Below are 60,948 nucleotides of genomic sequence, written 5' to 3'. Positions count from 1 at the left end.
CTTGCGGTGACTCTTTAAGGTCTGGCCCCTGGATGGAGGGGCACCAGGAGTAGAGGAGCAGGAAGGGGAAGGGGGTGGCCATGCGAGGGGACACTTTGAGGCCGAGTCCCAGCTTCAGCCTGATCCTCCTGGGAACCCCGCTCTGAGACAAGGAGCCGGGCTTCGCATTCCCACAGCAGCCAGTCGTGGGCTGAGGACACCTGGGGCGTTGGGAACTCCCTGGCTTCTCCTTGGTTTAACATCTGGAGCTGCTTGTGAATCGCGCCGCCACACACACCCGAGCGCAGGTGTCTTCCGCACAGACTGCGGGCCTCGCTCTTCTGAATGCCGCTAGCTCGCCACCCACCCACGGGTGAACCTGGTCAGGGTGCTTTCTCTAAGGGGCAGACTCTTTTCCGGGCGGGCTACCGGTGTCTCTGTTTGCTCGTTTCTTTCTTCCATTTCGGGAAAGTCTTCCTTGCTGGGTGTGGAAATCTCCTATGCCTTCCCTCGCCTATTCTGTCAGCTTTCAAATTCTCTTTCAGTTGCCACCCTCACAGATGGATTAGGAAACTCTTTCCGGTGCACTCATTAGTGAAATGACCTCCAGGAAGCTGGAATCCAATATCTAATGGCCGATTTTTAGCGAGTCCACACGCCAGGGTGGTCGGGGTCCAATGCAGCCCCGGCCAGGCCCAGGCCCCTTGGACTGGGCCACAGGAGGACACGGAGGAGGGTCCCGGCCCCCACGAAGCGGTGCCGGCAGTTCTCCACGGGCTTGGGCGTTTTCCAGAGGTAGGAGATGGAGGGGACTGATTTCTTCAGCGCCCCCCAAACCACGCCACCCCACCCCACCCATGGGACACATCCCCAGAGAGAGACGCCCCATACACTGGCTGTGCCCCAGCCCTGGCCCGGGGGAATAGGCCGCAGCCCACCCACAGGGCGAGGGGGGGGCGCAGCTGAAAGGGGTTGTGGGGGAGGGCGGCCCCTGGCTGGGGTCAAAGGGCGAGCGTCCCGCGCGTGCGCAGTCAGCGGCAGGCAGCGACGCGCTGGGGGTGGGCAGCGGGTAGGTGAAGGAGGCCGGGCGAGGAGACGAGGGGGGCTGGGAGGGCTCCACCTTGGCGAGTCCAGCCGTGGAGGCGCATCTTGTGTGAGTGTGAGTGAGTGTGAGTGTGTGTGTGTGTGTATACAGAGACAGCCCCCCGCCCCGCCCCGCCCATCACCCCGTCCCTGGGAGCCCGCGGGACCCGGCCGGAGAACTCAACCGGCCCGGCCCGGCGCGGGGCCTGGGGCGGGAGGCGGCGGCGGGGAAGCCCAGAGAGGCTCGGCTTCTTGAGCGGGGCAGGGGCGCCCTCCGCCGCCGTCTAGGGCCACACCACCCTGAACGCCCCCGATCTCGTCTGGTCTCGGAAGCTAAGCAGGGTCGGGCCTGGTTAGTACTTGGATGGGAGACCGCCTGGGAATACCGGGTGCCACAGGCTGCTGCTTTTTTTTTTTTTTTTTTTTTTTGCCTCTTGTTGTGTCCCCTTTCTGGGAGCGCGGCGGCGGCCCGGGGTGGGGGTCACCCCCACCCTCAGCGCCCGCCCGCGGTGCCTGGCGCCCCAGCCCGCACCGTGGGGCCTCCTCTTGTCCCAAGCCGCGACACCGCCGCCACGCGGCAGCATGCGTGGCATCTGGACTGTCAGGTCTCAGACCAAAGGTCTGCTCTGTGGGAACCGACACGCTGGAGGAAACCTTGAGAGTCTGAGAGGGGAGGGAGTTCCAGAAGAAGGCCAGGATGTCATTTGGAGGGAGTATGTGACCAGAACTCGTCCCGTTGCTTTTGGGGTTCTATGGGCTACACGCAGGAATCTTTGGTGGTGGCACCTGATGTTGGGGGATCCGGAGTCACACCCAGACCTGCTCCACAGGCCTCCTTTTACTTTTCTCTTCGGATTCATTATTTTTAAAAAGTGTCTCTTACCTCTATGATTGCATTTTCTTTTCTCTCTCTCTTCAAGCAGATGATGGGAGTACAAGTATTCAGGTGACATGTGTTGCCCGTGCCCCCCTCCCCCCTGTGTTCTTTTTTTTTTTTTTTTTTGAGACAGAGTCTCGTTTTGCTGCCCAGGCTAGAGTGAGTGCCATGGCGTCAGCCTAGCTCACAGCAACCTCAATCTCCGGGCTCAAGCAATCCTGCTGCCTCAGCCTCCCGAGTAGTTGGGACTACAGGCATGCACCACCACGCCCGGCTGTGTTTTTCTATATATATTAGTTGGCCAATTAATTTCTTTCTATTTTTAGTAGAGACGGGGTCTCGCTCTTGCTCAGGCTGGTTTCGAACTCCTGACCTGGAGCAATCCGCCCGCCTCGGCCTCCCAGAGAGCTAGGATTACAGGCGTGAGCCACCGCGCCCGGCCCCCCCTGTGTTCTTATTCATATACCTCTCATGTTGTTCCAGCGTATTGTGGGGGTACCAATGTTAAGGTCGGGTGCCTTGCCCTCTCCAAGCCTCCCCCCTCGGGTCAGAGCTTCAAGTGCGCCCATCCCCCAGTCGGTGCGCACCCACCCCATGCCTAATGGATGTGTATGCCCCTCCCCTCCCCCCACACGCCCGACACCCACCCGATGAAGGTGATTCCTCTCTGTCCACTTAGGCGTCCATCCGTTCGTACCAATTTGCTGGTGAGCGCGCTCACGTGGTGCTCGTGTGTCCATTCTTGGGATACCTGGCCTACTGGAACGGGTTCCAGCTCTGGCCAGGAGAACACGAGAGGCGCCCTCTCACCGCTGCTCCTCACAGCCGAATGGCACTCCGTGGTGTCCACGCGCCACATTTTATTCATGCACTCCTGGATGGATGGGCACTCGGGTCGCTTCCACGTCTTTGCGATTGTGAATTGTGCCCTAACTGTCACCCTAACCCTTACCCAGCCCGTCTCCACTGCCCCTGCCTGACGCACTCCTCCCCGGCCAGGCCCGTCACTGTCCTGGGCCCCCGCCTGACCGGCTCCTCCCCGCCCGGCCTCTCACCGTCCTCGGCCCCTGCCTGACCGGCTCCTCCGTCGCCTGGGCCTTCCAAGGGCTTGGTGTGGACGCTGCTTCCAGGAAGCCCTCCAGAAACCCGGCAGCAGGGTGGCCGCAGCAGTCTCCAGCAGCCGTCCCTAAGTCGCGTGAGTGCGGGGGACGTGCCCCCGCTGTGCCGCGGGGGCCCAGCCTGGTGTCTTCCCTGAGGCCCTGCGGCTGGCTGCCGGCTGGGCTGCCCCTCCCCGCAAGGGGAGAGCCGCGGAGGTGGGGACCGCCTCCTGATGGGGACGTACACGCAGCTCTCCACGTCGGATTCCGGGGCTCTCTGTCCTGCCCGAAGGCCCAGCTGGCCTGCGGGTCCTTAGAGTGGCAAAAACATCCGAAAACTGAGATTGAGGGTCCGGTGGGTGTCTGCACTTTTGTGCTGGGCACCCCAGGGAGGCCCGGGGGCTGGCTGGACAACGTGGTCTGCTGGGCGGGGGGGTTGGAGGAGCAACTGATGCCCTTTGCACTTCGGGTAGCAAGAGTCTGAGGTGTCTCTGAGCCCTGTGCCCTGTGGGGGGGGGCGGGGGGGAGGAGGAGGAGGAGGAGGAGGAGGAGGAGGTGGGAAGGGCCGGGGCCTGCAGTCCTGTTCCCGGGGTGGCACGGCAAGTGGCCTCTTCCACAGGCTGCTTGGCCTGGGCTCCCTGCACCTGGGCCTTTGGAGGACCGGCCCTGTGCTTGCCAACACTTCCTGCAGGGACCCAGAGCTGGGAGGTGGCATCTCTCAGCCCTGGGTCGGGCAGAGCCCCAGCGGGCCATGCCCACAACCTCTCTCAGCACCGGTCCCCCAGAAGGCTCCTTTGGGACCAGGATTCTCTTGCGGTGACTCTTTAAGGTCTGGCCCCTGGATGGAGGGGCACCAGGAGTAGAGGAGCAGGAAGGGGAAGGGGGTGGCCATGCGAGGGGACACTTTGAGGCCGAGTCCCAGCTTCAGCCTGATCCTCCTGGGAACCCCGCTCTGAGACAAGGAGCCGGGCTTCGCATTCCCACAGCAGCCAGTCGTGGGCTGAGGACACCTGGGGCGTTGGGAACTCCCTGGCTTCTCCTTGGTTTAACGTCTAGAGCTGCTTGTGAATCGCGCCGCCACACACACCCGAGCGCAGGTGTCTTCCGCACAGACTGCGGGCCTCGCTCTTCTGAACGCCGCTAGCTCGCCACCCACCCACGGGTGAACCTGGTCAGGGTGCTTTCTCTAAGGGGCAGACTCTTTTCCGGGCGGGCTACCGGTGTCTCTGTTTGCTCGTTTCTTTCTTCCATTTCGGGAAAGTCTTCCTTGCTGGGTGTGGAAATCTCCTATGCCTTCCCTCGCCTATTCTGTCAGCTTTCAAATTCTCTTTCAGTTGCCACCCTCACAGATGGATTAGGAAACTCTTTCCGGTGCACTCATTAGTGAAATGACCTCCAGGAAGCTGGAATCCAATATCTAATGGCCGATTTTTAGCGAGTCCACACGCCAGGGTGGTCGGGGTCCAATGCAGCCCCGGCCAGGCCCAGGCCCCTTGGACTGGGCCACAGGAGGACACGGAGGAGGGTCCCGGCCCCCACGAAGCGGTGCCGGCAGTTCTCCACGGGCTTGGGCGTTTTCCAGAGGTAGGAGATGGAGGGGACTGATTTCTTCAGCGCCCCCCAAACCACGCCACCCCACCCCACCCATGGGACACATCCCCAGAGAGAGACGCCCCATACACTGGCTGTGCCCCAGCCCTGGCCCGGGGGAATAGGCGGCAGCCCACCCACAGGGCGAGGGGGGGGGGCGCAGCTGAAAGGGGTTGTGGGGGAGGGCGGCCCCTGGCTGGGGTCAAAGGGCGAGCGTCCCGCGCGTGCGCAGTCAGCGGCAGGCAGCGACGCGCTGGGGGTGGGCAGCGGGTAGGTGAAGGAGGCCGGGCGAGGAGACGAGGGGGGCTGGGAGGGCTCCACCTTGGCGAGTCCAGCCGTGGAGGCGCATCTTGTGTGAGTGTGAGTGAGTGTGAGTGTGTGTGTGTGTGTATACAGAGACAGCCCCCCCGCCCCGCCCCGCCCATCACCCCGTCCCTGGGAGCCCGCGGGACCCGGCCGGAGAACTCAACCGGCCCGGCCCGGCGCGGGGCCTGGGGCGGGAGGCGGCGGCGGGGAAGCCCAGAGAGGCTCGGCTTCTCGAGCGGGGCAGGGGCGCCCTCCGCCGCCGTCTAGGGCCACACCACCCTGAACGCCCCCGATCTCGTCTGGTCTCGGAAGCTAAGCAGGGTCGGGCCTGGTTAGTACTTGGATGGGAGACCGCCTGGGAATACCGGGTGCCACAGGCTGCTGCTTTTTTTTTTTTTTTTTTTTTTTTGCCTCTTGTTGTGTCCCCTTTCTGGGAGCGCGGCGGCGGCCCGGGGTGGGGGTCACCCCCACCCTCAGCGCCCGCCCGCGGTGCCTGGCGCCCCAGCCCGCACCGTGGGGCCTCCTCTTGTCCCAAGCCGCGACACCGCCGCCACGCGGCAGCATGCGTGGCATCTGGACTGTCAGGTCTCAGACCAAAGGTCTGCTCTGTGGGAACCGACACGCTGGAGGAAACCTTGAGAGTCTGAGAGGGGAGGGAGTTCCAGAAGAAGGCCAGGATGTCATTTGGAGGGAGTATGTGACCAGAACTCGTCCCGTTGCTTTTGGGGTTCTATGGGCTACACGCAGGAATCTTTGGTGGTGGCACCTGATGTTGGGGGATCCGGAGTCACACCCAGACCTGCTCCACAGGCCTCCTTTTACTTTTCTCTTCGGATTCATTATTTTTAAAAAGTGTCTCTTACCTCTATGATTGCATTTTCTTTTCTCTCTCTCTTCAAGCAGATGATGGGAGTACAAGTATTCAGGTGACATGTGTTGCCCGTGCCCCCCTCCCCCCTGTGTTCTTTTTTTTTTTTTTTTTTGAGACAGAGTCTCGTTTTGCTGCCCAGGCTAGAGTGAGTGCCATGGCGTCAGCCTAGCTCACAGCAACCTCAATCTCCGGGCTCAAGCAATCCTGCTGCCTCAGCCTCCCGAGTAGTTGGGACTACAGGCATGCACCACCACGCCCGGCTGTGTTTTTCTATATATATTAGTTGGCCAATTAATTTCTTTCTATTTTTAGTAGAGACGGGGTCTCGCTCTTGCTCAGGCTGGTTTCGAACTCCTGACCTGGAGCAATCCGCCCGCCTCGGCCTCCCAGAGAGCTAGGATTACAGGCGTGAGCCACCGCGCCCGCCCCCCCCTGTGTTCTTATTCATATACCTCTCATGTTGTTCCAGCGTATTGTGGGGGTACCAATGTTAAGGTCGGGTGCCTTGCCCTCTCCAAGCCTCCCCCCTCGGGTCAGAGCTTCAAGTGCGCCCATCCCCCAGTCGGTGCGCACCCACCCCATGCCTAATGGATGTGTATGCCCCTCCCCTCCCCCCACACGCCCGACACCCACCCGATGAAGGTGATTCCTCTCTGTCCACTTAGGCGTCCATCCGTTCGTACCAATTTGCTGGTGAGCGCGCTCACGTGGTGCTCGTGTGTCCATTCTTGGGATACCTGGCCTACTGGAACGGGTTCCAGCTCTGGCCAGGAGAACACGAGAGGCGCCCTCTCACCGCTGCTCCTCACAGCCGAATGGCACTCCGTGGTGTCCACGCGCCACATTTTATTCATGCACTCCTGGATGGATGGGCACTCGGGTCGCTTCCACGTCTTTGCGATTGTGAATTGTGCCCTAACTGTCACCCTAACCCTTACCCAGCCCGTCTCCACTGCCCCTGCCTGACGCACTCCTCCCCGGCCAGGCCCGTCACTGTCCTGGGCCCCCGCCTGACCGGCTCCTCCCCGCCCGGCCTCTCACCGTCCTCGGCCCCTGCCTGACCGGCTCCTCCGTCGCCTGGGCCTTCCAAGGGCTTGGTGTGGACGCTGCTTCCAGGAAGCCCTCCAGAAACCCGGCAGCAGGGTGGCCGCAGCAGTCTCCAGCAGCCGTCCCTAAGTCGCGTGAGTGCGGGGGACGTGCCCCCGCTGTGCCGCGGGGGCCCAGCCTGGTGTCTTCCCTGAGGCCCTGCGGCTGGCTGCCGGCTGGGCTGCCCCTCCCCGCAAGGGGAGAGCCGCGGAGGTGGGGACCGCCTCCTGATGGGGACGTACACGCAGCTCTCCACGTCGGATTCCGGGGCTCTCTGTCCTGCCCGAAGGCCCAGCTGGCCTGCGGGTCCTTAGAGTGGCAAAAACATCTGAAAACTGAGATTGAGGGTCCGGTGGGTGTCTTCACTTTTGTGCTGGGCACCCCAGGGAGGCCCGGGGGCTGGCTGGACAACGTGGTCTGCTGGGCGGGGGGGTTGGAGGAGCAACTGATGCCCTTTGCACTTCGGGTAGCAAGAGTCTGAGGTGTCTCTGAGCCCTGTGCCCTGTGGGGGGGGCGGGGGGGAGGAGGAGGAGGAGGAGGAGGAGGAGGTGGGAAGGGCCGGGGCCTGCAGTCCTGTTCCCGGGGTGGCACGGCAAGTGGCCTCTTCCACAGGCTGCTTGGCCTGGGCTCCCTGCACCTGGGCCTTTGGAGGACCGGCCCTGTGCTTGCCAACACTTCCTGCAGGGACCCAGAGCTGGGAGGTGGCATCTCTCAGCCCTGGGTCGGGCAGAGCCCCAGCGGGCCATGCCCACAACCTCTCTCAGCACCGGTCCCCCAGAAGGCTCCTTTGGGACCAGGATTCTCTTGCGGTGACTCTTTAAGGTCTGGCCCCTGGATGGAGGGGCACCAGGAGTAGAGGAGCAGGAAGGGGAAGGGGGTGGCCATGCGAGGGGACACTTTGAGGCCGAGTCCCAGCTTCAGCCTGATCCTCCTGGGAACCCCGCTCTGAGACAAGGAGCCGGGCTTCGCATTCCCACAGCAGCCAGTCGTGGGCTGAGGACACCTGGGGCGTTGGGAACTCCCTGGCTTCTCCTTGGTTTAACATCTGGAGCTGCTTGTGAATCGCGCCGCCACACACACCCGAGCGCAGGTGTCTTCCGCACAGACTGCGGGCCTCGCTCTTCTGAATGCCGCTAGCTCGCCACCCACCCACGGGTGAACCTGGTCAGGGTGCTTTCTCTAAGGGGCAGACTCTTTTCCGGGCGGGCTACCGGTGTCTCTGTTTGCTCGTTTCTTTCTTCCATTTCGGGAAAGTCTTCCTTGCTGGGTGTGGAAATCTCCTATGCCTTCCCTCGCCTATTCTGTCAGCTTTCAAATTCTCTTTCAGTTGCCACCCTCACAGATGGATTAGGAAACTCTTTCCGGTGCACTCATTAGTGAAATGACCTCCAGGAAGCTGGAATCCAATATCTAATGGCCGATTTTTAGCGAGTCCACACGCCAGGGTGGTCGGGGTCCAATGCAGCCCCGGCCAGGCCCAGGCCCCTTGGACTGGGCCACAGGAGGACACGGAGGAGGGTCCCGGCCCCCACGAAGCGGTGCCGGCAGTTCTCCACGGGCTTGGGCGTTTTCCAGAGGTAGGAGATGGAGGGGACTGATTTCTTCAGCGCCCCCCAAACCACGCCACCCCACCCCACCCATGGGACACATCCCCAGAGAGAGACGCCCCATACACTGGCTGTGCCCCAGCCCTGGCCCGGGGGAATAGGCGGCAGCCCACCCACAGGGCGAGGGGGGGGCGCAGCTGAAAGGGGTTGTGGGGGAGGGCGGCCCCTGGCTGGGGTCAAAGGGCGAGCGTCCCGCGCGTGCGCAGTCAGCGGCAGGCAGCGACGCGCTGGGGGTGGGCAGCGGGTAGGTGAAGGAGGCCGGGCGAGGAGACGAGGGGGGCTGGGAGGGCTCCACCTTGGCGAGTCCAGCCGTGGAGGCGCATCTTGTGTGAGTGTGAGTGAGTGTGAGTGTGTGTGTGTGTGTATACAGAGACAGCCCCCCGCCCCGCCCCGCCCATCACCCCGTCCCTGGGAGCCCGCGGGACCCGGCCGGAGAACTCAACCGGCCCGGCCCGGCGCGGGGCCTGGGGCGGGAGGCGGCGGCGGGGAAGCCCAGAGAGGCTCGGCTTCTTGAGCGGGGCAGGGGCGCCCTCCGCCGCCGTCTAGGGCCACACCACCCTGAACGCCCCCGATCTCGTCTGGTCTCGGAAGCTAAGCAGGGTCGGGCCTGGTTAGTACTTGGATGGGAGACCGCCTGGGAATACCGGGTGCCACAGGCTGCTGCTTTTTTTTTTTTTTTTTTTTTTTTGCCTCTTGTTGTGTCCCCTTTCTGGGAGCGCGGCGGCGGCCCGGGGTGGGGGTCACCCCCACCCTCAGCGCCCGCCCGCGGTGCCTGGCGCCCCAGCCCGCACCGTGGGGCCTCCTCTTGTCCCAAGCCGCGACACCGCCGCCACGCGGCAGCATGCGTGGCATCTGGACTGTCAGGTCTCAGACCAAAGGTCTGCTCTGTGGGAACCGACACGCTGGAGGAAACCTTGAGAGTCTGAGAGGGGAGGGAGTTCCAGAAGAAGGCCAGGATGTCATTTGGAGGGAGTATGTGACCAGAACTCGTCCCGTTGCTTTTGGGGTTCTATGGGCTACACGCAGGAATCTTTGGTGGTGGCACCTGATGTTGGGGGATCCGGAGTCACACCCAGACCTGCTCCACAGGCCTCCTTTTACTTTTCTCTTCGGATTCATTATTTTTAAAAAGTGTCTCTTACCTCTATGATTGCATTTTCTTTTCTCTCTCTCTTCAAGCAGATGATGGGAGTACAAGTATTCAGGTGACATGTGTTGCCCGTGCCCCCCTCCCCCCTGTGTTCTTTTTTTTTTTTTTTTTTGAGACAGAGTCTCGTTTTGCTGCCCAGGCTAGAGTGAGTGCCATGGCGTCAGCCTAGCTCACAGCAACCTCAATCTCCGGGCTCAAGCAATCCTGCTGCCTCAGCCTCCCGAGTAGTTGGGACTACAGGCATGCACCACCACGCCCGGCTGTGTTTTTCTATATATATTAGTTGGCCAATTAATTTCTTTCTATTTTTAGTAGAGACGGGGTCTCGCTCTTGCTCAGGCTGGTTTCGAACTCCTGACCTGGAGCAATCCGCCCGCCTCGGCCTCCCAGAGAGCTAGGATTACAGGCGTGAGCCACCGCGCCCGGCCCCCCCTGTGTTCTTATTCATATACCTCTCATGTTGTTCCAGCGTATTGTGGGGGTACCAATGTTAAGGTCGGGTGCCTTGCCCTCTCCAAGCCTCCCCCCTCGGGTCAGAGCTTCAAGTGCGCCCATCCCCCAGTCGGTGCGCACCCACCCCATGCCTAATGGATGTGTATGCCCCTCCCCTCCCCCCACACGCCCGACACCCACCCGATGAAGGTGATTCCTCTCTGTCCACTTAGGCGTCCATCCGTTCGTACCAATTTGCTGGTGAGCGCGCTCACGTGGTGCTCGTGTGTCCATTCTTGGGATACCTGGCCTACTGGAACGGGTTCCAGCTCTGGCCAGGAGAACACGAGAGGCGCCCTCTCACCGCTGCTCCTCACAGCCGAATGGCACTCCGTGGTGTCCACGCGCCACATTTTATTCATGCACTCCTGGATGGATGGGCACTCGGGTCGCTTCCACGTCTTTGCGATTGTGAATTGTGCCCTAACTGTCACCCTAACCCTTACCCAGCCCGTCTCCACTGCCCCTGCCTGACGCACTCCTCCCCGGCCAGGCCCGTCACTGTCCTGGGCCCCCGCCTGACCGGCTCCTCCCCGCCCGGCCTCTCACCGTCCTCGGCCCCTGCCTGACCGGCTCCTCCGTCGCCTGGGCCTTCCAAGGGCTTGGTGTGGACGCTGCTTCCAGGAAGCCCTCCAGAAACCCGGCAGCAGGGTGGCCGCAGCAGTCTCCAGCAGCCGTCCCTAAGTCGCGTGAGTGCGGGGGACGTGCCCCCGCTGTGCCGCGGGGGCCCAGCCTGGTGTCTTCCCTGAGGCCCTGCGGCTGGCTGCCGGCTGGGCTGCCCCTCCCCGCAAGGGGAGAGCCGCGGAGGTGGGGACCGCCTCCTGATGGGGACGTACACGCAGCTCTCCACGTCGGATTCCGGGGCTCTCTGTCCTGCCCGAAGGCCCAGCTGGCCTGCGGGTCCTTAGAGTGGCAAAAACATCCGAAAACTGAGATTGAGGGTCCGGTGGGTGTCTGCACTTTTGTGCTGGGCACCCCAGGGAGGCCCGGGGGCTGGCTGGACAACGTGGTCTGCTGGGCGGGGGGGTTGGAGGAGCAACTGATGCCCTTTGCACTTCGGGTAGCAAGAGTCTGAGCAAGAGTCTCTGAGCCCTGTGCCCTGTGGGGGGGGGCGGGGGGGAGGAGGAGGAGGAGGAGGAGGAGGAGGAGGTGGGAAGGGCCGGGGCCTGCAGTCCTGTTCCCGGGGTGGCACGGCAAGTGGCCTCTTCCACAGGCTGCTTGGCCTGGGCTCCCTGCACCTGGGCCTTTGGAGGACCGGCCCTGTGCTTGCCAACACTTCCTGCAGGGACCCAGAGCTGGGAGGTGGCATCTCTCAGCCCTGGGTCGGGCAGAGCCCCAGCGGGCCATGCCCACAACCTCTCTCAGCACCGGTCCCCCAGAAGGCTCCTTTGGGACCAGGATTCTCTTGCGGTGACTCTTTAAGGTCTGGCCCCTGGATGGAGGGGCACCAGGAGTAGAGGAGCAGGAAGGGGAAGGGGGTGGCCATGCGAGGGGACACTTTGAGGCCGAGTCCCAGCTTCAGCCTGATCCTCCTGGGAACCCCGCTCTGAGACAAGGAGCCGGGCTTCGCATTCCCACAGCAGCCAGTCGTGGGCTGAGGACACCTGGGGCGTTGGGAACTCCCTGGCTTCTCCTTGGTTTAACGTCTAGAGCTGCTTGTGAATCGCGCCGCCACACACACCCGAGCGCAGGTGTCTTCCGCACAGACTGCGGGCCTCGCTCTTCTGAACGCCGCTAGCTCGCCACCCACCCACGGGTGAACCTGGTCAGGGTGCTTTCTCTAAGGGGCAGACTCTTTTCCGGGCGGGCTACCGGTGTCTCTGTTTGCTCGTTTCTTTCTTCCATTTCGGGAAAGTCTTCCTTGCTGGGTGTGGAAATCTCCTATGCCTTCCCTCGCCTATTCTGTCAGCTTTCAAATTCTCTTTCAGTTGCCACCCTCACAGATGGATTAGGAAACTCTTTCCGGTGCACTCATTAGTGAAATGACCTCCAGGAAGCTGGAATCCAATATCTAATGGCCGATTTTTAGCGAGTCCACACGCCAGGGTGGTCGGGGTCCAATGCAGCCCCGGCCAGGCCCAGGCCCCTTGGACTGGGCCACAGGAGGACACGGAGGAGGGTCCCGGCCCCCACGAAGCGGTGCCGGCAGTTCTCCACGGGCTTGGGCGTTTTCCAGAGGTAGGAGATGGAGGGGACTGATTTCTTCAGCGCCCCCCAAACCACGCCACCCCACCCCACCCATGGGACACATCCCCAGAGAGAGACGCCCCATACACTGGCTGTGCCCCAGCCCTGGCCCGGGGGAATAGGCGGCAGCCCACCCACAGGGCGAGGGGGGGGGGCGCAGCTGAAAGGGGTTGTGGGGGAGGGCGGCCCCTGGCTGGGGTCAAAGGGCGAGCGTCCCGCGCGTGCGCAGTCAGCGGCAGGCAGCGACGCGCTGGGGGTGGGCAGCGGGTAGGTGAAGGAGGCCGGGCGAGGAGACGAGGGGGGCTGGGAGGGCTCCACCTTGGCGAGTCCAGCCGTGGAGGCGCATCTTGTGTGAGTGTGAGTGAGTGTGAGTGTGTGTGTGTGTGTATACAGAGACAGCCCCCCGCCCCGCCCCGCCCATCACCCCGTCCCTGGGAGCCCGCGGGACCCGGCCGGAGAACTCAACCGGCCCGGCCCGGCGCGGGGCCTGGGGCGGGAGGCGGCGGCGGGGAAGCCCAGAGAGGCTCGGCTTCTCGAGCGGGGCAGGGGCGCCCTCCGCCGCCGTCTAGGGCCACACCACCCTGAACGCCCCCGATCTCGTCTGGTCTCGGAAGCTAAGCAGGGTCGGGCCTGGTTAGTACTTGGATGGGAGACCGCCTGGGAATACCGGGTGCCACAGGCTGCTGCTTTTTTTTTTTTTTTTTTTTTTTTGCCTCTTGTTGTGTCCCCTTTCTGGGAGCGCGGCGGCGGCCCGGGGTGGGGGTCACCCCCACCCTCAGCGCCCGCCCGCGGTGCCTGGCGCCCCAGCCCGCACCGTGGGGCCTCCTCTTGTCCCAAGCCGCGACACCGCCGCCACGCGGCAGCATGCGTGGCATCTGGACTGTCAGGTCTCAGACCAAAGGTCTGCTCTGTGGGAACCGACACGCTGGAGGAAACCTTGAGAGTCTGAGAGGGGAGGGAGTTCCAGAAGAAGGCCAGGATGTCATTTGGAGGGAGTATGTGACCAGAACTCGTCCCGTTGCTTTTGGGGTTCTATGGGCTACACGCAGGAATCTTTGGTGGTGGCACCTGATGTTGGGGGATCCGGAGTCACACCCAGACCTGCTCCACAGGCCTCCTTTTACTTTTCTCTTCGGATTCATTATTTTTAAAAAGTGTCTCTTACCTCTATGATTGCATTTTCTTTTCTCTCTCTCTTCAAGCAGATGATGGGAGTACAAGTATTCAGGTGACATGTGTTGCCCGTGCCCCCCTCCCCCCTGTGTTCTTTTTTTTTTTTTTTTTTGAGACAGAGTCTCGTTTTGCTGCCCAGGCTAGAGTGAGTGCCATGGCGTCAGCCTAGCTCACAGCAACCTCAATCTCCGGGCTCAAGCAATCCTGCTGCCTCAGCCTCCCGAGTAGTTGGGACTACAGGCATGCACCACCACGCCCGGCTGTGTTTTTCTATATATATTAGTTGGCCAATTAATTTCTTTCTATTTTTAGTAGAGACGGGGTCTCGCTCTTGCTCAGGCTGGTTTCGAACTCCTGACCTGGAGCAATCCGCCCGCCTCGGCCTCCCAGAGAGCTAGGATTACAGGCGTGAGCCACCGCGCCCGCCCCCCCCTGTGTTCTTATTCATATACCTCTCATGTTGTTCCAGCGTATTGTGGGGGTACCAATGTTAAGGTCGGGTGCCTTGCCCTCTCCAAGCCTCCCCCCTCGGGTCAGAGCTTCAAGTGCGCCCATCCCCCAGTCGGTGCGCACCCACCCCATGCCTAATGGATGTGTATGCCCCTCCCCTCCCCCCACACGCCCGACACCCACCCGATGAAGGTGATTCCTCTCTGTCCACTTAGGCGTCCATCCGTTCGTACCAATTTGCTGGTGAGCGCGCTCACGTGGTGCTCGTGTGTCCATTCTTGGGATACCTGGCCTACTGGAACGGGTTCCAGCTCTGGCCAGGAGAACACGAGAGGCGCCCTCTCACCGCTGCTCCTCACAGCCGAATGGCACTCCGTGGTGTCCACGCGCCACATTTTATTCATGCACTCCTGGATGGATGGGCACTCGGGTCGCTTCCACGTCTTTGCGATTGTGAATTGTGCCCTAACTGTCACCCTAACCCTTACCCAGCCCGTCTCCACTGCCCCTGCCTGACGCACTCCTCCCCGGCCAGGCCCGTCACTGTCCTGGGCCCCCGCCTGTCCGGCTCCTCCCCGCCCGGCCTCTCACCGTCCTCGGCCCCTGCCTGACCGGCTCCTCCGTCGCCTGGGCCTTCCAAGGGCTTGGTGTGGACGCTGCTTCCAGGAAGCCCTCCAGAAACCCGGCAGCAGGGTGGCCGCAGCAGTCTCCAGCAGCCGTCCCTAAGTCGCGTGAGTGCGGGGGACGTGCCCCCGCTGTGCCGCGGGGGCCCAGCCTGGTGTCTTCCCTGAGGCCCTGCGGCTGGCTGCCGGCTGGGCTGCCCCTCCCCGCAAGGGGAGAGCCGCGGAGGTGGGGACCGCCTCCTGATGGGGACGTACACGCAGCTCTCCACGTCGGATTCCGGGGCTCTCTGTCCTGCCCGAAGGCCCAGCTGGCCTGCGGGTCCTTAGAGTGGCAAAAACATCCGAAAACTGAGATTGAGGGTCCGGTGGGTGTCTGCACTTTTGTGCTGGGCACCCCAGGGAGGCCCGGGGGCTGGCTGGACAACGTGGTCTGCTGGGCGGGGGGGTTGGAGGAGCAACTGATGCCCTTTGCACTTCGGGTAGCAAGAGTCTGAGCAAGAGTCTCTGAGCCCTGTGCCCTGTGGGGGGGGGCGGGGGGGAGGAGGAGGAGGAGGAGGAGGAGGAGGAGGTGGGAAGGGCCGGGGCCTGCAGTCCTGTTCCCGGGGTGGCACGGCAAGTGGCCTCTTCCACAGGCTGCTTGGCCTGGGCTCCCTGCACCTGGGCCTTTGGAGGACCGGCCCTGTGCTTGCCAACACTTCCTGCAGGGACCCAGAGCTGGGAGGTGGCATCTCTCAGCCCTGGGTCGGGCAGAGCCCCAGCGGGCCATGCCCACAACCTCTCTCAGCACCGGTCCCCCAGAAGGCTCCTTTGGGACCAGGATTCTCTTGCGGTGACTCTTTAAGGTCTGGCCCCTGGATGGAGGGGCACCAGGAGTAGAGGAGCAGGAAGGGGAAGGGGGTGGCCATGCGAGGGGACACTTTGAGGCCGAGTCCCAGCTTCAGCCTGATCCTCCTGGGAACCCCGCTCTGAGACAAGGAGCCGGGCTTCGCATTCCCACAGCAGCCAGTCGTGGGCTGAGGACACCTGGGGCGTTGGGAACTCCCTGGCTTCTCCTTGGTTTAACGTCTAGAGCTGCTTGTGAATCGCGCCGCCACACACACCCGAGCGCAGGTGTCTTCCGCACAGACTGCGGGCCTCGCTCTTCTGAACGCCGCTAGCTCGCCACCCACCCACGGGTGAACCTGGTCAGGGTGCTTTCTCTAAGGGGCAGACTCTTTTCCGGGCGGGCTACCGGTGTCTCTGTTTGCTCGTTTCTTTCTTCCATTTCGGGAAAGTCTTCCTTGCTGGGTGTGGAAATCTCCTATGCCTTCCCTCGCCTATTCTGTCAGCTTTCAAATTCTCTTTCAGTTGCCACCCTCACAGATGGATTAGGAAACTCTTTCCGGTGCACTCATTAGTGAAATGACCTCCAGGAAGCTGGAATCCAATATCTAATGGCCGATTTTTAGCGAGTCCACACGCCAGGGTGGTCGGGGTCCAATGCAGCCCCGGCCAGGCCCAGGCCCCTTGGACTGGGCCACAGGAGGACACGGAGGAGGGTCCCGGCCCCCACGAAGCGGTGCCGGCAGTTCTCCACGGGCTTGGGCGTTTTCCAGAGGTAGGAGATGGAGGGGACTGATTTCTTCAGCGCCCCCCAAACCACGCCACCCCACCCCACCCATGGGACACATCCCCAGAGAGAGACGCCCCATACACTGGCTGTGCCCCAGCCCTGGCCCGGGGGAATAGGCGGCAGCCCACCCACAGGGCGAGGGGGGGGGCGCAGCTGAAAGGGGTTGTGGGGGAGGGCGGCCCCTGGCTGGGGTCAAAGGGCGAGCGTCCCGCGCGTGCGCAGTCAGCGGCAGGCAGCGACGCGCTGGGGGTGGGCAGCGGGTAGGTGAAGGAGGCCGGGCGAGGAGACGAGGGGGGCTGGGAGGGCTCCACCTTGGCGAGTCCAGCCGTGGAGGCGCATCTTGTGTGAGTGTGAGTGAGTGTGAGTGTGTGTGTGTGTGTATACAGAGACAGCCCCCCGCCCCGCCCCGCCCATCACCCCGTCCCTGGGAGCCCGCGGGACCCGGCCGGAGAACTCAACCGGCCCGGCCCGGCGCGGGGCCTGGGGCGGGAGGCGGCGGCGGGGAAGCCCAGAGAGGCTCGGCTTCTTGAGCGGGGCAGGGGCGCCCTCCGCCGCCGTCTAGGGCCACACCACCCTGAACGCCCCCGATCTCGTCTGGTCTCGGAAGCTAAGCAGGGTCGGGCCTGGTTAGTACTTGGATGGGAGACCGCCTGGGAATACCGGGTGCCACAGGCTGCTGCTTTTTTTTTTTTTTTTTTTTTTTTGCCTCTTGTTGTGTCCCCTTTCTGGGAGCGCGGCGGCGGCCCGGGGTGGGGGTCACCCCCACCCTCAGCGCCCGCCCGCGGTGCCTGGCGCCCCAGCCCGCACCGTGGGGCCTCCTCTTGTCCCAAGCCGCGACACCGCCGCCACGCGGCAGCATGCGTGGCATCTGGACTGTCAGGTCTCAGACCAAAGGTCTGCTCTGTGGGAACCGACACGCTGGAGGAAACCTTGAGAGTCTGAGAGGGGAGGGAGTTCCAGAAGAAGGCCAGGATGTCATTTGGAGGGAGTATGTGACCAGAACTCGTCCCGTTGCTTTTGGGGTTCTATGGGCTACACGCAGGAATCTTTGGTGGTGGCACCTGATGTTGGGGGATCCGGAGTCACACCCAGACCTGCTCCACAGGCCTCCTTTTACTTTTCTCTTCGGATTCATTATTTTTAAAAAGTGTCTCTTACCTCTAGGATTGCATTTTCTTTTCTCTCTCTCTTCAAGCAGATGATGGGAGTACAAGTATTCAGGTGACATGTGTTGCCCGTGCCCCCCTCCCCCCTGTGTTCTTTTTTTTTTTTTTTTTTGAGACAGAGTCTCGTTTTGCTGCCCAGGCTAGAGTGAGTGCCATGGCGTCAGCCTAGCTCACAGCAACCTCAATCTCCGGGCTCAAGCAATCCTGCTGCCTCAGCCTCCCGAGTAGTTGGGACTACAGGCATGCACCACCACGCCCGGCTGTGTTTTTCTATATATATTAGTTGGCCAATTAATTTCTTTCTATTTTTAGTAGAGACGGGGTCTCGCTCTTGCTCAGGCTGGTTTCGAACTCCTGACCTGGAGCAATCCGCCCGCCTCGGCCTCCCAGAGAGCTAGGATTACAGGCGTGAGCCACCGCGCCCGCCCCCCCCCTGTGTTCTTATTGATATACCTCTCATGTTGTTCCAGCGTATTGTGGGGGTACCAATGTTAAGGTCGGGTGCCTTGCCCTCTCCAAGCCTCCCCCCTCGGGTCAGAGCTTCAAGTGCGCCCATCCCCCAGTCGGTGCGCACCCACCCCATGCCTAATGGATGTGTATGCCCCTCCCCTCCCCCCACACGCCCGACACCCACCCGATGAAGGTGATTCCTCTCTGTCCACTTAGGCGTCCATCCGTTCGTACCAATTTGCTGGTGAGCGCGCTCACGTGGTGCTCGTGTGTCCATTCTTGGGATACCTGGCCTACTGGAACGGGTTCCAGCTCTGGCCAGGAGAACACGAGAGGCGCCCTCTCACCGCTGCTCCTCACAGCCGAATGGCACTCCGTGGTGTCCACGCGCCACATTTTATTCATGCACTCCTGGATGGATGGGCACTCGGGTCGCTTCCACGTCTTTGCGATTGTGAATTGTGCCCTAACTGTCACCCTAACCCTTACCCAGCCCGTCTCCACTGCCCCTGCCTGACGCACTCCTCCCCGGCCAGGCCCGTCACTGTCCTGGGCCCCCGCCTGACCGGCTCCTCCCCGCCCGGCCTCTCACCGTCCTCGGCCCCTGCCTGACCGGCTCCTCCGTCGCCTGGGCCTTCCAAGGGCTTGGTGTGGACGCTGCTTCCAGGAAGCCCTCCAGAAACCCGGCAGCAGGGTGGCCGCAGCAGTCTCCAGCAGCCGTCCCTAAGTCGCGTGAGTGCGGGGGACGTGCCCCCGCTGTGCCGCGGGGGCCCAGCCTGGTGTCTTCCCTGAGGCCCTGCGGCTGGCTGCCGGCTGGGCTGCCCCTCCCCGCAAGGGGAGAGCCGCGGAGGTGGGGACCGCCTCCTGATGGGGACGTACACGCAGCTCTCCACGTCGGATTCCGGGGCTCTCTGTCCTGCCCGAAGGCCCAGCTGGCCTGCGGGTCCTTAGAGTGGCAAAAACATCCGAAAACTGAGATTGAGGGTCCGGTGGGTGTCTGCACTTTTGTGCTGGGCACCCCAGGGAGGCCCGGGGGCTGGCTGGACAACGTGGTCTGCTGGGCGGGGGGGTTGGAGGAGCAACTGATGCCCTTTGCACTTCGGGTAGCAAGAGTCTGAGCAAGAGTCTCTGAGCCCTGTGCCCTGTGGGGGGGGGCGGGGGGGAGGAGGAGGAGGAGGAGGAGGAGGAGGAGGTGGGAAGGGCCGGGGCCTGCAGTCCTGTTCCCGGGGTGGCACGGCAAGTGGCCTCTTCCACAGGCTGCTTGGCCTGGGCTCCCTGCACCTGGGCCTTTGGAGGACCGGCCCTGTGCTTGCCAACACTTCCTGCAGGGACCCAGAGCTGGGAGGTGGCATCTCTCAGCCCTGGGTCGGGCAGAGCCCCAGCGGGCCATGCCCACAACCTCTCTCAGCACCGGTCCCCCAGAAGGCTCCTTTGGGACCAGGATTCTCTTGCGGTGACTCTTTAAGGTCTGGCCCCTGGATGGAGGGGCACCAGGAGTAGAGGAGCAGGAAGGGGAAGGGGGTGGCCATGCGAGGGGACACTTTGAGGCCGAGTCCCAGCTTCAGCCTGATCCTCCTGGGAACCCCGCTCTGAGACAAGGAGCCGGGCTTCGCATTCCCACAGCAGCCAGTCGTGGGCTGAGGACACCTGGGGCGTTGGGAACTCCCTGGCTTCTCCTTGGTTTAACGTCTGGAGCTGCTTGTGAATCGCGCCGCCACACACACCCGAGCGCAGGTGTCTTCCGCACAGACTGCGGGCCTCGCTCTTCTGAACGCCGCTAGCTCGCCACCCACCCACGGGTGAACCTGGTCAGGGTGCTTTCTCTAAGGGGCAGACTCTTTTCCGGGCGGGCTACCGGTGTCTCTGTTTGCTCGTTTCTTTCTTCCATTTCGGGAAAGTCTTCCTTGCTGGGTGTGGAAATCTCCTATGCCTTCCCTCGCCTATTCTGTCAGCTTTCAAATTCTCTTTCAGTTGCCACCCTCACAGATGGATTAGGAAACTCTTTCCGGTGCACTCATTAGTGAAATGACCTCCAGGAAGCTGGAATCCAATATCTAATGGCCGATTTTTAGCGAGTCCACACGCCAGGGTGGTCGGGGTCCAATGCAGCCCCGGCCAGGCCCAGGCCCCTTGGACTGGGCCACAGGAGGACACGGAGGAGGGTCCCGGCCCCCACGAAGCGGTGCCGGCAGTTCTCCACGGGCTTGGGCGTTTTCCAGAGGTAGGAGATGGAGGGGACTGATTTCTTCAGCGCCCCCCAAACCACGCCACCCCACCCCACCCATGGGACACATCCCCAGAGAGAGACGCCCCATACACTGGCTGTGCCCCAGCCCTGGCCCGGGGGAATAGGCGGCAGCCCACCCACAGGGCGAGGGGGGGGGGCGCAGCTGAAAGGGGTTGTGGGGGAGGGCGGCCCCTGGCTGGGGTCAAAGGGCGAGCGTCCCGCGCGTGCGCAGTCAGCGGCAGGCAGCGACGCGCTGGGGGTGGGCAGCGGGTAGGTGAAGGAGGCCGGGCGAGGAGACGAGGGGGGCTGGGAGGGCTCCACCTTGGCGAGTCCAGCCGTGGAGGCGCATCTTGTGTGAGTGTGAGTGAGTGTGAGTGTGTGTGTGTGTGTATACAGAGACAGCCCCCCGCCCCGCCCCGCCCATCACCCCGTCCCTGGGAGCCCGCGGGACCCGGCCGGAGAACTCAACCGGCCCGGCCCGGCGCGGGGCCTGGGGCGGGAGGCGGCGGCGGGGAAGCCCAGAGAGGCTCGGCTTCTTGAGCGGGGCAGGGGCGCCCTCCGCCGCCGTCTAGGGCCACACCACCCTGAACGCCCCCGATCTCGTCTGGTCTCGGAAGCTAAGCAGGGTCGGGCCTGGTTAGTACTTGGATGGGAGACCGCCTGGGAATACCGGGTGCCACAGGCTGCTGCTTTTTTTTTTTTTTTTTTTTTTTTGCCTCTTGTTGTGTCCCCTTTCTGGGAGCGCGGCGGCGGCCCGGGGTGGGGGTCACCCCCACCCTCAGCGCCCGCCCGCGGTGCCTGGCGCCCCAGCCCGCACCGTGGGGCCTCCTCTTGTCCCAAGCCGCGACACCGCCGCCACGCGGCAGCATGCGTGGCATCTGGACTGTCAGGTCTCAGACCAAAGGTCTGCTCTGTGGGAACCGACACGCTGGAGGAAACCTTGAGAGTCTGAGAGGGGAGGGAGTTCCAGAAGAAGGCCAGGATGTCATTTGGAGGGAGTATGTGACCAGAACTCGTCCCGTTGCTTTTGGGGTTCTATGGGCTACACGCAGGAATCTTTGGTGGTGGCACCTGATGTTGGGGGATCCGGAGTCACACCCAGACCTGCTCCACAGGCCTCCTTTTACTTTTCTCTTCGGATTCATTATTTTTAAAAAGTGTCTCTTACCTCTATGATTGCATTTTCTTTTCTCTCTCTCTTCAAGCAGATGATGGGAGTACAAGTATTCAGGTGACATGTGTTGCCCGTGCCCCCCTCCCCCCTGTGTTCTTTTTTTTTTTTTTTTTTTGAGACAGAGTCTCGTTTTGCTGCCCAGGCTAGAGTGAGTGCCATGGCGTCAGCCTAGCTCACAGCAACCTCAATCTCCGGGCTCAAGCAATCCTGCTGCCTCAGCCTCCCGAGTAGTTGGGACTACAGGCATGCACCACCACGCCCGGCTGTGTTTTTCTATATATATTAGTTGGCCAATTAATTTCTTTCTATTTTTAGTAGAGACGGGGTCTCGCTCTTGCTCAGGCTGGTTTCGAACTCCTGACCTGGAGCAATCCGCCCGCCTCGGCCTCCCAGAGAGCTAGGATTACAGGCGTGAGCCACCGCGCCCGCCCCCCCCTGTGTTCTTATTCATATACCTCTCATGTTGTTCCAGCGTATTGTGGGGGTACCAATGTTAAGGTCGGGTGCCTTGCCCTCTCCAAGCCTCCCCCCTCGGGTCAGAGCTTCAAGTGCGCCCATCCCCCAGTCGGTGCGCACCCACCCCATGCCTAATGGATGTGTATGCCCCTCCCCTCCCCCCACACGCCCGACACCCACCCGATGAAGGTGATTCCTCTCTGTCCACTTAGGCGTCCATCCGTTCGTACCAATTTGCTGGTGAGCGCGCTCACGTGGTGCTCGTGTGTCCATTCTTGGGATACCTGGCCTACTGGAACGGGTTCCAGCTCTGGCCAGGAGAACACGAGAGGCGCCCTCTCACCGCTGCTCCTCACAGCCGAATGGCACTCCGTGGTGTCCACGCGCCACATTTTATTCATGCACTCCTGGATGGATGGGCACTCGGGTCGCTTCCACGTCTTTGCGATTGTGAATTGTGCCCTAACTGTCACCCTAACCCTTACCCAGCCCGTCTCCACTGCCCCTGCCTGACGCACTCCTCCCCGGCCAGGCCCGTCACTGTCCTGGGCCCCCGCCTGACCGGCTCCTCCCCGCCCGGCCTCTCACCGTCCTCGGCCCCTGCCTGACCGGCTCCTCCGTCGCCTGGGCCTTCCAAGGGCTTGGTGTGGACGCTGCTTCCAGGAAGCCCTCCAGAAACCCGGCAGCAGGGTGGCCGCAGCAGTCTCCAGCAGCCGTCCCTAAGTCGCGTGAGTGCGGGGGACGTGCCCCCGCTGTGCCGCGGGGGCCCAGCCTGGTGTCTTCCCTGAGGCCCTGCGGCTGGCTGCCGGCTGGGCTGCCCCTCCCCGCAAGGGGAGAGCCGCGGAGGTGGGGACCGCCTCCTGATGGGGACGTACACGCAGCTCTCCACGTCGGATTCCGGGGCTCTCTGTCCTGCCCGAAGGCCCAGCTGGCCTGCGGGTCCTTAGAGTGGCAAAAACATCCGAAAACTGAGATTGAGGGTCCGGTGGGTGTCTGCACTTTTGTGCTGGGCACCCCAGGGAGGCCCGGGGGCTGGCTGGACAACGTGGTCTGCTGGGCGGGGGGGTTGGAGGAGCAACTGATGCCCTTTGCACTTCGGGTAGCAAGAGTCTGAGCAAGAGTCTCTGAGCCCTGTGCCCTGTGGGGGGGGGCGGGGGGGAGGAGGAGGAGGAGGAGGAGGAGGAGGAGGTGGGAAGGGCCGGGGCCTGCAGTCCTGTTCCCGGGGTGGCACGGCAAGTGGCCTCTTCCACAGGCTGCTTGGCCTGGGCTCCCTGCACCTGGGCCTTTGGAGGACCGGCCCTGTGCTTGCCAACACTTCCTGCAGGGACCCAGAGCTGGGAGGTGGCATCTCTCAGCCCTGGGTCGGGCAGAGCCCCAGCGGGCCATGCCCACAACCTCTCTCAGCACCGGTCCCCCAGAAGGCTCCTTTGGGACCAGGATTCTCTTGCGGTGACTCTTTAAGGTCTGGCCCCTGGATGGAGGGGCACCAGGAGTAGAGGAGCAGGAAGGGGAAGGGGGTGGCCATGCGAGGGGACACTTTGAGGCCGAGTCCCAGCTTCAGCCTGATCCTCCTGGGAACCCCGCTCTGAGACAAGGAGCCGGGCTTCGCATTCCCACAGCAGCCAGTCGTGGGCTGAGGACACCTGGGGCGTTGGGAACTCCCTGGCTTCTCCTTGGTTTAACGTCTAGAGCTGCTTGTGAATCGCGCCGCCACACACACCCGAGCGCAGGTGTCTTCCGCACAGACTGCGGGCCTCGCTCTTCTGAACGCCGCTAGCTCGCCACCCACCCACGGGTGAACCTGGTCAGGGTGCTTTCTCTAAGGGGCAGACTCTTTTCCGGGCGGGCTACCGGTGTCTCTGTTTGCTCGTTTCTTTCTTCCATTTCGGGAAAGTCTTCCTTGCTGGGTGTGGAAATCTCCTATGCCTTCCCTCGCCTATTCTGTCAGCTTTCAAATTCTCTTTCAGTTGCCACCCTCACAGATGGATTAGGAAACTCTTTCCGGTGCACTCATTAGTGAAATGACCTCCAGGAAGCTGGAATCCAATATCTAATGGCCGATTTTTAGCGAGTCCACACGCCAGGGTGGTCGGGGTCCAATGCAGCCCCGGCCAGGCCCAGGCCCCTTGGACTGGGCCACAGGAGGACACGGAGGAGGGTCCCGGCCCCCACGAAGCGGTGCCGGCAGTTCTCCACGGGCTTGGGCGTTTTCCAGAGGTAGGAGATGGAGGGGACTGATTTCTTCAGCGCCCCCCAAACCACGCCACCCCACCCCACCCATGGGACACATCCCCAGAGAGAGACGCCCCATACACTGGCTGTGCCCCAGCCCTGGCCCGGGGGAATAGGCGGCAGCCCACCCACAGGGCGAGGGGGGGGGGCGCAGCTGAAAGGGGTTGTGGGGGAGGGCGGCCCCTGGCTGGGGTCAAAGGGCGAGCGTCCCGCGCGTGCGCAGTCAGCGGCAGGCAGCGACGCGCTGGGGGTGGGCAGCGGGTAGGTGAAGGAGGCCGGGCGAGGAGACGAGGGGGGCTGGGAGGGCTCCACCTTGGCGAGTCCAGCCGTGGAGGCGCATCTTGTGTGAGTGTGAGTGAGTGTGAGTGTGTGTGTGTGTGTATACAGAGACAGCCCCCCGCCCCGCCCCGCCCATCACCCCGTCCCTGGGAGCCCGCGGGACCCGGCCGGAGAACTCAACCGGCCCGGCCCGGCGCGGGGCCTGGGGCGGGAGGCGGCGGCGGGGAAGCCCAGAGAGGCTCGGCTTCTTGAGCGGGGCAGGGGCGCCCTCCGCCGCCGTCTAGGGCCACACCACCCTGAACGCCCCCGATCTCGTCTGGTCTCGGAAGCTAAGCAGGGTCGGGCCTGGTTAGTACTTGGATGGGAGACCGCCTGGGAATACCGGGTGCCACAGGCTGCTGCTTTTTTTTTTTTTTTTTTTTTTTTGCCTCTTGTTGTGTCCCCTTTCTGGGAGCGCGGCGGCGGCCCGGGGTGGGGGTCACCCCCACCCTCAGCGCCCGCCCGCGGTGCCTGGCGCCCCAGCCCGCACCGTGGGGCCTCCTCTTGTCCCAAGCCGCGACACCGCCGCCACGCGGCAGCATGCGTGGCATCTGGACTGTCAGGTCTCAGACCAAAGGTCTGCTCTGTGGGAACCGACACGCTGGAGGAAACCTTGAGAGTCTGAGAGGGGAGGGAGTTCCAGAAGAAGGCCAGGATGTCATTTGGAGGGAGTATGTGACCAGAACTCGTCCCGTTGCTTTTGGGGTTCTATGGGCTACACGCAGGAATCTTTGGTGGTGGCACCTGATGTTGGGGGATCCGGAGTCACACCCAGACCTGCTCCACAGGCCTCCTTTTACTTTTCTCTTCGGATTCATTATTTTTAAAAAGTGTCTCTTACCTCTAGGATTGCATTTTCTTTTCTCTCTCTCTTCAAGCAGATGATGGGAGTACAAGTATTCAGGTGACATGTGTTGCCCGTGCCCCCCTCCCCCCTGTGTTCTTTTTTTTTTTTTTTTTTGAGACAGAGTCTCGTTTTGCTGCCCAGGCTAGAGTGAGTGCCATGGCGTCAGCCTAGCTCACAGCAACCTCAATCTCCGGGCTCAAGCAATCCTGCTGCCTCAGCCTCCCGAGTAGTTGGGACTACAGGCATGCACCACCACGCCCGGCTGTGTTTTTCTATATATATTAGTTGGCCAATTAATTTCTTTCTATTTTTAGTAGAGACGGGGTCTCGCTCTTGCTCAGGCTGGTTTCGAACTCCTGACCTGGAGCAATCCGCCCGCCTCGGCCTCCCAGAGAGCTAGGATTACAGGCGTGAGCCACCGCGCCCGCCCCCCCCCTGTGTTCTTATTGATATACCTCTCATGTTGTTCCAGCGTATTGTGGGGGTACCAATGTTAAGGTCGGGTGCCTTGCCCTCTCCAAGCCTCCCCCCTCGGGTCAGAGCTTCAAGTGCGCCCATCCCCCAGTCGGTGCGCACCCACCCCATGCCTAATGGATGTGTATGCCCCTCCCCTCCCCCCACACGCCCGACACCCACCCGATGAAGGTGATTCCTCTCTGTCCACTTAGGCGTCCATCCGTTCGTACCAATTTGCTGGTGAGCGCGCTCACGTGGTGCTCGTGTGTCCATTCTTGGGATACCTGGCCTACTGGAACGGGTTCCAGCTCTGGCCAGGAGAACACGAGAGGCGCCCTCTCACCGCTGCTCCTCACAGCCGAATGGCACTCCGTGGTGTCCACGCGCCACATTTTATTCATGCACTCCTGGATGGATGGGCACTCGGGTCGCTTCCACGTCTTTGCGATTGTGAATTGTGCCCTAACTGTCACCCTAACCCTTACCCAGCCCGTCTCCACTGCCCCTGCCTGACGCACTCCTCCCCGGCCAGGCCCGTCACTGTCCTGGGCCCCCGCCTGACCGGCTCCTCCCCGCCCGGCCTCTCACCGTCCTCGGCCCCTGCCTGACCGGCTCCTCCGTCGCCTGGGCCTTCCAAGGGCTTGGTGTGGACGCTGCTTCCAGGAAGCCCTCCAGAAACCCGGCAGCAGGGTGGCCGCAGCAGTCTCCAGCAGCCGTCCCTAAGTCGCGTGAGTGCGGGGGACGTGCCCCCGCTGTGCCGCGGGGGCCCAGCCTGGTGTCTTCCCTGAGGCCCTGCGGCTGGCTGCCGGCTGGGCTGCCCCTCCCCGCAAGGGGAGAGCCGCGGAGGTGGGGACCGCCTCCTGATGGGGACGTACACGCAGCTCTCCACGTCGGATTCCGGGGCTCTCTGTCCTGCCCGAAGGCCCAGCTGGCCTGCGGGTCCTTAGAGTGGCAAAAACATCCGAAAACTGAGATTGAGGGTCCGGTGGGTGTCTGCACTTTTGTGCTGGGCACCCCAGGGAGGCCCGGGGGCTGGCTGGACAACGTGGTCTGCTGGGCGGGGGGGTTGGAGGAGCAACTGATGCCCTTTGCACTTCGGGTAGCAAGAGTCTGAGCAAGAGTCTCTGAGCCCTGTGCCCTGTGGGGGGGGGCGGGGGGGAGGAGGAGGAGGAGGAGGAGGAGGAGGAGGTGGGAAGGGCCGGGGCCTGCAGTCCTGTTCCCGGGGTGGCACGGCAAGTGGCCTCTTCCACAGGCTGCTTGGCCTGGGCTCCCTGCACCTGGGCCTTTGGAGGACCGGCCCTGTGCTTGCCAACACTTCCTGCAGGGACCCAGAGCTGGGAGGTGGCATCTCTCAGCCCTGGGTCGGGCAGAGCCCCAGCGGGCCATGCCCACAACCTCTCTCAGCACCGGTCCCCCAGAAGGCTCCTTTGGGACCAGGATTCTCTTGCGGTGACTCTTTAAGGTCTGGCCCCTGGATGGAGGGGCACCAGGAGTAGAGGAGCAGGAAGGGGAAGGGGGTGGCCATGCGAGGGGACACTTTGAGGCCGAGTCCCAGCTTCAGCCTGATCCTCCTGGGAACCCCGCTCTGAGACAAGGAGCCGGGCTTCGCATTCCCACAGCAGCCAGTCGTGGGCTGAGGACACCTGGGGCGTTGGGAACTCCCTGGCTTCTCCTTGGTTTAACGTCTAGAGCTGCTTGTGAATCGCGCCGCCACACACACCCGAGCGCAGGTGTCTTCCGCACAGACTGCGGGCCTCGCTCTTCTGAACGCCGCTAGCTCGCCACCCACCCACGGGTGAACCTGGTCAGGGTGCTTTCTCTAAGGGGCAGACTCTTTTCCGGGCGGGCTACCGGTGTCTCTGTTTGCTCGTTTCTTTCTTCCATTTCGGGAAAGTCTTCCTTGCTGGGTGTGGAAATCTCCTATGCCTTCCCTCGCCTATTCTGTCAGCTTTCAAATTCTCTTTCAGTTGCCACCCTCACAGATGGATTAGGAAACTCTTTCCGGTGCACTCATTAGTGAAATGACCTCCAGGAAGCTGGAATCCAATATCTAATGGCCGATTTTTAGCGAGTCCACACGCCAGGGTGGTCGGGGTCCAATGCAGCCCCGGCCAGGCCCAGGCCCCTTGGACTGGGCCACAGGAGGACACGGAGGAGGGTCCCGGCCCCCACGAAGCGGTGCCGGCAGTTCTCCACGGGCTTGGGCGTTTTCCAGAGGTAGGAGATGGAGGGGACTGATTTCTTCAGCGCCCCCCAAACCACGCCACCCCACCCCACCCATGGGACACATCCCCAGAGAGAGACGCCCCATACACTGGCTGTGCCCCAGCCCTGGCCCGGGGGAATAGGCGGCAGCCCACCCACAGGGCGAGGGGGGGGGGCGCAGCTGAAAGGGGTTGTGGGGGAGGGCGGCCCCTGGCTGGGGTCAAAGGGCGAGCGTCCCGCGCGTGCGCAGTCAGCGGCAGGCAGCGACGCGCTGGGGGTGGGCAGCGGGTAGGTGAAGGAGGCCGGGCGAGGAGACGAGGGGGGCTGGGAGGGCTCCACCTTGGCGAGTCCAGCCGTGGAGGCGCATCTTGTGTGAGTGTGAGTGAGTGTGAGTGTGTGTGTGTGTGTATACAGAGACAGCCCCCCGCCCCGCCCCGCCCATCACCCCGTCCCTGGGAGCCCGCGGGACCCGGCCGGAGAACTCAACCGGCCCGGCCCGGCGCGGGGCCTGGGGCGGGAGGCGGCGGCGGGGAAGCCCAGAGAGGCTCGGCTTCTTGAGCGGGGCAGGGGCGCCCTCCGCCGCCGTCTAGGGCCACACCACCCTGAACGCCCCCGATCTCGTCTGGTCTCGGAAGCTAAGCAGGGTCGGGCCTGGTTAGTACTTGGATGGGAGACCGCCTGGGAATACCGGGTGCCACAGGCTGCTGCTTTTTTTTTTTTTTTTTTTTTTTTGCCTCTTGTTGTGTCCCCTTTCTGGGAGCGCGGCGGCGGCCCGGGGTGGGGGTCACCCCCACCCTCAGCGCCCGCCCGCGGTGCCTGGCGCCCCAGCCCGCACCGTGGGGCCTCCTCTTGTCCCAAGCCGCGACACCGCCGCCACGCGGCAGCATGCGTGGCATCTGGACTGTCAGGTCTCAGACCAAAGGTCTGCTCTGTGGGAACCGACACGCTGGAGGAAACCTTGAGAGTCTGAGAGGGGAGGGAGTTCCAGAAGAAGGCCAGGATGTCATTTGGAGGGAGTATGTGACCAGAACTCGTCCCGTTGCTTTTGGGGTTCTATGGGCTACACGCAGGAATCTTTGGTGGTGGCACCTGATGTTGGGGGATCCGGAGTCACACCCAGACCTGCTCCACAGGCCTCCTTTTACTTTTCTCTTCGGATTCATTATTTTTAAAAAGTGTCTCTTACCTCTATGATTGCATTTTCTTTTCTCTCTCTCTTCAAGCAGATGATGGGAGTACAAGTATTCAGGTGACATGTGTTGCCCGTGCCCCCCTCCCCCCTGTGTTCTTTTTTTTTTTTTTTTTTGAGACAGAGTCTCGTTTTGCTGCCCAGGCTAGAGTGAGTGCCATGGCGTCAGCCTAGCTCACAGCAACCTCAATCTCCGGGCTCAAGCAATCCTGCTGCCTCAGCCTCCCGAGTAGTTGGGACTACAGGCATGCACCACCACGCCCGGCTGTGTTTTTCTATATATATTAGTTGGCCAATTAATTTCTTTCTATTTTTAGTAGAGACGGGGTCTCGCTCTTGCTCAGGCTGGTTTCGAACTCCTGACCTGGAGCAATCCGCCCGCCTCGGCCTCCCAGAGAGCTAGGATTACAGGCGTGAGCCACCGCGCCCGCCCCCCCCCTGTGTTCTTATTGATATACCTCTCATGTTGTTCCAGCGTATTGTGGGGGTACCAATGTTAAGGTCGGGTGCCTTGCCCTCTCCAAGCCTCCCCCCTCGGGTCAGAGCTTCAAGTGCGCCCATCCCCCAGTCGGTGCGCACCCACCCCATGCCTAATGGATGTGTATGCCCCTCCCCTCCCCCCACACGCCCGACACCCACCCGATGAAGGTGATTCCTCTCTGTCCACTTAGGCGTCCATCCGTTCGTACCAATTTGCTGGTGAGCGCGCTCACGTGGTGCTCGTGTGTCCATTCTTGGGATACCTGGCCTACTGGAACGGGTTCCAGCTCTGGCCAGGAGAACACGAGAGGCGCCCTCTCACCGCTGCTCCTCACAGCCGAATGGCACTCCGTGGTGTCCACGCGCCACATTTTATTCATGCACTCCTGGATGGATGGGCACTCGGGTCGCTTCCACGTCTTTGCGATTGTGAATTGTGCCCTAACTGTCACCCTAACCCTTACCCAGCCCGTCTCCACTGCCCCTGCCTGACGCACTCCTCCCCGGCCAGGCCCGTCACTGTCCTGGGCCCCCGCCTGACCGGCTCCTCCCCGCCCGGCCTCTCACCGTCCTCGGCCCCTGCCTGACCGGCTCCTCCGTCGCCTGGGCCTTCCAAGGGCTTGGTGTGGACGCTGCTTCCAGGAAGCCCTCCAGAAACCCGGCAGCAGGGTGGCCGCAGCAGTCTCCAGCAGCCGTCCCTAAGTCGCGTGAGTGCGGGGGACGTGCCCCCGCTGTGCCGCGGGGGCCCAGCCTGGTGTCTTCCCTGAGGCCCTGCGGCTGGCTGCCGGCTGGGCTGCCCCTCCCCGCAAGGGGAGAGCCGCGGAGGTGGGGACCGCCTCCTGATGGGGACGTACACGCAGCTCTCCACGTCGGATTCCGGGGCTCTCTGTCCTGCCCGAAGGCCCAGCTGGCCTGCGGGTCCTTAGAGTGGCAAAAACATCCGAAAACTGAGATTGAGGGTCCGGTGGGTGTCTGCACTTTTGTGCTGGGCACCCCAGGGAGGCCCGGGGGCTGGCTGGACAACGTGGTCTGCTGGGCGGGGGGGTTGGAGGAGCAACTGATGCCCTTTGCACTTCGGGTAGCAAGAGTCTGAGCAAGAGTCTCTGAGCCCTGTGCCCTGTGGGGGGGGGCGGGGGGGAGGAGGAGGAGGAGGAGGAGGAGGAGGAGGTGGGAAGGGCCGGGGCCTGCAGTCCTGTTCCCGGGGTGGCACGGCAAGTGGCCTCTTCCACAGGCTGCTTGGCCTGGGCTCCCTGCACCTGGGCCTTTGGAGGACCGGCCCTGTGCTTGCCAACACTTCCTGCAGGGACCCAGAGCTGGGAGGTGGCATCTCTCAGCCCTGGGTCGGGCAGAGCCCCAGCGGGCCATGCCCACAACCTCTCTCAGCACCGGTCCCCCAGAAGGCTCCTTTGGGACCAGGATTCTCTTGCGGTGACTCTTTAAGGTCTGGCCCCTGGATGGAGGGGCACCAGGAGTAGAGGAGCAGGAAGGGGAAGGGGGTGGCCATGCGAGGGGACACTTTGAGGCCGAGTCCCAGCTTCAGCCTGATCCTCCTGGGAACCCCGCTCTGAGACAAGGAGCCGGGCTTCGCATTCCCACAGCAGCCAGTCGTGGGCTGAGGACACCTGGGGCGTTGGGAACTCCCTGGCTTCTCCTTGGTTTAACGTCTAGAGCTGCTTGTGAATCGCGCCGCCACACACACCCGAGCGCAGGTGTCTTCCGCACAGACTGCGGGCCTCGCTCTTCTGAACGCCGCTAGCTCGCCACCCACCCACGGGTGAACCTGGTCAGGGTGCTTTCTCTAAGGGGCAGACTCTTTTCCGGGCGGGCTACCGGTGTCTCTGTTTGCTCGTTTCTTTCTTCCATTTCGGGAAAGTCTTCCTTGCTGGGTGTGGAAATCTCCTATGCCTTCCCTCGCCTATTCTGTCAGCTTTCAAATTCTCTTTCAGTTGCCACCCTCACAGATGGATTAGGAAACTCTTTCCGGTGCACTCATTAGTGAAATGACCTCCAGGAAGCTGGAATCCAATATCTAATGGCCGATTTTTAGCGAGTCCACACGCCAGGGTGGTCGGGGTCCAATGCAGCCCCGGCCAGGCCCAGGCCCCTTGGACTGGGCCACAGGAGGACACGGAGGAGGGTCCCGGCCCCCACGAAGCGGTGCCGGCAGTTCTCCACGGGCTTGGGCGTTTTCCAGAGGTAGGAGATGGAGGGGACTGATTTCTTCAGCGCCCCCCAAACCACGCCACCCCACCCCACCCATGGGACACATCCCCAGAGAGAGACGCCCCATACACTGGCTGTGCCCCAGCCCTGGCCCGGGGGAATAGGCGGCAGCCCACCCACAGGGCGAGGGGGGGGGGCGCAGCTGAAAGGGGTTGTGGGGGAGGGCGGCCCCTGGCTGGGGTCAAAGGGCGAGCGTCCCGCGCGTGCGCAGTCAGCGGCAGGCAGCGACGCGCTGGGGGTGGGCAGCGGGTAGGTGAAGGAGGCCGGGCGAGGAGACGAGGGGGGCTGGGAGGGCTCCACCTTGGCGAGTCCAGCCGTGGAGGCGCATCTTGTGTGAGTGTGAGTGAGTGTGAGTGTGTGTGTGTGTGTATACAGAGACAGCCCCCCGCCCCGCCCCGCCCATCACCCCGTCCCTGGGAGCCCGCGGGACCCGGCCGGAGAACTCAACCGGCCCGGCCCGGCGCGGGGCCTGGGGCGGGAGGCGGCGGCGGGGAAGCCCAGAGAGGCTCGGCTTCTTGAGCGGGGCAGGGGCGCCCTCCGCCGCCGTCTAGGGCCACACCACCCTGAACGCCCCCGATCTCGTCTGGTCTCGGAAGCTAAGCAGGGTCGGGCCTGGTTAGTACTTGGATGGGAGACCGCCTGGGAATACCGGGTGCCACAGGCTGCTGCTTTTTTTTTTTTTTTTTTTTTTTTTGCCTCTTGTTGTGTCCCCTTTCTGGGAGCGCGGCGGCGGCCCGGGGTGGGGGTCACCCCCACCCTCAGCGCCCGCCCGCGGTGCCTGGCGCCCCAGCCCGCACCGTGGGGCCTCCTCTTGTCCCAAGCCGCGACACCGCCGCCACGCGGCAGCATGCGTGGCATCTGGACTGTCAGGTCTCAGACCAAAGGTCTGCTCTGTGGGAACCGACACGCTGGAGGAAACCTTGAGAGTCTGAGAGGGGAGGGAGTTCCAGAAGAAGGCCAGGATGTCATTTGGAGGGAGTATGTGACCAGAACTCGTCCCGTTGCTTTTGGGGTTCTATGGGCTACACGCAGGAATCTTTGGTGGTGGCACCTGATGTTGGGGGATCCGGAGTCACACCCAGACCTGCTCCACAGGCCTCCTTTTACTTTTCTCTTCGGATTCATTATTTTTAAAAAGTGTCTCTTACCTCTATGATTGCATTTTCTTTTCTCTCTCTCTTCAAGCAGATGATGGGAGTACAAGTATTCAGGTGACATGTGTTGCCCGTGCCCCCCTCCCCCCTGTGTTCTTTTTTTTTTTTTTTTTTGAGACAGAGTCTCGTTTTGCTGCCCAGGCTAGAGTGAGTGCCATGGCGTCAGCCTAGCTCACAGCAACCTCAATCTCCGGGCTCAAGCAATCCTGCTGCCTCAGCCTCCCGAGTAGTTGGGACTACAGGCATGCACCACCACGCCCGGCTGTGTTTTTCTATATATATTAGTTGGCCAATTAATTTCTTTCTATTTTTAGTAGAGACGGGGTCTCGCTCTTGCTCAGGCTGGTTTCGAACTCCTGACCTGGAGCAATCCGCCCGCCTCGGCCTCCCAGAGAGCTAGGATTACAGGCGTGAGCCACCGCGCCCGCCCCCCCCTGTGTTCTTATTCATATACCTCTCATGTTGTTCCAGCGTATTGTGGGGGTACCAATGTTAAGGTCGGGTGCCTTGCCCTCTCCAAGCCTCCCCCCTCGGGTCAGAGCTTCAAGTGCGCCCATCCCCCAGTCGGTGCGCACCCACCCCATGCCTAATGGATGTGTATGCCCCTCCCCTCCCCCCACACGCCCGACACCCACCCGATGAAGGTGATTCCTCTCTGTCCACTTAGGCGTCCATCCGTTCGTACCAATTTGCTGGTGAGCGCGCTCACGTGGTGCTCGTGTGTCCATTCTTGGGATACCTGGCCTACTGGAACGGGTTCCAGCTCTGGCCAGGAGAACACGAGAGGCGCCCTCTCACCGCTGCTCCTCACAGCCGAATGGCACTCCGTGGTGTCCACGCGCCACATTTTATTCATGCACTCCTGGATGGATGGGCACTCGGGTCGCTTCCACGTCTTTGCGATTGTGAATTGTGCCCTAACTGTCACCCTAACCCTTACCCAGCCCGTCTCCACTGCCCCTGCCTGACGCACTCCTCCCCGGCCAGGCCCGTCACTGTCCTGGGCCCCCGCCTGACCGGCTCCTCCCCGCCCGGCCTCTCACCGTCCTCGGCCCCTGCCTGACCGGCTCCTCCGTCGCCTGGGCCTTCCAAGGGCTTGGTGTGGACGCTGCTTCCAGGAAGCCCTCCAGAAACCCGGCAGCAGGGTGGCCGCAGCAGTCTCCAGCAGCCGTCCCTAAGTCGCGTGAGTGCGGGGGACGTGCCCCCGCTGTGCCGCGGGGGCCCAGCCTGGTGTCTTCCCTGAGGCCCTGCGGCTGGCTGCCGGCTGGGCTGCCCCTCCCCGCAAGGGGAGAGCCGCGGAGGTGGGGACCGCCTCCTGATGGGGACGTACACGCAGCTCTCCACGTCGGATTCCGGGGCTCTCTGTCCTGCCCGAAGGCCCAGCTGGCCTGCGGGTCCTTAGAGTGGCAAAAACATCCGAAAACTGAGATTGAGGGTCCGGTGGGTGTCTGCACTTTTGTGCTGGGCACCCCAGGGAGGCCCGGGGGCTGGCTGGACAACGTGGTCTGCTGGGCGGGGGGGTTGGAGGAGCAACTGATGCCCTTTGCACTTCGGGTAGCAAGAGTCTGAGCAAGAGTCTCTGAGCCCTGTGCCCTGTGGGGGGGGGCGGGGGGGAGGAGGAGGAGGAGGAGGAGGAGGAGGAGGTGGGAAGGGCCGGGGCCTGCAGTCCTGTTCCCGGGGTGGCACGGCAAGTGGCCTCTTCCACAGGCTGCTTGGCCTGGGCTCCCTGCACCTGGGCCTTTGGAGGACCGGCCCTGTGCTTGCCAACACTTCCTGCAGGGACCCAGAGCTGGGAGGTGGCATCTCTCAGCCCTGGGTCGGGCAGAGCCCCAGCGGGCCATGCCCACAACCTCTCTCAGCACCGGTCCCCCAGAAGGCTCCTTTGGGACCAGGATTCTCTTGCGGTGACTCTTTAAGGTCTGGCCCCTGGATGGAGGGGCACCAGGAGTAGAGGAGCAGGAAGGGGAAGGGGGTGGCCATGCGAGGGGACACTTTGAGGCCGAGTCCCAGCTTCAGCCTGATCCTCCTGGGAACCCCGCTCTGAGACAAGGAGCCGGGCTTCGCATTCCCACAGCAGCCAGTCGTGGGCTGAGGACACCTGGGGCGTTGGGAACTCCCTGGCTTCTCCTTGGTTTAACGTCTGGAGCTGCTTGTGAATCGCGCCGCCACACACACCCGAGCGCAGGTGTCTTCCGCACAGACTGCGGGCCTCGCTCTTCTGAACGCCGCTAGCTCGCCACCCACCCACGGGTGAACCTGGTCAGGGTGCTTTCTCTAAGGGGCAGACTCTTTTCCGGGCGGGCTACCGGTGTCTCTGTTTGCTCGTTTCTTTCTTCCATTTCGGGAAAGTCTTCCTTGCTGGGTGTGGAAATCTCCTATGCCTTCCCTCGCCTATTCTGTCAGCTTTCAAATTCTCTTTCAGTTGCCACCCTCACAGATGGATTAGGAAACTCTTTCCGGTGCACTCATTAGTGAAATGACCTCCAGGAAGCTGGAATCCAATATCTAATGGCCGATTTTTAGCGAGTCCACACGCCAGGGTGGTCGGGGTCCAATGCAGCCCCGGCCAGGCCCAGGCCCCTTGGACTGGGCCACAGGAGGACACGGAGGAGGGTCCCGGCCCCCACGAAGCGGTGCCGGCAGTTCTCCACGGGCTTGGGCGTTTTCCAGAGGTAGGAGATGGAGGGGACTGATTTCTTCAGCGCCCCCCAAACCACGCCACCCCACCCCACCCATGGGACACATCCCCAGAGAGAGACGCCCCATACACTGGCTGTGCCCCAGCCCTGGCCCGGGGGAATAGGCGGCAGCCCACCCACAGGGCGAGGGGGGGGGGCGCAGCTGAAAGGGGTTGTGGGGGAGGGCGGCCCCTGGCTGGGGTCAAAGGGCGAGCGTCCCGCGCGTGCGCAGTCAGCGGCAGGCAGCGACGCGCTGGGGGTGGGCAGCGGGTAGGTGAAGGAGGCCGGGCGAGGAGACGAGGGGGGCTGGGAGGGCTCCACCTTGGCGAGTCCAGCCGTGGAGGCGCATCTTGTGTGAGTGTGAGTGAGTGTGAGTGTGTGTGTGTGTGTATACAGAGACAGCCCCCCGCCCCGCCCCGCCCATCACCCCGTCCCTGGGAGCCCGCGGGACCCGGCCGGAGAACTCAACCGGCCCGGCCCGGCGCGGGGCCTGGGGCGGGAGGCGGCGGCGGGGAAGCCCAGAGAGGCTCGGCTTCTTGAGCGGGGCAGGGGCGCCCTCCGCCGCCGTCTAGGGCCACACCACCCTGAACGCCCCCGATCTCGTCTGGTCTCGGAAGCTAAGCAGGGTCGGGCCTGGTTAGTACTTGGATGGGAGACCGCCTGGGAATACCGGGTGCCACAGGCTGCTGCTTTTTTTTTTTTTTTTTTTTTTTTGCCTCTTGTTGTGTCCCCTTTCTGGGAGCGCGGCGGCGGCCCGGGGTGGGGGTCACCCCCACCCTCAGCGCCCGCCCGCGGTGCCTGGCGCCCCAGCCCGCACCGTGGGGCCTCCTCTTGTCCCAAGCCGCGACACCGCCGCCACGCGGCAGCATGCGTGGCATCTGGACTGTCAGGTCTCAGACCAAAGGTCTGCTCTGTGGGAACCGACACGCTGGAGGAAACCTTGAGAGTCTGAGAGGGGAGGGAGTTCCAGAAGAAGGCCAGGATGTCATTTGGAGGGAGTATGTGACCAGAACTCGTCCCGTTGCTTTTGGGGTTCTATGGGCTACACGCAGGAATCTTTGGTGGTGGCACCTGATGTTGGGGGATCCGGAGTCACACCCAGACCTGCTCCACAGGCCTCCTTTTACTTTTCTCTTCGGATTCATTATTTTTAAAAAGTGTCTCTTACCTCTAGGATTGCATTTTCTTTTCTCTCTCTCTTCAAGCAGATGATGGGAGTACAAGTATTCAGGTGACATGTGTTGCCCGTGCCCCCCTCCCCCCTGTGTTCTTTTTTTTTTTTTTTTTTGAGACAGAGTCTCGTTTTGCTGCCCAGGCTAGAGTGAGTGCCATGGCGTCAGCCTAGCTCACAGCAACCTCAATCTCCGGGCTCAAGCAATCCTGCTGCCTCAGCCTCCCGAGTAGTTGGGACTACAGGCATGCACCACCACGCCCGGCTGTGTTTTTCTATATATATTAGTTGGCCAATTAATTTCTTTCTATTTTTAGTAGAGACGGGGTCTCGCTCTTGCTCAGGCTGGTTTCGAACTCCTGACCTGGAGCAATCCGCCCGCCTCGGCCTCCCAGAGAGCTAGGATTACAGGCGTGAGCCACCGCGCCCGCCCCCCCCTGTGTTCTTATTCATATACCTCTCATGTTGTTCCAGCGTATTGTGGGGGTACCAATGTTAAGGTCGGGTGCCTTGCCCTCTCCAAGCCTCCCCCCTCGGGTCAGAGCTTCAAGTGCGCCCATCCCCCAGTCGGTGCGCACCCACCCCATGCCTAATGGATGTGTATGCCCCTCCCCTCCCCCCACACGCCCGACACCCACCCGATGAAGGTGATTCCTCTCTGTCCACTTAGGCGTCCATCCGTTCGTACCAATTTGCTGGTGAGCGCGCTCACGTGGTGCTCGTGTGTCCATTCTTGGGATACCTGGCCTACTGGAACGGGTTCCAGCTCTGGCCAGGAGAACACGAGAGGCGCCCTCTCACCGCTGCTCCTCACAGCCGAATGGCACTCCGTGGTGTCCACGCGCCACATTTTATTCATGCACTCCTGGATGGATGGGCACTCGGGTCGCTTCCACGTCTTTGCGATTGTGAATTGTGCCCTAACTGTCACCCTAACCCTTACCCAGCCCGTCTCCACTGCCCCTGCCTGACGCACTCCTCCCCGGCCAGGCCCGTCACTGTCCTGGGCCCCCGCCTGACCGGCTCCTCCCCGCCCGGCCTCTCACCGTCCTCGGCCCCTGCCTGACCGGCTCCTCCGTCGCCTGGGCCTTCCAAGGGCTTGGTGTGGACGCTGCTTCCAGGAAGCCCTCCAGAAACCCGGCAGCAGGGTGGCCGCAGCAGTCTCCAGCAGCCGTCCCTAAGTCGCGTGAGTGCGGGGGACGTGCCCCCGCTGTGCCGCGGGGGCCCAGCCTGGTGTCTTCCCTGAGGCCCTGCGGCTGGCTGCCGGCTGGGCTGCCCCTCCCCGCAAGGGGAGAGCCGCGGAGGTGGGGACCGCCTCCTGATGGGGACGTACACGCAGCTCTCCACGTCGGATTCCGGGGCTCTCTGTCCTGCCCGAAGGCCCAGCTGGCCTGCGGGTCCTTAGAGTGGCAAAAACATCCGAAAACTGAGATTGAGGGTCCGGTGGGTGTCTGCACTTTTGTGCTGGGCACCCCAGGGAGGCCCGGGGGCTGGCTGGACAACGTGGTCTGCTGGGCGGGGGGGTTGGAGGAGCAACTGATGCCCTTTGCACTTCGGGTAGCAAGAGTCTGAGCAAGAGTCTCTGAGCCCTGTGCCCTGTGGGGGGGGGCGGGGGGGAGGAGGAGGAGGAGGAGGAGGAGGAGGAGGTGGGAAGGGCCGGGGCCTGCAGTCCTGTTCCCGGGGTGGCACGGCAAGTGGCCTCTTCCACAGGCTGCTTGGCCTGGGCTCCCTGCACCTGGGCCTTTGGAGGACCGGCCCTGTGCTTGCCAACACTTCCTGCAGGGACCCAGAGCTGGGAGGTGGCATCTCTCAGCCCTGGGTCGGGCAGAGCCCCAGCGGGCCATGCCCACAACCTCTCTCAGCACCGGTCCCCCAGAAGGCTCCTTTGGGACCAGGATTCTCTTGCGGTGACTCTTTAAGGTCTGGCCCCTGGATGGAGGGGCACCAGGAGTAGAGGAGCAGGAAGGGGAAGGGGGTGGCCATGCGAGGGGACACTTTGAGGCCGAGTCCCAGCTTCAGCCTGATCCTCCTGGGAACCCCGCTCTGAGACAAGGAGCCGGGCTTCGCATTCCCACAGCAGCCAGTCGTGGGCTGAGGACACCTGGGGCGTTGGGAACTCCCTGGCTTCTCCTTGGTTTAACGTCTGGAGCTGCTTGTGAATCGCGCCGCCACACACACCCGAGCGCAGGTGTCTTCCGCACAGACTGCGGGCCTCGCTCTTCTGAACGCCGCTAGCTCGCCACCCACCCACGGGTGAACCTGGTCAGGGTGCTTTCTCTAAGGGGCAGACTCTTTTCCGGGCGGGCTACCGGTGTCTCTGTTTGCTCGTTTCTTTCTTCCATTTCGGGAAAGTCTTCCTTGCTGGGTGTGGAAATCTCCTATGCCTTCCCTCGCCTATTCTGTCAGCTTTCAAATTCTCTTTCAGTTGCCACCCTCACAGATGGATTAGGAAACTCTTTCCGGTGCACTCATTAGTGAAATGACCTCCAGGAAGCTGGAATCCAATATCTAATGGCCGATTTTTAGCGAGTCCACACGCCAGGGTGGTCGGGGTCCAATGCAGCCCCGGCCAGGCCCAGGCCCCTTGGACTGGGCCACAGGAGGACACGGAGGAGGGTCCCGGCCCCCACGAAGCGGTGCCGGCAGTTCTCCACGGGCTTGGGCGTTTTCCAGAGGTAGGAGATGGAGGGGACTGATTTCTTCAGCGCCCCCCAAACCACGCCACCCCACCCCACCCATGGGACACATCCCCAGAGAGAGACGCCCCATACACTGGCTGTGCCCCAGCCCTGGCCCGGGGGAATAGGCGGCAGCCCACCCACAGGGCGAGGGGGGGGGCGCAGCTGAAAGGGGTTGTGGGGGAGGGCGGCCCCTGGCTGGGGTCAAAGGGCGAGCGTCCCGCGCGTGCGCAGTCAGCGGCAGGCAGCGACGCGCTGGGGGTGGGCAGCGGGTAGGTGAAGGAGGCCGGGCGAGGAGACGAGGGGGGCTGGGAGGGCTCCACCTTGGCGAGTCCAGCCGTGGAGGCGCATCTTGTGTGAGTGTGAGTGAGTGTGAGTGTGTGTGTGTGTGTATACAGAGACAGCCCCCCGCCCCGCCCCGCCCATCACCCCGTCCCTGGGAGCCCGCGGGACCCGGCCGGAGAACTCAACCGGCCCGGCCCGGCGCGGGGCCTGGGGCGGGAGGCGGCGGCGGGGAAGCCCAGAGAGGCTCGGCTTCTTGAGCGGGGCAGGGGCGCCCTCCGCCGCCGTCTAGGGCCACACCACCCTGAACGCCCCCGATCTCGTCTGGTCTCGGAAGCTAAGCAGGGTCGGGCCTGGTTAGTACTTGGATGGGAGACCGCCTGGGAATACCGGGTGCCACAGGCTGCTGCTTTTTTTTTTTTTTTTTTTTTTTTTGCCTCTTGTTGTGTCCCCTTTCTGGGAGCGCGGCGGCGGCCCGGGGTGGGGGTCACCCCCACCCTCAGCGCCCGCCCGCGGTGCCTGGCGCCCCAGCCCGCACCGTGGGGCCTCCTCTTGTCCCAAGCCGCGACACCGCCGCCACGCGGCAGCATGCGTGGCATCTGGACTGTCAGGTCTCAGACCAAAGGTCTGCTCTGTGGGAACCGACACGCTGGAGGAAACCTTGAGAGTCTGAGAGGGGAGGGAGTTCCAGAAGAAGGCCAGGATGTCATTTGGAGGGAGTATGTGACCAGAACTCGTCCCGTTGCTTTTGGGGTTCTATGGGCTACACGCAGGAATCTTTGGTGGTGGCACCTGATGTTGGGGGATCCGGAGTCACACCCAGACCTGCTCCACAGGCCTCCTTTTACTTTTCTCTTCGGATTCATTATTTTTAAAAAGTGTCTCTTACCTCTATGATTGCATTTTCTTTTCTCTCTCTCTTCAAGCAGATGATGGGAGTACAAGTATTCAGGTGACATGTGTTGCCCGTGCCCCCCTCCCCCCTGTGTTCTTTTTTTTTTTTTTTTTGAGACAGAGTCTCGTTTTGCTGCCCAGGCTAGAGTGAGTGCCATGGCGTCAGCCTAGCTCACAGCAACCTCAATCTCCGGGCTCAAGCAATCCTGCTGCCTCAGCCTCCCGAGTAGTTGGGACTACAGGCATGCACCACCACGCCCGGCTGTGTTTTTCTATATATATTAGTTGGCCAATTAATTTCTTTCTATTTTTAGTAGAGACGGGGTCTCGCTCTTGCTCAGGCTGGTTTCGAACTCCTGACCTGGAGCAATCCGCCCGCCTCGGCCTCCCAGAGAGCTAGGATTACAGGCGTGAGCCACCGCGCCCGCCCCCCCCCTGTGTTCTTATTGATATACCTCTCATGTTGTTCCAGCGTATTGTGGGGGTACCAATGTTAAGGTCGGGTGCCTTGCCCTCTCCAAGCCTCCCCCCTCGGGTCAGAGCTTCAAGTGCGCCCATCCCCCAGTCGGTGCGCACCCACCCCATGCCTAATGGATGTGTATGCCCCTCCCCTCCCCCCACACGCCCGACACCCACCCGATGAAGGTGATTCCTCTCTGTCCACTTAGGCGTCCATCCGTTCGTACCAATTTGCTGGTGAGCGCGCTCACGTGGTGCTCGTGTGTCCATTCTTGGGATACCTGGCCTACTGGAACGGGTTCCAGCTCTGGCCAGGAGAACACGAGAGGCGCCCTCTCACCGCTGCTCCTCACAGCCGAATGGCACTCCGTGGTGTCCACGCGCCACATTTTATTCATGCACTCCTGGATGGATGGGCACTCGGGTCGCTTCCACGTCTTTGCGATTGTGAATTGTGCCCTAACTGTCACCCTAACCCTTACCCAGCCCGTCTCCACTGCCCCTGCCTGACGCACTCCTCCCCGGCCAGGCCCGTCACTGTCCTGGGCCCCCGCCTGACCGGCTCCTCCCCGCCCGGCCTCTCACCGTCCTCGGCCCCTGCCTGACCGGCTCCTCCGTCGCCTGGGCCTTCCAAGGGCTTGGTGTGGACGCTGCTTCCAGGAAGCCCTCCAGAAACCCGGCAGCAGGGTGGCCGCAGCAGTCTCCAGCAGCCGTCCCTAAGTCGCGTGAGTGCGGGGGACGTGCCCCCGCTGTGCCGCGGGGGCCCAGCCTGGTGTCTTCCCTGAGGCCCTGCGGCTGGCTGCCGGCTGGGCTGCCCCTCCCCGCAAGGGGAGAGCCGCGGAGGTGGGGACCGCCTCCTGATGGGGACGTACACGCAGCTCTCCACGTCGGATTCCGGGGCTCTCTGTCCTGCCCGAAGGCCCAGCTGGCCTGCGGGTCCTTAGAGTGGCAAAAACATCCGAAAACTGAGATTGAGGGTCCGGTGGGTGTCTGCACTTTTGTGCTGGGCACCCCAGGGAGGCCCGGGGGCTGGCTGGACAACGTGGTCTGCTGGGCGGGGGGGTTGGAGGAGCAACTGATGCCCTTTGCACTTCGGGTAGCAAGAGTCTGAGCAAGAGTCTCTGAGCCCTGTGCCCTGTGGGGGGGGGCGGGGGGGAGGAGGAGGAGGAGGAGGAGGAGGAGGAGGTGGGAAGGGCCGGGGCCTGCAGTCCTGTTCCCGGGGTGGCACGGCAAGTGGCCTCTTCCACAGGCTGCTTGGCCTGGGCTCCCTGCACCTGGGCCTTTGGAGGACCGGCCCTGTGCTTGCCAACACTTCCTGCAGGGACCCAGAGCTGGGAGGTGGCATCTCTCAGCCCTGGGTCGGGCAGAGCCCCAGCGGGCCATGCCCACAACCTCTCTCAGCACCGGTCCCCCAGAAGGCTCCTTTGGGACCAGGATTCTCTTGCGGTGACTCTTTAAGGTCTGGCCCCTGGATGGAGGGGCACCAGGAGTAGAGGAGCAGGAAGGGGAAGGGGGTGGCCATGCGAGGGGACACTTTGAGGCCGAGTCCCAGCTTCAGCCTGATCCTCCTGGGAACCCCGCTCTGAGACAAGGAGCCGGGCTTCGCATTCCCACAGCAGCCAGTCGTGGGCTGAGGACACCTGGGGCGTTGGGAACTCCCTGGCTTCTCCTTGGTTTAACGTCTAGAGCTGCTTGTGAATCGCGCCGCCACACACACCCGAGCGCAGGTGTCTTCCGCACAGACTGCGGGCCTCGCTCTTCTGAACGCCGCTAGCTCGCCACCCACCCACGGGTGAACCTGGTCAGGGTGCTTTCTCTAAGGGGCAGACTCTTTTCCGGGCGGGCTACCGGTGTCTCTGTTTGCTCGTTTCTTTCTTCCATTTCGGGAAAGTCTTCCTTGCTGGGTGTGGAAATCTCCTATGCCTTCCCTCGCCTATTCTGTCAGCTTTCAAATTCTCTTTCAGTTGCCACCCTCACAGATGGATTAGGAAACTCTTTCCGGTGCACTCATTAGTGAAATGACCTCCAGGAAGCTGGAATCCAATATCTAATGGCCGATTTTTAGCGAGTCCACACGCCAGGGTGGTCGGGGTCCAATGCAGCCCCGGCCAGGCCCAGGCCCCTTGGACTGGGCCACAGGAGGACACGGAGGAGGGTCCCGGCCCCCACGAAGCGGTGCCGGCAGTTCTCCACGGGCTTGGGCGTTTTCCAGAGGTAGGAGATGGAGGGGACTGATTTCTTCAGCGCCCCCCAAACCACGCCACCCCACCCCACCCATGGGACACATCCCCAGAGAGAGACGCCCCATACACTGGCTGTGCCCCAGCCCTGGCCCGGGGGAATAGGCGGCAGCCCACCCACAGGGCGAGGGGGGGGGGCGCAGCTGAAAGGGGTTGTGGGGGAGGGCGGCCCCTGGCTGGGGTCAAAGGGCGAGCGTCCCGCGCGTGCGCAGTCAGCGGCAGGCAGCGACGCGCTGGGGGTGGGCAGCGGGTAGGTGAAGGAGGCCGGGCGAGGAGACGAGGGGGGCTGGGAGGGCTCCACCTTGGCGAGTCCAGCCGTGGAGGCGCATCTTGTGTGAGTGTGAGTGAGTGTGAGTGTGTGTGTGTGTGTATACAGAGACAGCCCCCCGCCCCGCCCCGCCCATCACCCCGTCCCTGGGAGCCCGCGGGACCCGGCCGGAGAACTCAACCGGCCCGGCCCGGCGCGGGGCCTGGGGCGGGAGGCGGCGGCGGGGAAGCCCAGAGAGGCTCGGCTTCTTGAGCGGGGCAGGGGCGCCCTCCGCCGCCGTCTAGGGCCACACCACCCTGAACGCCCCCGATCTCGTCTGGTCTCGGAAGCTAAGCAGGGTCGGGCCTGGTTAGTACTTGGATGGGAGACCGCCTGGGAATACCGGGTGCCACAGGCTGCTGCTTTTTTTTTTTTTTTTTTTTTTTTGCCTCTTGTTGTGTCCCCTTTCTGGGAGCGCGGCGGCGGCCCGGGGTGGGGGTCACCCCCACCCTCAGCGCCCGCCCGCGGTGCCTGGCGCCCCAGCCCGCACCGTGGGGCCTCCTCTTGTCCCAAGCCGCGACACCGCCGCCACGCGGCAGCATGCGTGGCATCTGGACTGTCAGGTCTCAGACCAAAGGTCTGCTCTGTGGGAACCGACACGCTGGAGGAAACCTTGAGAGTCTGAGAGGGGAGGGAGTTCCAGAAGAAGGCCAGGATGTCATTTGGAGGGAGTATGTGACCAGAACTCGTCCCGTTGCTTTTGGGGTTCTATGGGCTACACGCAGGAATCTTTGGTGGTGGCACCTGATGTTGGGGGATCCGGAGTCACACCCAGACCTGCTCCACAGGCCTCCTTTTACTTTTCTCTTCGGATTCATTATTTTTAAAAAGTGTCTCTTACCTCTATGATTGCATTTTCTTTTCTCTCTCTCTTCAAGCAGATGATGGGAGTACAAGTATTCAGGTGACATGTGTTGCCCGTGCCCCCCTCCCCCCTGTGTTCTTTTTTTTTTTTTTTTTTGAGACAGAGTCTCGTTTTGCTGCCCAGGCTAGAGTGAGTGCCATGGCGTCAGCCTAGCTCACAGCAACCTCAATCTCCGGGCTCAAGCAATCCTGCTGCCTCAGCCTCCCGAGTAGTTGGGACTACAGGCATGCACCACCACGCCCGGCTGTGTTTTTCTATATATATTAGTTGGCCAATTAATTTCTTTCTATTTTTAGTAGAGACGGGGTCTCGCTCTTGCTCAGGCTGGTTTCGAACTCCTGACCTGGAGCAATCCGCCCGCCTCGGCCTCCCAGAGAGCTAGGATTACAGGCGTGAGCCACCGCGCCCGCCCCCCCCCTGTGTTCTTATTGATATACCTCTCATGTTGTTCCAGCGTATTGTGGGGGTACCAATGTTAAGGTCGGGTGCCTTGCCCTCTCCAAGCCTCCCCCCTCGGGTCAGAGCTTCAAGTGCGCCCATCCCCCAGTCGGTGCGCACCCACCCCATGCCTAATGGATGTGTATGCCCCTCCCCTCCCCCCACACGCCCGACACCCACCCGATGAAGGTGATTCCTCTCTGTCCACTTAGGCGTCCATCCGTTCGTACCAATTTGCTGGTGAGCGCGCTCACGTGGTGCTCGTGTGTCCATTCTTGGGATACCTGGCCTACTGGAACGGGTTCCAGCTCTGGCCAGGAGAACACGAGAGGCGCCCTCTCACCGCTGCTCCTCACAGCCGAATGGCACTCCGTGGTGTCCACGCGCCACATTTTATTCATGCACTCCTGGATGGATGGGCACTCGGGTCGCTTCCACGTCTTTGCGATTGTGAATTGTGCCCTAACTGTCACCCTAACCCTTACCCAGCCCGTCTCCACTGCCCCTGCCTGACGCACTCCTCCCCGGCCAGGCCCGTCACTGTCCTGGGCCCCCGCCTGACCGGCTCCTCCCCGCCCGGCCTCTCACCGTCCTCGGCCCCTGCCTGACCGGCTCCTCCGTCGCCTGGGCCTTCCAAGGGCTTGGTGTGGACGCTGCTTCCAGGAAGCCCTCCAGAAACCCGGCAGCAGGGTGGCCGCAGCAGTCTCCAGCAGCCGTCCCTAAGTCGCGTGAGTGCGGGGGACGTGCCCCCGCTGTGCCGCGGGGGCCCAGCCTGGTGTCTTCCCTGAGGCCCTGCGGCTGGCTGCCGGCTGGGCTGCCCCTCCCCGCAAGGGGAGAGCCGCGGAGGTGGGGACCGCCTCCTGATGGGGACGTACACGCAGCTCTCCACGTCGGATTCCGGGGCTCTCTGTCCTGCCCGAAGGCCCAGCTGGCCTGCGGGTCCTTAGAGTGGCAAAAACATCCGAAAACTGAGATTGAGGGTCCGGTGGGTGTCTGCACTTTTGTGCTGGGCACCCCAGGGAGGCCCGGGGGCTGGCTGGACAACGTGGTCTGCTGGGCGGGGGGGTTGGAGGAGCAACTGATGCCCTTTGCACTTCGGGTAGCAAGAGTCTGAGCAAGAGTCTCTGAGCCCTGTGCCCTGTGGGGGGGGGCGGGGGGGAGGAGGAGGAGGAGGAGGAGGAGGAGGAGGTGGGAAGGGCCGGGGCCTGCAGTCCTGTTCCCGGGGTGGCACGGCAAGTGGCCTCTTCCACAGGCTGCTTGGCCTGGGCTCCCTGCACCTGGGCCTTTGGAGGACCGGCCCTGTGCTTGCCAACACTTCCTGCAGGGACCCAGAGCTGGGAGGTGGCATCTCTCAGCCCTGGGTCGGGCAGAGCCCCAGCGGGCCATGCCCACAACCTCTCTCAGCACCGGTCCCCCAGAAGGCTCCTTTGGGACCAGGATTCTCTTGCGGTGACTCTTTAAGGTCTGGCCCCTGGATGGAGGGGCACCAGGAGTAGAGGAGCAGGAAGGGGAAGGGGGTGGCCATGCGAGGGGACACTTTGAGGCCGAGTCCCAGCTTCAGCCTGATCCTCCTGGGAACCCCGCTCTGAGACAAGGAGCCGGGCTTCGCATTCCCACAGCAGCCAGTCGTGGGCTGAGGACACCTGGGGCGTTGGGAACTCCCTGGCTTCTCCTTGGTTTAACGTCTAGAGCTGCTTGTGAATCGCGCCGCCACACACACCCGAGCGCAGGTGTCTTCCGCACAGACTGCGGGCCTCGCTCTTCTGAACGCCGCTAGCTCGCCACCCACCCACGGGTGAACCTGGTCAGGGTGCTTTCTCTAAGGGGCAGACTCTTTTCCGGGCGGGCTACCGGTGTCTCTGTTTGCTCGTTTCTTTCTTCCATTTCGGGAAAGTCTTCCTTGCTGGGTGTGGAAATCTCCTATGCCTTCCCTCGCCTATTCTGTCAGCTTTCAAATTCTCTTTCAGTTGCCACCCTCACAGATGGATTAGGAAACTCTTTCCGGTGCACTCATTAGTGAAATGACCTCCAGGAAGCTGGAATCCAATATCTAATGGCCGATTTTTAGCGAGTCCACACGCCAGGGTGGTCGGGGTCCAATGCAGCCCCGGCCAGGCCCAGGCCCCTTGGACTGGGCCACAGGAGGACACGGAGGAGGGTCCCGGCCCCCACGAAGCGGTGCCGGCAGTTCTCCACGGGCTTGGGCGTTTTCCAGAGGTAGGAGATGGAGGGGACTGATTTCTTCAGCGCCCCCCAAACCACGCCACCCCACCCCACCCATGGGACACATCCCCAGAGAGAGACGCCCCATACACTGGCTGTGCCCCAGCCCTGGCCCGGGGGAATAGGCGGCAGCCCACCCACAGGGCGAGGGGGGGGGGCGCAGCTGAAAGGGGTTGTGGGGGAGGGCGGCCCCTGGCTGGGGTCAAAGGGCGAGCGTCCCGCGCGTGCGCAGTCAGCGGCAGGCAGCGACGCGCTGGGGGTGGGCAGCGGGTAGGTGAAGGAGGCCGGGCGAGGAGACGAGGGGGGCTGGGAGGGCTCCACCTTGGCGAGTCCAGCCGTGGAGGCGCATCTTGTGTGAGTGTGAGTGAGTGTGAGTGTGTGTGTGTGTGTATACAGAGACAGCCCCCCGCCCCGCCCCGCCCATCACCCCGTCCCTGGGAGCCCGCGGGACCCGGCCGGAGAACTCAACCGGCCCGGCCCGGCGCGGGGCCTGGGGCGGGAGGCGGCGGCGGGGAAGCCCAGAGAGGCTCGGCTTCTTGAGCGGGGCAGGGGCGCCCTCCGCCGCCGTCTAGGGCCACACCACCCTGAACGCCCCCGATCTCGTCTGGTCTCGGAAGCTAAGCAGGGTCGGGCCTGGTTAGTACTTGGATGGGAGACCGCCTGGGAATACCGGGTGCCACAGGCTGCTGCTTTTTTTTTTTTTTTTTTTTTTTTGCCTCTTGTTGTGTCCCCTTTCTGGGAGCGCGGCGGCGGCCCGGGGTGGGGGTCACCCCCACCCTCAGCGCCCGCCCGCGGTGCCTGGCGCCCCAGCCCGCACCGTGGGGCCTCCTCTTGTCCCAAGCCGCGACACCGCCGCCACGCGGCAGCATGCGTGGCATCTGGACTGTCAGGTCTCAGACCAAAGGTCTGCTCTGTGGGAACCGACACGCTGGAGGAAACCTTGAGAGTCTGAGAGGGGAGGGAGTTCCAGAAGAAGGCCAGGATGTCATTTGGAGGGAGTATGTGACCAGAACTCGTCCCGTTGCTTTTGGGGTTCTATGGGCTACACGCAGGAATCTTTGGTGGTGGCACCTGATGTTGGGGGATCCGGAGTCACACCCAGACCTGCTCCACAGGCCTCCTTTTACTTTTCTCTTCGGATTCATTATTTTTAAAAAGTGTCTCTTACCTCTAGGATTGCATTTTCTTTTCTCTCTCTCTTCAAGCAGATGATGGGAGTACAAGTATTCAGGTGACATGTGTTGCCCGTGCCCCCCTCCCCCCTGTGTTCTTTTTTTTTTTTTTTTTTGAGACAGAGTCTCGTTTTGCTGCCCAGGCTAGAGTGAGTGCCATGGCGTCAGCCTAGCTCACAGCAACCTCAATCTCCGGGCTCAAGCAATCCTGCTGCCTCAGCCTCCCGAGTAGTTGGGACTACAGGCATGCACCACCACGCCCGGCTGTGTTTTTCTATATATATTAGTTGGCCAATTAATTTCTTTCTATTTTTAGTAGAGACGGGGTCTCGCTCTTGCTCAGGCTGGTTTCGAACTCCTGACCTGGAGCAATCCGCCCGCCTCGGCCTCCCAGAGAGCTAGGATTACAGGCGTGAGCCACCGCGCCCGCCCCCCCCTGTGTTCTTATTCATATACCTCTCATGTTGTTCCAGCGTATTGTGGGGGTACCAATGTTAAGGTCGGGTGCCTTGCCCTCTCCAAGCCTCCCCCCTCGGGTCAGAGCTTCAAGTGCGCCCATCCCCCAGTCGGTGCGCACCCACCCCATGCCTAATGGATGTGTATGCCCCTCCCCTCCCCCCACACGCCCGACACCCACCCGATGAAGGTGATTCCTCTCTGTCCACTTAGGCGTCCATCCGTTCGTACCAATTTGCTGGTGAGCGCGCTCACGTGGTGCTCGTGTGTCCATTCTTGGGATACCTGGCCTACTGGAACGGGTTCCAGCTCTGGCCAGGAGAACACGAGAGGCGCCCTCTCACCGCTGCTCCTCACAGCCGAATGGCACTCCGTGGTGTCCACGCGCCACATTTTATTCATGCACTCCTGGATGGATGGGCACTCGGGTCGCTTCCACGTCTTTGCGATTGTGAATTGTGCCCTAACTGTCACCCTAACCCTTACCCAGCCCGTCTCCACTGCCCCTGCCTGACGCACTCCTCCCCGGCCAGGCCCGTCACTGTCCTGGGCCCCCGCCTGACCGGCTCCTCCCCGCCCGGCCTCTCACCGTCCTCGGCCCCTGCCTGACCGGCTCCTCCGTCGCCTGGGCCTTCCAAGGGCTTGGTGTGGACGCTGCTTCCAGGAAGCCCTCCAGAAACCCGGCAGCAGGGTGGCCGCAGCAGTCTCCAGCAGCCGTCCCTAAGTCGCGTGAGTGCGGGGGACGTGCCCCCGCTGTGCCGCGGGGGCCCAGCCTGGTGTCTTCCCTGAGGCCCTGCGGCTGGCTGCCGGCTGGGCTGCCCCTCCCCGCAAGGGGAGAGCCGCGGAGGTGGGGACCGCCTCCTGATGGGGACGTACACGCAGCTCTCCACGTCGGATTCCGGGGCTCTCTGTCCTGCCCGAAGGCCCAGCTGGCCTGCGGGTCCTTAGAGTGGCAAAAACATCCGAAAACTGAGATTGAGGGTCCGGTGGGTGTCTGCACTTTTGTGCTGGGCACCCCAGGGAGGCCCGGGGGCTGGCTGGACAACGTGGTCTGCTGGGCGGGGGGGTTGGAGGAGCAACTGATGCCCTTTGCACTTCGGGTAGCAAGAGTCTGAGCAAGAGTCTCTGAGCCCTGTGCCCTGTGGGGGGGGGCGGGGGGGAGGAGGAGGAGGAGGAGGAGGAGGAGGAGGTGGGAAGGGCCGGGGCCTGCAGTCCTGTTCCCGGGGTGGCACGGCAAGTGGCCTCTTCCACAGGCTGCTTGGCCTGGGCTCCCTGCACCTGGGCCTTTGGAGGACCGGCCCTGTGCTTGCCAACACTTCCTGCAGGGACCCAGAGCTGGGAGGTGGCATCTCTCAGCCCTGGGTCGGGCAGAGCCCCAGCGGGCCATGCCCACAACCTCTCTCAGCACCGGTCCCCCAGAAGGCTCCTTTGGGACCAGGATTCTCTTGCGGTGACTCTTTAAGGTCTGGCCCCTGGATGGAGGGGCACCAGGAGTAGAGGAGCAGGAAGGGGAAGGGGGTGGCCATGCGAGGGGACACTTTGAGGCCGAGTCCCAGCTTCAGCCTGATCCTCCTGGGAACCCCGCTCTGAGACAAGGAGCCGGGCTTCGCATTCCCACAGCAGCCAGTCGTGGGCTGAGGACACCTGGGGCGTTGGGAACTCCCTGGCTTCTCCTTGGTTTAACGTCTGGAGCTGCTTGTGAATCGCGCCGCCACACACACCCGAGCGCAGGTGTCTTCCGCACAGACTGCGGGCCTCGCTCTTCTGAACGCCGCTAGCTCGCCACCCACCCACGGGTGAACCTGGTCAGGGTGCTTTCTCTAAGGGGCAGACTCTTTTCCGGGCGGGCTACCGGTGTCTCTGTTTGCTCGTTTCTTTCTTCCATTTCGGGAAAGTCTTCCTTGCTGGGTGTGGAAATCTCCTATGCCTTCCCTCGCCTATTCTGTCAGCTTTCAAATTCTCTTTCAGTTGCCACCCTCACAGATGGATTAGGAAACTCTTTCCGGTGCACTCATTAGTGAAATGACCTCCAGGAAGCTGGAATCCAATATCTAATGGCCGATTTTTAGCGAGTCCACACGCCAGGGTGGTCGGGGTCCAATGCAGCCCCGGCCAGGCCCAGGCCCCTTGGACTGGGCCACAGGAGGACACGGAGGAGGGTCCCGGCCCCCACGAAGCGGTGCCGGCAGTTCTCCACGGGCTTGGGCGTTTTCCAGAGGTAGGAGATGGAGGGGACTGATTTCTTCAGCGCCCCCCAAACCACGCCACCCCACCCCACCCATGGGACACATCCCCAGAGAGAGACGCCCCATACACTGGCTGTGCCCCAGCCCTGGCCCGGGGGAATAGGCGGCAGCCCACCCACAGGGCGAGGGGGGGGGGCGCAGCTGAAAGGGGTTGTGGGGGAGGGCGGCCCCTGGCTGGGGTCAAAGGGCGAGCGTCCCGCGCGTGCGCAGTCAGCGGCAGGCAGCGACGCGCTGGGGGTGGGCAGCGGGTAGGTGAAGGAGGCCGGGCGAGGAGACGAGGGGGGCTGGGAGGGCTCCACCTTGGCGAGTCCAGCCGTGGAGGCGCATCTTGTGTGAGTGTGAGTGAGTGTGAGTGTGTGTGTGTGTGTATACAGAGACAGCCCCCCGCCCCGCCCCGCCCATCACCCCGTCCCTGGGAGCCCGCGGGACCCGGCCGGAGAACTCAACCGGCCCGGCCCGGCGCGGGGCCTGGGGCGGGAGGCGGCGGCGGGGAAGCCCAGAGAGGCTCGGCTTCTTGAGCGGGGCAGGGGCGCCCTCCGCCGCCGTCTAGGGCCACACCACCCTGAACGCCCCCGATCTCGTCTGGTCTCGGAAGCTAAGCAGGGTCGGGCCTGGTTAGTACTTGGATGGGAGACCGCCTGGGAATACCGGGTGCCACAGGCTGCTGCTTTTTTTTTTTTTTTTTTTTTTTTGCCTCTTGTTGTGTCCCCTTTCTGGGAGCGCGGCGGCGGCCCGGGGTGGGGGTCACCCCCACCCTCAGCGCCCGCCCGCGGTGCCTGGCGCCCCAGCCCGCACCGTGGGGCCTCCTCTTGTCCCAAGCCGCGACACCGCCGCCACGCGGCAGCATGCGTGGCATCTGGACTGTCAGGTCTCAGACCAAAGGTCTGCTCTGTGGGAACCGACACGCTGGAGGAAACCTTGAGAGTCTGAGAGGGGAGGGAGTTCCAGAAGAAGGCCAGGATGTCATTTGGAGGGAGTATGTGACCAGAACTCGTCCCGTTGCTTTTGGGGTTCTATGGGCTACACGCAGGAATCTTTGGTGGTGGCACCTGATGTTGGGGGATCCGGAGTCACACCCAGACCTGCTCCACAGGCCTCCTTTTACTTTTCTCTTCGGATTCATTATTTTTAAAAAGTGTCTCTTACCTCTAGGATTGCATTTTCTTTTCTCTCTCTCTTCAAGCAGATGATGGGAGTACAAGTATTCAGGTGACATGTGTTGCCCGTGCCCCCCTCCCCCCTGTGTTCTTTTTTTTTTTTTTTTTTGAGACAGAGTCTCGTTTTGCTGCCCAGGCTAGAGTGAGTGCCATGGCGTCAGCCTAGCTCACAGCAACCTCAATCTCCGGGCTCAAGCAATCCTGCTGCCTCAGCCTCCCGAGTAGTTGGGACTACAGGCATGCACCACCACGCCCGGCTGTGTTTTTCTATATATATTAGTTGGCCAATTAATTTCTTTCTATTTTTAGTAGAGACGGGGTCTCGCTCTTGCTCAGGCTGGTTTCGAACTCCTGACCTGGAGCAATCCGCCCGCCTCGGCCTCCCAGAGAGCTAGGATTACAGGCGTGAGCCACCGCGCCCGCCCCCCCCTGTGTTCTTATTCATATACCTCTCATGTTGTTCCAGCGTATTGTGGGGGTACCAATGTTAAGGTCGGGTGCCTTGCCCTCTCCAAGCCTCCCCCCTCGGGTCAGAGCTTCAAGTGCGCCCATCCCCCAGTCGGTGCGCACCCACCCCATGCCTAATGGATGTGTATGCCCCTCCCCTCCCCCCACACGCCCGACACCCACCCGATGAAGGTGATTCCTCTCTGTCCACTTAGGCGTCCATCCGTTCGTACCAATTTGCTGGTGAGCGCGCTCACGTGGTGCTCGTGTGTCCATTCTTGGGATACCTGGCCTACTGGAACGGGTTCCAGCTCTGGCCAGGAGAACACGAGAGGCGCCCTCTCACCGCTGCTCCTCACAGCCGAATGGCACTCCGTGGTGTCCACGCGCCACATTTTATTCATGCACTCCTGGATGGATGGGCACTCGGGTCGCTTCCACGTCTTTGCGATTGTGAATTGTGCCCTAACTGTCACCCTAACCCTTACCCAGCCCGTCTCCACTGCCCCTGCCTGACGCACTCCTCCCCGGCCAGGCCCGTCACTGTCCTGGGCCCCCGCCTGACCGGCTCCTCCCCGCCCGGCCTCTCACCGTCCTCGGCCCCTGCCTGACCGGCTCCTCCGTCGCCTGGGCCTTCCAAGGGCTTGGTGTGGACGCTGCTTCCAGGAAGCCCTCCAGAAACCCGGCAGCAGGGTGGCCGCAGCAGTCTCCAGCAGCCGTCCCTAAGTCGCGTGAGTGCGGGGGACGTGCCCCCGCTGTGCCGCGGGGGCCCAGCCTGGTGTCTTCCCTGAGGCCCTGCGGCTGGCTGCCGGCTGGGCTGCCCCTCCCCGCAAGGGGAGAGCCGCGGAGGTGGGGACCGCCTCCTGATGGGGACGTACACGCAGCTCTCCACGTCGGATTCCGGGGCTCTCTGTCCTGCCCGAAGGCCCAGCTGGCCTGCGGGTCCTTAGAGTGGCAAAAACATCCGAAAACTGAGATTGAGGGTCCGGTGGGTGTCTGCACTTTTGTGCTGGGCACCCCAGGGAGGCCCGGGGGCTGGCTGGACAACGTGGTCTGCTGGGCGGGGGGGTTGGAGGAGCAACTGATGCCCTTTGCACTTCGGGTAGCAAGAGTCTGAGCAAGAGTCTCTGAGCCCTGTGCCCTGTGGGGGGGGGCGGGGGGGAGGAGGAGGAGGAGGAGGAGGAGGAGGAGGTGGGAAGGGCCGGGGCCTGCAGTCCTGTTCCCGGGGTGGCACGGCAAGTGGCCTCTTCCACAGGCTGCTTGGCCTGGGCTCCCTGCACCTGGGCCTTTGGAGGACCGGCCCTGTGCTTGCCAACACTTCCTGCAGGGACCCAGAGCTGGGAGGTGGCATCTCTCAGCCCTGGGTCGGGCAGAGCCCCAGCGGGCCATGCCCACAACCTCTCTCAGCACCGGTCCCCCAGAAGGCTCCTTTGGGACCAGGATTCTCTTGCGGTGACTCTTTAAGGTCTGGCCCCTGGATGGAGGGGCACCAGGAGTAGAGGAGCAGGAAGGGGAAGGGGGTGGCCATGCGAGGGGACACTTTGAGGCCGAGTCCCAGCTTCAGCCTGATCCTCCTGGGAACCCCGCTCTGAGACAAGGAGCCGGGCTTCGCATTCCCACAGCAGCCAGTCGTGGGCTGAGGACACCTGGGGCGTTGGGAACTCCCTGGCTTCTCCTTGGTTTAACGTCTGGAGCTGCTTGTGAATCGCGCCGCCACACACACCCGAGCGCAGGTGTCTTCCGCACAGACTGCGGGCCTCGCTCTTCTGAACGCCGCTAGCTCGCCACCCACCCACGGGTGAACCTGGTCAGGGTGCTTTCTCTAAGGGGCAGACTCTTTTCCGGGCGGGCTACCGGTGTCTCTGTTTGCTCGTTTCTTTCTTCCATTTCGGGAAAGTCTTCCTTGCTGGGTGTGGAAATCTCCTATGCCTTCCCTCGCCTATTCTGTCAGCTTTCAAATTCTCTTTCAGTTGCCACCCTCACAGATGGATTAGGAAACTCTTTCCGGTGCACTCATTAGTGAAATGACCTCCAGGAAGCTGGAATCCAATATCTAATGGCCGATTTTTAGCGAGTCCACACGCCAGGGTGGTCGGGGTCCAATGCAGCCCCGGCCAGGCCCAGGCCCCTTGGACTGGGCCACAGGAGGACACGGAGGAGGGTCCCGGCCCCCACGAAGCGGTGCCGGCAGTTCTCCACGGGCTTGGGCGTTTTCCAGAGGTAGGAGATGGAGGGGACTGATTTCTTCAGCGCCCCCCAAACCACGCCACCCCACCCCACCCATGGGACACATCCCCAGAGAGAGACGCCCCATACACTGGCTGTGCCCCAGCCCTGGCCCGGGGGAATAGGCGGCAGCCCACCCACAGGGCGAGGGGGGGGGCGCAGCTGAAAGGGGTTGTGGGGGAGGGCGGCCCCTGGCTGGGGTCAAAGGGCGAGCGTCCCGCGCGTGCGCAGTCAGCGGCAGGCAGCGACGCGCTGGGGGTGGGCAGCGGGTAGGTGAAGGAGGCCGGGCGAGGAGACGAGGGGGGCTGGGAGGGCTCCACCTTGGCGAGTCCAGCCGTGGAGGCGCATCTTGTGTGAGTGTGAGTGAGTGTGAGTGTGTGTGTGTGTGTATACAGAGACAGCCCCCCGCCCCGCCCCGCCCATCACCCCGTCCCTGGGAGCCCGCGGGACCCGGCCGGAGAACTCAACCGGCCCGGCCCGGCGCGGGGCCTGGGGCGGGAGGCGGCGGCGGGGAAGCCCAGAGAGGCTCGGCTTCTTGAGCGGGGCAGGGGCGCCCTCCGCCGCCGTCTAGGGCCACACCACCCTGAACGCCCCCGATCTCGTCTGGTCTCGGAAGCTAAGCAGGGTCGGGCCTGGTTAGTACTTGGATGGGAGACCGCCTGGGAATACCGGGTGCCACAGGCTGCTGCTTTTTTTTTTTTTTTTTTTTTTTTTGCCTCTTGTTGTGTCCCCTTTCTGGGAGCGCGGCGGCGGCCCGGGGTGGGGGTCACCCCCACCCTCAGCGCCCGCCCGCGGTGCCTGGCGCCCCAGCCCGCACCGTGGGGCCTCCTCTTGTCCCAAGCCGCGACACCGCCGCCACGCGGCAGCATGCGTGGCATCTGGACTGTCAGGTCTCAGACCAAAGGTCTGCTCTGTGGGAACCGACACGCTGGAGGAAACCTTGAGAGTCTGAGAGGGGAGGGAGTTCCAGAAGAAGGCCAGGATGTCATTTGGAGGGAGTATGTGACCAGAACTCGTCCCGTTGCTTTTGGGGTTCTATGGGCTACACGCAGGAATCTTTGGTGGTGGCACCTGATGTTGGGGGATCCGGAGTCACACCCAGACCTGCTCCACAGGCCTCCTTTTACTTTTCTCTTCGGATTCATTATTTTTAAAAAGTGTCTCTTACCTCTATGATTGCATTTTCTTTTCTCTCTCTCTTCAAGCAGATGATGGGAGTACAAGTATTCAGGTGACATGTGTTGCCCGTGCCCCCCTCCCCCCTGTGTTCTTTTTTTTTTTTTTTTTGAGACAGAGTCTCGTTTTGCTGCCCAGGCTAGAGTGAGTGCCATGGCGTCAGCCTAGCTCACAGCAACCTCAATCTCCGGGCTCAAGCAATCCTGCTGCCTCAGCCTCCCGAGTAGTTGGGACTACAGGCATGCACCACCACGCCCGGCTGTGTTTTTCTATATATATTAGTTGGCCAATTAATTTCTTTCTATTTTTAGTAGAGACGGGGTCTCGCTCTTGCTCAGGCTGGTTTCGAACTCCTGACCTGGAGCAATCCGCCCGCCTCGGCCTCCCAGAGAGCTAGGATTACAGGCGTGAGCCACCGCGCCCGCCCCCCCCCTGTGTTCTTATTGATATACCTCTCATGTTGTTCCAGCGTATTGTGGGGGTACCAATGTTAAGGTCGGGTGCCTTGCCCTCTCCAAGCCTCCCCCCTCGGGTCAGAGCTTCAAGTGCGCCCATCCCCCAGTCGGTGCGCACCCACCCCATGCCTAATGGATGTGTATGCCCCTCCCCTCCCCCCACACGCCCGACACCCACCCGATGAAGGTGATTCCTCTCTGTCCACTTAGGCGTCCATCCGTTCGTACCAATTTGCTGGTGAGCGCGCTCACGTGGTGCTCGTGTGTCCATTCTTGGGATACCTGGCCTACTGGAACGGGTTCCAGCTCTGGCCAGGAGAACACGAGAGGCGCCCTCTCACCGCTGCTCCTCACAGCCGAATGGCACTCCGTGGTGTCCACGCGCCACATTTTATTCATGCACTCCTGGATGGATGGGCACTCGGGTCGCTTCCACGTCTTTGCGATTGTGAATTGTGCCCTAACTGTCACCCTAACCCTTACCCAGCCCGTCTCCACTGCCCCTGCCTGACGCACTCCTCCCCGGCCAGGCCCGTCACTGTCCTGGGCCCCCGCCTGACCGGCTCCTCCCCGCCCGGCCTCTCACCGTCCTCGGCCCCTGCCTGACCGGCTCCTCCGTCGCCTGGGCCTTCCAAGGGCTTGGTGTGGACGCTGCTTCCAGGAAGCCCTCCAGAAACCCGGCAGCAGGGTGGCCGCAGCAGTCTCCAGCAGCCGTCCCTAAGTCGCGTGAGTGCGGGGGACGTGCCCCCGCTGTGCCGCGGGGGCCCAGCCTGGTGTCTTCCCTGAGGCCCTGCGGCTGGCTGCCGGCTGGGCTGCCCCTCCCCGCAAGGGGAGAGCCGCGGAGGTGGGGACCGCCTCCTGATGGGGACGTACACGCAGCTCTCCACGTCGGATTCCGGGGCTCTCTGTCCTGCCCGAAGGCCCAGCTGGCCTGCGGGTCCTTAGAGTGGCAAAAACATCCGAAAACTGAGATTGAGGGTCCGGTGGGTGTCTGCACTTTTGTGCTGGGCACCCCAGGGAGGCCCGGGGGCTGGCTGGACAACGTGGTCTGCTGGGCGGGGGGGTTGGAGGAGCAACTGATGCCCTTTGCACTTCGGGTAGCAAGAGTCTGAGCAAGAGTCTCTGAGCCCTGTGCCCTGTGGGGGGGGGCGGGGGGGAGGAGGAGGAGGAGGAGGAGGAGGAGGAGGTGGGAAGGGCCGGGGCCTGCAGTCCTGTTCCCGGGGTGGCACGGCAAGTGGCCTCTTCCACAGGCTGCTTGGCCTGGGCTCCCTGCACCTGGGCCTTTGGAGGACCGGCCCTGTGCTTGCCAACACTTCCTGCAGGGACCCAGAGCTGGGAGGTGGCATCTCTCAGCCCTGGGTCGGGCAGAGCCCCAGCGGGCCATGCCCACAACCTCTCTCAGCACCGGTCCCCCAGAAGGCTCCTTTGGGACCAGGATTCTCTTGCGGTGACTCTTTAAGGTCTGGCCCCTGGATGGAGGGGCACCAGGAGTAGAGGAGCAGGAAGGGGAAGGGGGTGGCCATGCGAGGGGACACTTTGAGGCCGAGTCCCAGCTTCAGCCTGATCCTCCTGGGAACCCCGCTCTGAGACAAGGAGCCGGGCTTCGCATTCCCACAGCAGCCAGTCGTGGGCTGAGGACACCTGGGGCGTTGGGAACTCCCTGGCTTCTCCTTGGTTTAACGTCTAGAGCTGCTTGTGAATCGCGCCGCCACACACACCCGAGCGCAGGTGTCTTCCGCACAGACTGCGGGCCTCGCTCTTCTGAACGCCGCTAGCTCGCCACCCACCCACGGGTGAACCTGGTCAGGGTGCTTTCTCTAAGGGGCAGACTCTTTTCCGGGCGGGCTACCGGTGTCTCTGTTTGCTCGTTTCTTTCTTCCATTTCGGGAAAGTCTTCCTTGCTGGGTGTGGAAATCTCCTATGCCTTCCCTCGCCTATTCTGTCAGCTTTCAAATTCTCTTTCAGTTGCCACCCTCACAGATGGATTAGGAAACTCTTTCCGGTGCACTCATTAGTGAAATGACCTCCAGGAAGCTGGAATCCAATATCTAATGGCCGATTTTTAGCGAGTCCACACGCCAGGGTGGTCGGGGTCCAATGCAGCCCCGGCCAGGCCCAGGCCCCTTGGACTGGGCCACAGGAGGACACGGAGGAGGGTCCCGGCCCCCACGAAGCGGTGCCGGCAGTTCTCCACGGGCTTGGGCGTTTTCCAGAGGTAGGAGATGGAGGGGACTGATTTCTTCAGCGCCCCCCAAACCACGCCACCCCACCCCACCCATGGGACACATCCCCAGAGAGAGACGCCCCATACACTGGCTGTGCCCCAGCCCTGGCCCGGGGGAATAGGCGGCAGCCCACCCACAGGGCGAGGGGGGGGGGCGCAGCTGAAAGGGGTTGTGGGGGAGGGCGGCCCCTGGCTGGGGTCAAAGGGCGAGCGTCCCGCGCGTGCGCAGTCAGCGGCAGGCAGCGACGCGCTGGGGGTGGGCAGCGGGTAGGTGAAGGAGGCCGGGCGAGGAGACGAGGGGGGCTGGGAGGGCTCCACCTTGGCGAGTCCAGCCGTGGAGGCGCATCTTGTGTGAGTGTGAGTGAGTGTGAGTGTGTGTGTGTGTGTATACAGAGACAGCCCCCCGCCCCGCCCCGCCCATCACCCCGTCCCTGGGAGCCCGCGGGACCCGGCCGGAGAACTCAACCGGCCCGGCCCGGCGCGGGGCCTGGGGCGGGAGGCGGCGGCGGGGAAGCCCAGAGAGGCTCGGCTTCTTGAGCGGGGCAGGGGCGCCCTCCGCCGCCGTCTAGGGCCACACCACCCTGAACGCCCCCGATCTCGTCTGGTCTCGGAAGCTAAGCAGGGTCGGGCCTGGTTAGTACTTGGATGGGAGACCGCCTGGGAATACCGGGTGCCACAGGCTGCTGCTTTTTTTTTTTTTTTTTTTTTTTTGCCTCTTGTTGTGTCCCCTTTCTGGGAGCGCGGCGGCGGCCCGGGGTGGGGGTCACCCCCACCCTCAGCGCCCGCCCGCGGTGCCTGGCGCCCCAGCCCGCACCGTGGGGCCTCCTCTTGTCCCAAGCCGCGACACCGCCGCCACGCGGCAGCATGCGTGGCATCTGGACTGTCAGGTCTCAGACCAAAGGTCTGCTCTGTGGGAACCGACACGCTGGAGGAAACCTTGAGAGTCTGAGAGGGGAGGGAGTTCCAGAAGAAGGCCAGGATGTCATTTGGAGGGAGTATGTGACCAGAACTCGTCCCGTTGCTTTTGGGGTTCTATGGGCTACACGCAGGAATCTTTGGTGGTGGCACCTGATGTTGGGGGATCCGGAGTCACACCCAGACCTGCTCCACAGGCCTCCTTTTACTTTTCTCTTCGGATTCATTATTTTTAAAAAGTGTCTCTTACCTCTATGATTGCATTTTCTTTTCTCTCTCTCTTCAAGCAGATGATGGGAGTACAAGTATTCAGGTGACATGTGTTGCCCGTGCCCCCCTCCCCCCTGTGTTCTTTTTTTTTTTTTTTTTTGAGACAGAGTCTCGTTTTGCTGCCCAGGCTAGAGTGAGTGCCATGGCGTCAGCCTAGCTCACAGCAACCTCAATCTCCGGGCTCAAGCAATCCTGCTGCCTCAGCCTCCCGAGTAGTTGGGACTACAGGCATGCACCACCACGCCCGGCTGTGTTTTTCTATATATATTAGTTGGCCAATTAATTTCTTTCTATTTTTAGTAGAGACGGGGTCTCGCTCTTGCTCAGGCTGGTTTCGAACTCCTGACCTGGAGCAATCCGCCCGCCTCGGCCTCCCAGAGAGCTAGGATTACAGGCGTGAGCCACCGCGCCCGCCCCCCCCCTGTGTTCTTATTGATATACCTCTCATGTTGTTCCAGCGTATTGTGGGGGTACCAATGTTAAGGTCGGGTGCCTTGCCCTCTCCAAGCCTCCCCCCTCGGGTCAGAGCTTCAAGTGCGCCCATCCCCCAGTCGGTGCGCACCCACCCCATGCCTAATGGATGTGTATGCCCCTCCCCTCCCCCCACACGCCCGACACCCACCCGATGAAGGTGATTCCTCTCTGTCCACTTAGGCGTCCATCCGTTCGTACCAATTTGCTGGTGAGCGCGCTCACGTGGTGCTCGTGTGTCCATTCTTGGGATACCTGGCCTACTGGAACGGGTTCCAGCTCTGGCCAGGAGAACACGAGAGGCGCCCTCTCACCGCTGCTCCTCACAGCCGAATGGCACTCCGTGGTGTCCACGCGCCACATTTTATTCATGCACTCCTGGATGGATGGGCACTCGGGTCGCTTCCACGTCTTTGCGATTGTGAATTGTGCCCTAACTGTCACCCTAACCCTTACCCAGCCCGTCTCCACTGCCCCTGCCTGACGCACTCCTCCCCGGCCAGGCCCGTCACTGTCCTGGGCCCCCGCCTGACCGGCTCCTCCCCGCCCGGCCTCTCACCGTCCTCGGCCCCTGCCTGACCGGCTCCTCCGTCGCCTGGGCCTTCCAAGGGCTTGGTGTGGACGCTGCTTCCAGGAAGCCCTCCAGAAACCCGGCAGCAGGGTGGCCGCAGCAGTCTCCAGCAGCCGTCCCTAAGTCGCGTGAGTGCGGGGGACGTGCCCCCGCTGTGCCGCGGGGGC

At 62.8% G+C, this 60,948-nt stretch overlaps 16 non-coding genes across 16 annotated transcripts; all 16 read left to right on the top strand.

Annotated features, from left to right (window-relative positions):
- The first annotated feature begins 1,344 nt into the window (after window positions 1-1,344).
- LOC142868603 (5S ribosomal RNA) lies at window positions 1,345-1,463 on the top strand. The gene has a single exon (XR_012917549.1). It is a non-coding gene; the product is annotated as a 5S ribosomal RNA (ribosomal RNA).
- Window positions 1,464-5,193: 3,730 nt separating this feature from the next.
- Window positions 5,194-5,312, top strand: LOC142868602 (5S ribosomal RNA). Its single transcript, XR_012917548.1, has one exon. It is a non-coding gene; the product is annotated as a 5S ribosomal RNA (ribosomal RNA).
- Window positions 5,313-9,036: 3,724 nt separating this feature from the next.
- LOC142868600 (5S ribosomal RNA) lies at window positions 9,037-9,155 on the top strand. Its single transcript, XR_012917546.1, has one exon. It is a non-coding gene; the product is annotated as a 5S ribosomal RNA (ribosomal RNA).
- A 3,733-nt stretch (window positions 9,156-12,888) lies between these two features.
- LOC142868599 (5S ribosomal RNA) lies at window positions 12,889-13,007 on the top strand. The gene has a single exon (XR_012917545.1). It is a non-coding gene; the product is annotated as a 5S ribosomal RNA (ribosomal RNA).
- A 3,732-nt stretch (window positions 13,008-16,739) lies between these two features.
- LOC142868598 (5S ribosomal RNA) lies at window positions 16,740-16,858 on the top strand. The gene has a single exon (XR_012917544.1). It is a non-coding gene; the product is annotated as a 5S ribosomal RNA (ribosomal RNA).
- A 3,734-nt stretch (window positions 16,859-20,592) lies between these two features.
- On the top strand, window positions 20,593-20,711 carry LOC142868597 (5S ribosomal RNA). The gene has a single exon (XR_012917543.1). It is a non-coding gene; the product is annotated as a 5S ribosomal RNA (ribosomal RNA).
- Window positions 20,712-24,445: 3,734 nt separating this feature from the next.
- LOC142868596 (5S ribosomal RNA) lies at window positions 24,446-24,564 on the top strand. Its single transcript, XR_012917542.1, has one exon. It is a non-coding gene; the product is annotated as a 5S ribosomal RNA (ribosomal RNA).
- Window positions 24,565-28,298: 3,734 nt separating this feature from the next.
- LOC142868595 (5S ribosomal RNA) lies at window positions 28,299-28,417 on the top strand. Its single transcript, XR_012917541.1, has one exon. It is a non-coding gene; the product is annotated as a 5S ribosomal RNA (ribosomal RNA).
- A 3,734-nt stretch (window positions 28,418-32,151) lies between these two features.
- LOC142868594 (5S ribosomal RNA) lies at window positions 32,152-32,270 on the top strand. Its single transcript, XR_012917540.1, has one exon. It is a non-coding gene; the product is annotated as a 5S ribosomal RNA (ribosomal RNA).
- A 3,734-nt stretch (window positions 32,271-36,004) lies between these two features.
- Window positions 36,005-36,123, top strand: LOC142868593 (5S ribosomal RNA). The gene has a single exon (XR_012917539.1). It is a non-coding gene; the product is annotated as a 5S ribosomal RNA (ribosomal RNA).
- A 3,732-nt stretch (window positions 36,124-39,855) lies between these two features.
- LOC142868592 (5S ribosomal RNA) lies at window positions 39,856-39,974 on the top strand. The gene has a single exon (XR_012917538.1). It is a non-coding gene; the product is annotated as a 5S ribosomal RNA (ribosomal RNA).
- A 3,734-nt stretch (window positions 39,975-43,708) lies between these two features.
- On the top strand, window positions 43,709-43,827 carry LOC142868591 (5S ribosomal RNA). The gene has a single exon (XR_012917537.1). It is a non-coding gene; the product is annotated as a 5S ribosomal RNA (ribosomal RNA).
- A 3,734-nt stretch (window positions 43,828-47,561) lies between these two features.
- Window positions 47,562-47,680, top strand: LOC142868634 (5S ribosomal RNA). Its single transcript, XR_012917580.1, has one exon. It is a non-coding gene; the product is annotated as a 5S ribosomal RNA (ribosomal RNA).
- A 3,733-nt stretch (window positions 47,681-51,413) lies between these two features.
- On the top strand, window positions 51,414-51,532 carry LOC142868623 (5S ribosomal RNA). The gene has a single exon (XR_012917569.1). It is a non-coding gene; the product is annotated as a 5S ribosomal RNA (ribosomal RNA).
- A 3,732-nt stretch (window positions 51,533-55,264) lies between these two features.
- On the top strand, window positions 55,265-55,383 carry LOC142868612 (5S ribosomal RNA). Its single transcript, XR_012917558.1, has one exon. It is a non-coding gene; the product is annotated as a 5S ribosomal RNA (ribosomal RNA).
- A 3,734-nt stretch (window positions 55,384-59,117) lies between these two features.
- Window positions 59,118-59,236, top strand: LOC142868601 (5S ribosomal RNA). Its single transcript, XR_012917547.1, has one exon. It is a non-coding gene; the product is annotated as a 5S ribosomal RNA (ribosomal RNA).
- The last annotated feature ends 1,712 nt before the right edge of the window (window positions 59,237-60,948 follow it).

The sequence above is a fragment of the Microcebus murinus genome, unplaced genomic scaffold, assembly GCF_040939455.1.
Source record: "Microcebus murinus isolate Inina unplaced genomic scaffold, M.murinus_Inina_mat1.0 scaf035_hap2_Mmur4.0, whole genome shotgun sequence".
NCBI classification, from domain to species: Eukaryota; Metazoa; Chordata; class Mammalia; order Primates; family Cheirogaleidae; genus Microcebus; species Microcebus murinus.
This window is presented reverse-complemented; position numbering and strand designations above follow the sequence as displayed.